Source organism: Impatiens glandulifera, chromosome 4 (assembly GCF_907164915.1).
Source record: "Impatiens glandulifera chromosome 4, dImpGla2.1, whole genome shotgun sequence".
Taxonomy (NCBI): domain Eukaryota; kingdom Viridiplantae; phylum Streptophyta; class Magnoliopsida; order Ericales; family Balsaminaceae; genus Impatiens; species Impatiens glandulifera.
The window spans coordinates 1331000-1403088 of NC_061865.1; the positions used below are offsets into that span (position 1 = coordinate 1331000).

The window sequence follows — 72089 nt, forward strand, 5'->3', positions numbered from 1 at the left end:
ATTATTTTTGTTGTAAATGTTTTTACATGTAGGTATACTAAATTTAGACAGAGTTAATTACGAAGAAGGTGAGGTTTATGCTGAAGGAAGAAGATATAGAAGATGAAGATCAAGGAAGAAGAGATAGAAGATGAAGATTGAATTATTATTTTTTATTTTGTTGTATTATGATTTTTTTTATTTAAATGTAGTATTTGTATGTATTGGAGTTAAATTGTTTAATGTTAATTTTGGAATTATATTTAAAAATTATCTTGTCATTTGAAATTTTGTATAAAATAATAAAATTTATTTTAAAGTTATTTTTAATTAAAGAATTGAAATATTTTTTTTATAAATTCGTAATAAAAATGTCAATAACCATTATAATTAAAAAATTACATTAACTTTTATAGTTCTTAATAACAACTGCCTACAAAATGGTTTATTAATTAATAACAATAACCGGTTGTTATTTAGTAATAACAACTACCCCAAAATGGTTGATATTTCATGTTTGAGCAATGCCTACGGAGGCTCTAGTAACGGAGCTTTTTAAGATGTTGTTATTACTCAATACTAACCATTTTTTGATTAATATCAACGGTTTTTACCGTTGATATTCACCTTTTTTTTACTAGTGAGGCTCTCAACGTTATTATCAAGATTGTTATAGGATTATTACAATGATTCTCTAATAATGAAAGCTCGCACACAACTCACAAAGAAGCAATGCTCTAAAGACAAAGACTTAGAATTTCTAAAGTGTGTAACTACACCTTTAAATAAGCCTTAATTAGCAGGTTAATATTAATATCTTGTTCAAATCTCTCAAAGAGCTTCCAAAACATTCTTACCATATTTCTTAATTGTATTTTCATAAAAAAATATCTACTTTCTTTTTGTAGTAATATTATTTCAAAATATCAAGATTATACACAAAAAGATATAGTTTCTTTTTGTTGAATATATTCCTTCTTTATACCAAGAGTGTGTACCATTAATATACCATATTGTAATATTGTAAATAAATTCTCAACCTAAATAAATTTATTGCGATGATCTAAATTCCATCTACATATATCCCTTCCTTCTAACTTTTTTAATATGTCATATTTTTATCTCTATGGAATTCAAAGATATATTTTTTGTTGAACCCGGTAATAGTTCAGGTATGTTTGTCAAGTTCATTGCGTAGTGATTATAGTCAAGGGCGGAGCTAGGATTTCAAGTCTACCCGGGCTAAAAATATTTTCACAAAAACCAATATATATAACACGTTTTTTAAATAGTCCATAATATATTAAAAAAATATAAATCGTTTATGTACAACGAAACAAAGTATGACATTAACTCCTCGTCCAATCTCACGTTCATCATCAATAATAGAATGAGCAATTTCATTAACTTGAGATGACAGTAACTCGGTATTACTTATTGAAGAAGATGTAATAATATTGATAATAATCGTTAGATTCGAAAAAAAAAGCCATATAGAGATCTCTTGTTCAGCCACGACAACTACAACTGCTAGTTGTAGTCGATGAGCAAAACAATGCACATCATACGCATAAGGGCAATCTTTAAGAAATAAAACTTGCAAATCATTAAAAATATCAATCATATTGCTAGCACCATCATATCCTTGGTCTCGCATATTATTAGTTTCTAGATTATATATAGTGAGGACATTATATATTTTTATTGAGTGTTACAGTTGTGGTATCATAAACATGCATAATTGAAATTATACAAACCTAGTAAAAGAATAAATTTCAATCCAAGTCGAAAGAATGTGTTCTTCCGTTTTAGCCTTACAAATTATAGAGACCTAATAATCTAGTTAGAAAAAAATTCAAATTCTCAAAGTAACTAGGACATATTTTTTTGAGTTAAGATGAATAAATTATATATAGTTTAATAGTGGTAACTAGATTTAATTGAAATGAATAAGTTAGATATTTTTTATTTAGGAAGTGATTGATTATATATTATTCTTGGGTTATTTATTTAGGAATTAATAAATTAATTTTTTTTTTAATTATGAATAAATATATTATATAATATATTATTATTGATTAATGAATTTTTATTTATTTATTTAAGAATTAATAAATTATATTTAAACAAAAATGCCCAACATAACATATGTTTCCAAATGAAGTGCAATTCAAAGATTTAAATTAGGACAAAATATAAATGACATAAGAAAGAAAATATATATGACAATATCAAATACTTTATTATTTATTTTGCATATTGATTATGTAATGTCAATTGCATCACAATCCTTAGAATATATTTTTGATTCAAATATTCATTATGCAAGCAATTTTTTATTGGACTTGAGAAGATGCAACCATCCAAATTATTAACATTTGAACTATTATACTAATTGAAATTAATATATTAAAACAAACTTATTCAAAATGCACTCTAACATTTATGATTTTTTTATTATTAAAAGTTATTTAAAATTATCGAATTTAATATTTATTTCTCGCTAAAAACTAACCATTTATTTAAAGTGTGGATAATTAACAAGAAGTTCATTATAATTCATAAATTCAATAAATATACATTCTTATATATATTTCTTACTCTATTTTTGTTAATATATATATATATATATATATATATTTTAAAAACTATTATTTTAAAATCACCACATCAGTATTTATTTATTTTTAAATGAAAAAGTTAGTATTTAAATAACCCCAAACCCAATAAGCTCTTAGATTGAATAGTTTTTCTTTTTAATTATTACATAATATTAAAATATTTTATTTTTTAAAATTTATTTTATCATTATATTTATAAAATATTTATTTTTTAAAACAATCATACTTTCTCAAAATCCTTATCTTTACTATCATTGTAAGAACAATTTATTTTGAATAGAACACTAGAATTCAACTTGCTAAGTTGAAGAACCATTTTATTAATAGAACTTGCCACATTCCTGAGGATCCAAAGGATGTGATTTTATGGAAGATGGATGACGCAGCTATGAGGTCGTGTATCATGAACACGGTTAGACAAAAGAAACAAACTTCACATTCAAAATACCCTCACAACAGATATGAAAGGCTAGGAAATCAATGCAACAATGGATGAACCCAATAAAATCGAGAACAAAGACATTTGCAACAATGGAGACACTAGCTAGACAAGATGAAGGCACAATCACTATATATCTTTTAAGTGTTAATACATGACCAGATTTTTATACTATTAAGATATATAAGTCACAAATATATAATTCTCACAAATTCATTATTTTTGGATGGCCAAACATTTGTAACAGAAAAATGCAACAAAAGATCAAAACAAGGACTCTATAATAATATCTACCTACCATCAAGCTCTATAGGATTATTGTCTTTAAACCACTATAACATTGCCTGCAACATTCTCTCGATTCAAATCATCCTGTAAAAGATAGATGCATTCATTAAGCCGACATATTAAAGATTTGACCCTGCAATAAATGGGCCTATTTAGAAACATTCATGATTTTGCATTCGAAACAAAAATGCCCAAAACAACATGTGTTTTCAGATGAAGTACAATTCAAGGATTTAAATTAGGACAAAATATAAATGACACAATATCAAATACCTTTTTTATTTTGCATCTTTAATTCAAATATTCATTATGCAAAAACTAATCATCAGATAAAAGCACAATTGCAAGCTCATCCAAATCTAGTCAATTCCCCATTTCCATAATTTCATTGTACAAGTTAAAATAAAAACAGAATTGCAAACTTATCGCACACCACGTATATATTTAAAGAAGCAATTTAAATCAAAAATGAAAAAATAAAATAGTAAATGATCTTGTCTAACCTTAACTTCATTTGGCATCTCCTTTTCAACGGTAGATATCACCTCCATTATTGAAAAATCTTGAAGAAATGTCACCACTGCTTCAATAGGTCCAGACACATAAGAAACATCTTTTGTTTTAAAAACGTTAAATGTGATCTTGTACAGAAAGTCAAATCCACCAAGCAAAGTCGGTTTTGCAGTTTCTTCAAAGCTAACAATGTTCTTCAAAGTTAATCTACGTCTCTGATAAGGTAAGTGAGACATGATAATATTAGCAAAGGAAACCGCAAAGTCTTAAGACACATAATCAAAGGGTAATATAACCATTTTGTAGGTAGCAAACGCAGCAGCTGCAAGAACACGGGCTTTGGTGTGATCAAAAGTGCCAGTTGAGGAGCAAACTGGAAGATCGTCAAGAGTATAACTACAATCAATCGGGTGCAACTTACAGAAATACACCTCCTCACGTACTGGCCTTCCTGGTCGAAGGCCAATATGTGATTGGAAGACTATAGGAAGTCCTCCTCCTCCACCAATAGTAGGGCTGATGGCCTCAAATACTATATACATGGGATGAACACTAGTGAAATATCCTCTAAGGATCTTGTGAAATTCAAAATCTGTTTTCTGCTCATCATCAATTCATTACATATTAAGGTTAGAAGTTTGAAGCACATTCATTCATTATACTTTAACAAAGTTGGTACCCTTACATGTTGAAGATTGAAGTAGGCCAAAGGCAACAGTGCTAATGAGTACAAAGCTTCGGGGTCATAAACACAAGACATACCAAACTTGGTACCCTTTGATCGTTCAGAAATTCAAATATATAGACTTTAATTAGTAGTAAGTATAAAACAGCAAATGCATGCAACAAATTAATAAATATAGATAAGTTTGTTGTTATAATTACCTCCGTCCGCATAAATTCTTTACCCTCGATCCAGTCTATACCGCCTATTTCATCATCAGAATCAGATTCAGAATAGGTGCAAGTGTGGTCGGCAGTATCAGAAATCAATTGCATTGCCTTAAACCTCTCTATCTGTGGCGTGAAATCTCTCAACACATCATCATCTATCTGTGGCGAGAAATGTCTCAACACATCATCATCGGTGCTCGACATCCTTGGAAACCCTAGCTCAGGCTGATCCAATCTAATATAATGCCAAACCGCGCCGGCTGCCACGACCTTTTCCTGACTCTCTCTTCCTTCTTTCTAGGAGTTCGTTCTTTATAACAAGAGTCAAAGAGGCCACCAAACTCATATAAAATACTTAAATAACTCACTTAGTTTTTATTTAACTAAAATAGCCCCCAATAACTCACACTTCAAATAGCTCAAGTTGTTAATCAAATTCTCATTCTCGAAATTCTTCTAATAGGAGGCTAAACGAGTCAAGCATCAGTTAAAAACTCGACTCAAACTCGTTTGGACCGAATTCGAGTCAAGTTCAAGTAACTCGATTTTGTAATTAAAAATTCGTTTTATTTTGTTTTATAAATATTATAAAACATTAAAACATTTATAATATATATACATAAAATAAAAGGAACAAGTTTTTCCAAATGCAAATATGAGTAAAATATGTAATTTTAATTAATAAAATTTAATTTTTGAGTAGTTTGAATTATCAACTAGCTGAATTTGAGTATAAATATTGATTTTCGGTCAAGTTCGAATTCGAGTATATAAATGAATTTAGTTATATTATTTTATACTATCCTCACAATCCAAATAGTCATTTGTGGCCTAAATCCAATACATACATCACACAAATAGACTTTAGAATAAATGTCATAAGTTATAAATAGCTTTATCAAATTCATTTCGAATGAACCCATTTTCTATGTTTAAAATCTCCAATTCGATTAAACCCTAATTGGATTTCTTAAGAAGCTATTTGTGTTACTTTTTACCGATCTTCAAAAACTTGAAGGTTGACACTAGTCGGATTTTTTCAAGTAGATTAATTTTAATGATGATATAATGGACAATTAATTTTTTTATCTATTTGTTTTTTTTTCATGTGTTTGAAACCCCAAAGTTTGATTTAACACCATATTATAATGGAGGATTGAACTCCATGTTCAAAGATGGCTGTTGTTTGAGAAATATTTAAGTTTAGAGTTTGAATTGTAGTTAATGAAATTCTTCAGGGACTTTATTAAAAAATTGTATTCCCGCGCACGGACGTTAATAAGTTTTTGAGAAAATAAAAAAAGGTCATTGAACTTATATAAAAGACTTAAGTAAGTCACTATTGTTTTAGTTAACTCGAATAGACCTAGAGAAGACTTCTACTACTATTTGTTTACTGATTTTTTTTGTTAGTATTTAAAAACAAAAATCATAACAAAACATATTTGGTATAAAAAATAATTTTCTATGAGAATTACATTTTTTATTCTCTTTCTGCCTAAAAATATTTCAATCATATGTCTCAAAATAGAGTATCTTCTTAAAAATAAGAAGAGATTGCATGTGTTCTAGTTTAACTTTCTAACATATATCTATGATGTACATACAGTATACGAGAATAATATAAGAGATATCTATGATGGTAGGGTTTACGAAGAGTGGAAGAAGGAATAAGCATCGTGTGCGATCCTTCGTCACCAAACAAAGAACTTATAAATGAGTGGGGGATTTAATACTAAGATCCAAAGTATTCATTCTCACAAATTTGATATTGAATGGCCATTAATGAAACAAACAAAGAACTTTAAATTATCTAGACTCAAAAGTTCCACATTATTATTGTCTTTAAGCCTCTATGTAACCTTCTTCTTCTTCTTCCTGCATTCTCTCAATTCAAATTATTTTGTAATCAATTAACAGTTGCATATAGTAACTCACAGATTAAAGATTTGACAATAACACTAAAGTCTCTACATTGGAACCACTTTCGTGTTTCGAATTCCTCGGAATACTGTCTATAGGTGTTCCAATTGAAATGCCTAAAGATTTCTAATGTGATAACATCTAGACCCAAATTCAGACACAAAATATGTTTCCAAACAAATTTTGATCAAATTATAGGGTTCAACTAGCACAAAATAAAAAACAACACAAGAAAGAAAATATAGATACAATATCAAAGACTTTCTAATTTTGCATATTGCTTATGTAATGTAAATCACATCTCAATCATTAGACGCAAACATTCAAATCAAGTCATTACCCTCAATCCGAGAGACATATTTCTAAGAATCAGTTAATAAAGAAAGAAACAATTGCAATCTAATCACATTCAACATCTCTAATGAAAGTAGTATCTAACATCATCTTCATTTGGCATCTCCTTTTCAACAATGGATATCACCTTCATTTCTTTTAAATCTTGACACATTTCCACCAATGTTTCAATAGGTCGACCAGACACATAAGAAACATCTTTTGTTTTAAAAACGTTAAATGTGATCTTGTACAGAAAGTCAAATCCACCAAGCAAAGTTGTTTTAAGTGGAGGGATTTAATGAATGAAAAAAGTAACAAATATAAAATATCAATAAAGAAAGATTCATGCATTTATTTATTAGTTTTTTTCTCTTCAAAACTAATAATAATTTAATTCATTCAATCAACTTGACATTCTAACATCTCTACTTAGAGTAGCCAGGTTACACACACATAAAATTAGTTTATATTTATGTTTCACTTTCAGTGACCTGAATAGGACCAATCTCCGATAAATCTTGTTTCAAAGGCACTAATGCTTCTAACGTCTTCACCTCAAACGTATCCTTTTTTATTTCATAAGCATGAAAGATGATCTTGTATCCAAAATCATATAAAGGAAAATATGGTCCAAATTGGTATTCCGGCAAATTAATAACGGTTGAGTCTTCGATTCTTTCAAAGCTAACAATGTCCTTAAAAGCAAAGCAAGTTTTCTGACCAAACAATCAGCAAAAACAATTAGAGATATACAATTGTTTATTTTTTCTAGAATAAATTGTGACTTCTTGTATGCAAACCTTTATATAGCTATATTCGTTGTTCGTAGCACTCACTGAACATGCAATGAGGAGGGCTTCAATGTTGTCGATGAAATGATTTGAAGTATAGTTTTGAAAATCCTCAACGGTATAGGTACAATCAATAGGATGAAACCTGCAAAACTTAATTACTTGACAAAAAAAAGCGGTATGTGGATATGGCATCGTATTTTTAACTCTACACATTCTATGTCCAATGGAAGATTGGAATACACAACTAATTTCTCCTGAAATTGTAGGAATTGTAGCCTCAAATACCAAAATCCAACTAGATAAACTAGTAAGCCACCCTCTCAATAATTTTTGTAAAGTGAAATTTAATTCCTGTTGAATAACGTAACAAATAGACAATTATAAAATTATATTTGAGATTTAATCATTTTATAAGTGTTAACTACATAATTAAATTATAAGATACTAACTCACATGTTTATGATTAAAGTATGCCAAAGTGAACACTGCGCTCGTGTAATAAAATTCAAGATCATCAATGGCAGAAACCAATAGCAAACTCATTCCCTACACATAAATAATACATAGCTTACAAAGTAATTAAGCATTAAAAGTTGTAACAAGTAAAAAAAAAGACATCAAGAGTAGATAAGTAATATATTGTATTCACCTCCTTTTGGCTAAATATAGGTACGTCCTCTTTACACCCTTTAAATTCCCATTCATCATCAGAGCTATCGTTTTCCATCTCTTTTGATTGAAATGAAGATTCTTTAGTCTCAATGTTGTCTTGTCTTAATAATTATTTTTCTTGAGATCCTAACTAATAATATAAAACATGCAATTGAAAATCTAATTAATAACAATTTGAAGAGAATAGAAGGGATTCAAATTAAAAGATAACCATAATCACTATTTTCTTGTATATTTATATTCTATAGTAAAATTATCAACAACAAAAAAAGTTTATAAAAAAAAAATAGATAACACTATAAGAATTGGACTTTCAAAACATAGTTTACTTATTTACTTCTAAGTAAATAAATCAATAACATGAATTGATTTTTAAAGTTTTTTATTTTTTTGTAATAAGAAGGTTGTATTATTTCGTAAAAAACTATACAAAACACAAATTATCAAGAAACATCTATATATATATATATATATATATATATATATATATATATATATATATATATATATATATATATATATAACTTAAAGTAAAAGAAGGTTAATGATATGTTTTAGGTAAAACAATTCTTAAGAGGTATGTAAAAGATTGTTGATGATATTTATCCAACCCTTGCAATTAGCACCAAACATCATCTTCTAGTAGACTCTCTATGTTATGTAAGAAAATATTAATAAACCGAGCATCTCTATAAGAAAGCAAACCTATGATGAAATTTTATCCCAGCCGAACAAATCTCTCTATAATTGGTCCTCTAATAAAACTATATTAGACTAAATTTTTAGGGTTAGGAGATGAAAGATTGTCTTTTATATGTAATTCAGTATATGGGCCTTCAAGGATATCTAAGATTTTGTAAGCCCGTTTATAATATAGATATGAAAAATTATTTAATGAAACAAATTTTCCTACATAGTTGCCAGTTGGTCAAATATATTAATTAGATTGAATGAAAATTTCGTAATTACCAAAAATATCTAACATTTCGGTTTTGGTTTTTGTGTATATCCAATTAACATTGTTCTTATAATTTGAAAATCGTTATTTATTTCTCTTTGAAAAAATATATTTAGAGAGAAAGTTAAGAGCTGAAAATAAAATTATTTTATACAATTATTTAATTATTAAATACAAATGTTTAGTCTTTTATCATTAAATACTTAAATTGCAATTCAAATCCAAACTGCACTCATTATATAATGGCAGACTATTAGAACTTCTTGCGTTGGTTTTTGTGTATATCCGAATATATATATATATCCGTATATATCCGAATATATATATATATAATAATGCTTAATTTTTAAAGTGTACGGATTGCCGGGTCGAGAGTTGTGGTTAATTTAGATACTTGGGTCGGACGGTTAAAAATAAAATTAAAATTGCTAGAGATATGTTTCGAACTTGCAACCTAACAAAAACAAATATAACTCTTTAACCAACTAGGCTATAAAGACTTTATATTTTAAATTCAACACCAAATTTGATAAACGCGGGACGTTTTAATATTAATATAAGTTCAAGTTTTTAACTAACTAATCTATATATATATATATATATATATATATATATATATATATATATAATGATGTTGAGTAAATGGATATTTGGGTCGGATTGTGGGTTGACCCACCCATAAACTTAAAACGGTTAAAAATAAAATTAAAAATGTTATCCGTAATTTTTTTTTCACGATTTTTATATTATTACTCGTGCAAATGCACGGGCTAAATGCTAGTTTATTTAGTTTCTCATCTATGGCATCTCTATATATTTATAAAAATATTAATTTTTAATTTATTTAAAAATAAAATAAAATAATTCATTATATATTGATACAATTTAAATATTTTTATTAAACACCTTAAAATTAACACTTATCAATACCTTAAAAAAAACTTTGAGAGAAGAATTAATGATTTATGCAAGTCAAACTAACTTAAGCTGTTTTATAATCTTATTTTTTTAAATAAATTAATTCTAAAAGAATTAAGATAAGAATGATCTAATAATTAATCATATATTTTCTAATTAAGTTAACCTATATAATATATAAGGACATAATATATATATAATATTGTTCTCTAAAGATTATAATTTATTTACTTTAAATGTTTTTTTTTATTTTAAAATAAAAATATAATTTTCATTATTCTCCATTTTCTTTTGCTTGATTGATTAGATAACACTTGTGATTGCTGTCTCTAGCTAATCCAAATTCTTTGGCACTGATCCAGCCCATAGAAGTAATCAACAGGGCCGGCCTGCGTCATTTAATAAAATATATAAAATATTTATATAAGTTTATGAGTTTTTTAAATATAACAGGTTAGGTTGTAGTTTAATAATTCAAGATATAAATTATTTAGAATTTTTATTTGGTTATAATTTCAAATTATACCAAAATAATTCTTTTATCAATTTTTAATAATAGACCTAAGTAATAAAAACTTTTATTTTTTTCCGGACAAGGAAATCCCAAAACTCGGGGCCACAGAATAAGTGCAAGTGTGGTCGACAGTATTGAAAATTAATTGCATTGCCTTAAACTTCTCTATCTGTGAAGAGAAATCCCTAGACACATTGGTGGTGGTAATCATCATTTGAATCTAATCTAATATGTGAATTTTCAAAATTAATGTATTTTTATATGATAAGAAAAGTCAAAGAGGCTACCAAACTCATATAAAATACTTAAAATAACTCACTCATATTTTATCTAACTCAAATAGTCTCCAATAACTCACATGAAATTCTCAAATTCTTCATTCTTCGGATCTCTTACCAAAACATCATATTTTCTTAACATTTTAGATTGATTGAAAAATAAATAAATCAATTTAGTTATACTAATTTCTATTATCATCATGATCCAATTAGTAACTTATGGCCTAAATCCACAATCCTTGTCGTAAACGTCATAAGTAATAAATAGATTCATCAAATGCATTTTGAATCAACACATTTTCTATGTTTAAAATCTCTAACAGGTGAGCTCTTGATCATGAAAGAGGCAAGAAGGCAAGAAAACTACGATGAATTGGCATATCATCCAACAACCAGTTTTTGCAACTTTTTTTTGGTGATTAGAGAACATCTTCCTTCTGGGAAAGCTTGTACTAGAATAAACATAGATGCAACAAGGATTGGAAGCTCCAATTTCATTATAATGTCATCACCTCTTTATCAATAATATTTATTAATTCATTATCAACTGATGTGCACACATTGATTATTTTTTATATAATTCAAAATTATAATGATAAAAACCACGTGTATTTCTTATTTGTTTATTTAGTTTCTTCTAAACAGACCATTTTTATGATATCTTGTTTTAAGTGAAGGGATTTAATGAAAGAAGAATGTAACAAATCTAATATATCAATAAAGATCCATACATTTATTTATTAGTTTTTTCTCTTCAAAACTAATAATAATTTAATTCATTCAATTAACATCACATTCTATAGAGTAGCAAGGTTACACATAGATAAAATTAGTTTATATTTCTGTCTCACTTTCAGTGACCCGAATAGGACCAACCTCCGAAAGATCTTGTTTCAAAGGCACTAATGCTTCTAACGTCTTCACCTCAAAAATATCATTTTTTATTTCATAAACATGAAAGATGATCCTGTATCCAAAATCATAATCAGGAATTTCTGGTCCAAGTTGGTATTCTGGGAAATTAATAACGGTTGAGTCTTCAATTCTTTCAAATCTAACAATGTCCTTGAAAGCAAAGCAAGTTTTCTGACCAAACAATCAACAAAAACAATTAGAAATATACAATTGTTTATTTTTTCTAGAATAAATTGTGACTTCTTGTATGCAAACCTTTCTATAGCTATATTCGTTGTTCGTAGCACTCACTGAACATGCAATGAGGAGGGCTTCAATGTTGTCGAGAAAATGATTTGAAGTATAGTTTTGAAAGTCCTCAACTATATATGTACAATCAATAGGATGAAACCTGCAAAACTTAATTACTTGACAAAAAAAAGCGGTATGTGGATATGGCCTTGTATTTCTAACTCTAGACATTCTATGTCCAATGGAAGATTGGAATACACAACTAATTTCTCCTGAAGTTGTAGGAATTGTAGCCTCAAATACTAGAATCCAACTAGATAAACCAGTAAGCCATCCTCTCAATAATTTGTGTAATGTAAAATTTAATTCCTGTTGAAAAATGTAACAAACAGACAATTATAAAATTATATTTAAGATTTAATCATTTTATAAGCATTAACTACGTACATAATTAAATTATAAGATACTAACTCACATGTTTATGATTAAAGTATGCCAAAGTGAACACTGCGCTCGTGTAATAAAATTCAAGATCATCAATGGCAGAAACCAATAGCAAACTCATTCCCTACACATAAATAATACACGAATTTACAAAGTAATTAAGCATGGTAAGTTGTAACAACTAAAAAAAGATATCAAAAGTAGATAAATAATTTATTTGATTCACCTCCTTTTGGCTAAATATAGGTACGTCCTCTTTACACCCTTTAAATCCCCATTCATCATCCGATGAGCTATCGTCTTCCATCTCTTTTGATTGAGATGAAGATTCTTTAGTCTCAATGTTGTCTTGTCTTAACAATTCTTTTTCTTGAGATCCTAACTAATAAAACATGCAATTGAAAATCTAATTAACAACCCTTTGAAGAGATTAGAAGGGATTCAAATTAAAAGATTAACCATAAATCACTATTTTCTTGTATATTTATATTTTATAGTAAAACTATCAAAAAAAAAAAAAGTTTATAAAAAAAAGAAGTAGATAACACTATAAGAATTGGACTTTCGAAACATAGTTTACTTATTTACTTCTCAGTAAATAAATCAATAACATGAATTGATTTTTAAAGTTTTTTTTTTCTTGCAATAAGAGGGTTGTATTATCTCATAAAAAACTATACTAAACACAAATTATCAACAAACATATATATAACTTCAAGTAAAAGAAGGTTAATGATATTTTTTAGGTAAAACAATTCTTAAGAGGTATGTAAAAGATTGTTGATGATATTTATCCAACCCTAGCAACTCGCACCAAACATCAATCTTCTAGTAGACTCTCTATGTTATGTAAGAAAATATTAATAAACCGAGCATCTCTATAAGAAAGCAAACCTATCAGAGATGAAATTTTATCCCAGCCGAGCAAATCTCTATATACTTGGTCCTCTAATAACTATATTAGACTAAATTTTTAGGGTTAGGACTGTACAAAATCTAGATGGTGAAAGAATGCCTTTTATATGTAATTCAGTAAATGGGCCTTCAAGGATATCTAAGATTTTGTAAGCCCATTTATAATATAGATATGAAAAATTATTTAATGAAACAAATTTTCCTACATAGTTGCCAGTTGGTCAAATATATTAATTAGATTGAATGAAAATTTCAAAATTACCAAAAATATCTAACATTCGGTTTTGGTTTTGTGTATATCCAATTAACATTGTTCTTATAATTTGAAAATCGTTATTTATTTCTCTTTGAATATATATATATATATATATATATATATATATATATATATATATAATTAATTAAAAATATATTTAGAGAGAAAGTTGAGGAGCTGAAAATAAAATTATTTTATACAACTATTTAATTATTAAATACAAATATTTAGTCTTTTATCATTAAATACTTAATTTGTTATTCAAATCCAAATTGCACTCATATAATGACAGACTATTAGAATTTTATTTACTTTCTCATCTATGCATTTCTATATGTTAATAAAAATATTAATTTTTATTTTATTTAAAAATAAAATAAAATAATTCATTATATATTAATACAATTTAAATATTTTTATTAAACAAAAAAACATTCTCCTTAAAATTAAAACTTATTAACACCTTAAAAAAACTTTTGAGAAAAGAATTAAATGATCTATGTAAGTCAAACTAATTTAAGTTGTTTTATAATCTTATTTTTGAAAATAAATTAATTCTAAAAGAATTAAGATAAGAATGGTCTACTAAATTAATCATGCATTTTCCAATTAGGATAAAGGTATATAAGGACATAATATATATAATATTGTTCTCTAAAGATATCAAGAACATGAATTTTTTACTTTGAATGATTCATTTTATTTTAAAATAAAAAGATAATTTTCATTATTCTCCATTTTCTTTTTACTTGATAATTTTCATTGTTGCTAATCCATTGTTGATAATATCCAAGTCATCAGAATCATAATCAGATTCAGAATAGGTGCAAGAAATTCAAAGAGGCCACCAAACTCATATTAAATACTTAAAATAACCCACTCATATTTTATTTAACTCAAATACTCCCCAATAACTCACATGAAATCCTCAAATTCTTCATTCTTCGGATCTCTTACCAAAACATCATTTTTTCTTTTAACATGGCTGATTGATCGATACATAAATGAATTTAATTATACAAAATTTTACTTTACAATAAGAAAAACATTAATCTTTCATCGTAACTGTTCTAAGTTATAAATAAATTCATCAAATGCATTTCGAATCAACACAATTTCTATGTTTAAAATCTCTAATTCGATTTAGCATATTGATAAGTTGTGTTATTTTAATACTAATTTTCAAAAATAACTCTGATTCGATTCTTATTTAAAACGTCTTAACTTGGAGTAAATGTCATTGCGGTAAGGTCACTTATGATAACATCTTTCGTTCAATTTTTTATTTGAAGACTAACACCAGGCTAATTTCCCTACATAAGAATGAATGAAATGAAATAATTGAATTATATTATAATGGAGGATTGATTTTTTTTTTTCATGTATTTGAAAACCCAAAGTTTGATCTCTTGTTCATAAATACAAATTCGACAAATGTTTGATCTCCACGCTGAAGAAGAAGCACTACTGAATCCAAATAACCCGTTGCCTGTGCTGCAAGTCTGATTCTCGATCATCTTCGGTAAAGTTATGATTTTCCTAACAGAATTACAAAAATTGTCAAATAATGTTTTTTCATTATCAGCATTTAGCTTGATTCAATAGGGAAGGTAAGTAAGAAGAATCTGATGTCGTCTATGAAGTTGGAATACGCTAAATGCTCTAAACAACGAGAATGTTTGTAAGATGACCGCAACACTTCTCAGTGTTAGTAACTGCAAATTGAATCATAGAGAGTTAAAACAGTACCAATCCTCTCCTCTGTTTTTGTCAAGAAACTGACATTTCTCATCGTGAATAAGCTGAAAGAGTAATCATTGTCGTCGACTATGAATGGTAAAGTATGCCTTAACATCAGAAGAAACATGAACTACAAAACATACAGGTAAAAACTAAGACAATAAGTATCAAAAATGGTGCGTTTCAAGATGAATAGAACCGGGGGGACAGAAGGAGGAGATGAGTACAGTTATAGCAACTATCCGACAGCATATCAGTGTCGATGTTGATTCAGTTCGTCGGGGGAAAAGACAAAGTAGGATTGAAAACAATGTTGTTTGCTTCTTCCGTGTTTGGCGTTTGGGGTGAATTGAAATTGCGTCATTTTTTCCCAAAGCGCGGATGCCTAGATATTCCGCCAGCTATAGACGTTCCATTCGCGCTTGGGCTAACATCGTTGAGGCGCACGTTAGCTGATCCGGTGTTGCCAGGAAGCGCTCTTTTTTCGTTACGGACTATGCGGTTTGATGTTGTTCGTTGAATGAAGCATGTGCGCTCATCCGGCTGTACTGGATCACAACCTTTTTCAGCCTTGAAACTTGTTTGAAATTGGTTTTTTTTACTCCTTTTAACTTTATTTTTAACATATAAATACACAAAATATTTAAATAGACATAAGCATTTATTTTGTCTATTTATTTTATTTTTATATATTTTTGAGCTCTTTTAAATAATTAATTTGGGATAAACTGGATAAATCTTGATTCCAAATTATTTATTTAATTTATTGAATTGTATTAAAATTAATTTGAGATAAATTAATAGATACAACACTTATCTCTTCAAATTAATAGATACAACATTTATTTGAAGTTATTTTATTTTAATTATCTTGGTCTTAAATTTTATTTTAATTAAATGAGATTAATTAACACAATAATTAAATTAATTAATTATTTAATTTATTCTTGACCTTAATTTTAATTATTTTGAATTTATTTATTAAAAAATAATCTATTAATATTTATAAATTTGTAAAGTAAATCTTACCGTATACCCTTTTCGAACCGAATATGAATAAAATAAATTAGTTTTTGAAAATGTGGGTTCTAGTCTAACATATAAACACTATAGTTTTCATTCAATTTATAATTTTATCATGAGGGTATAAACCTAGAACCTGAGGATAGTGGATGTTGGTGTTGTCCTCAAGTTCTGCATGTAGCATTTGTTGGCGTTTTCCAAACATTCGTCCATGTTCATCAATCATTTTGGTAGTTGTCCTAACAAAGATTAGCCTTACATGGAGACGCTTGATCTTGTTATGTTTACTAATCTTAACAAAGTTTTTGTATTTGTCAAACTGATCATAGGTGAATGATGGTAGATGTTTTTAAGAGATTAACTTTCATCTATATATGATATGAATAACAACAAATTATTTATGTCAAATAATTTTTAGAAATATCTGACGATAGTATTTAGTCGGTTTGTTATTTCTTTTAGAACGATCATATACAAATGGTCATAGTTAGGGGTGGCCAAACCTACAGATCGGATACGATCCGGTATTTCGGATCGGATATCCGCTTTTATTTTTTTCAAAAATTGCGATCCGTATCCGATCTGGTATCCGACCACTATCCGATCCGAAAATACCGGATCGGATCGGCCAGCCGGATACCCGCTGATCCGATTTTTTTTTTCATATTTTAACTTTTTTCATATGCTAGAAAATTGAAATTGTTCTATTAAGGATTTCAATTATGAATAATGACGATTTGAGAACAGATCTAAAGGGAAATGGGAAGAAAAACAAATGAAAGAGACATATTTTTGTTTGAGTTTGTAAAGGAAAATGGGAGAAAACATAAGGAAGAGGGAGATTTTGTATTTTTGTTTGAGTTTGTAAAGAGAAGAAAGGAAGAGATAGATTTTTGTTTAGTTTGTAATTGTTTAATAATATTTTTATTTGAGTTTGTAAAGAGAAACATGAAGGAAAATATAGGAAGAGAGAGATTTTTGGTTGGGTTTGTATTTATTTAATTATATTTTTGTTTGGATTTGTTTATTTAATAAATTTTAAAAATGATCAGATTGGCTTCGGATATCCGAAATCTTTTTTGCCCGATCCGTATTCGATCTGGAAATCCGGTAAAAATATCAGATCGGATCAATATCCGAATCCGATCCATCGGATACGGATTTTTTCGGATCGGATCTTTCAGATCGGATTTTTTGGCCACCTCTAGTCGTAGTTGATGATAATAGTCAGAATTTGATTTGACATTAATGTCAACAAACTATTAATTTGGATTAATACTATCAAAATATATATATATATATATAATTATATAATGATGCTTAATTTTTTAAAGTGTCCGGATTGCCGGGTCGAGAGTTGTGGTTAATTTGAATATATATGTGAGAGTAAATGGATATTTGGGTCGGATTCTAGGTTGACCCGCCCATAAACTTAAAACGGTTAAAAATAAAATCAAAAATATTATATGTATGTTTCGAACTCACAACCTAATAAAACAAGTATAACTCTTTAACCAACTAGGCTAATAATACTTTATATTTTAATTTCAACACCAAATTTGATGAACGCGGGACGTTATAACAATATATTATTATCTGTGTGCATCGCACGGGGATCTTCCTAGTTTAATCAAATAATGTTAATGATCGATCATGTATAAATGATCAAAATAGTATTAATAGATAGGTTCAGATTTAATCGTGAAAGTTGACAAACTTATTTATGTAAGTTACTAATAAGCAACGTTCAAAACGATCATATATAAATGATCGAAACACTATTAGTAAATATGTTTGACGATAAAGTTAATAAATTTGTCAATGTGAGTTACTAACAAGTAACGCATGGTGATCATTTAGGTTTTGACGTGAATGTTGATAACTTGTTCACGTGAGTTACTAACCCGTAACGTATGACAATCATGTATAAATGATCAAAGTACTATCAACAAATAGGTTTTGACGTGAATGTTGATAAACTACTCAAGTGAGTTACTAACAAGATGTATGACAATCAAGTATGAATGATCAAAGTACTATCAACGAATAATTTTGAAGAAAATGTTGATAAACTAATCACGTGAATTATTAAAAAGTAATGTTTAAAGCGATCATATATAAATGATCGAAATAATATCAACAGATAGGTTTGATTTGACGTGAATGATGATAAACTATTCAAGTGAGTTACCAACAAGTAAAGTATGGAGATCATGTATAAATAATCGAAATACTATCAACAAATATGTTTTATTTGACGTGAATATTGAGAAACTATTCACATGAGTTACTAACAAGTAACATACGACGATCATGAATAAATGATCGAAACACTATAAATAAATATGTTTGATTTGACGTGAATATTGATAAATTATTCACATGAGTTATTAACAAGTAACGTATGACGATCATATTTAAATGATCAAAATACTATCATCAGATAAGTTTGATTTGACGTGAATGCTGATAAATTTTTCACGTGAGTTACTAACACGTAACGTATGATAATCATGTATAAATGATCGAAATACTATCAACATATATATTTAATTTGACGTGAATATTGATAAATTATTCACGTGAGTTACTCCCGAGTAACGTATGACAATCATGAATAAATGATCGAAATACTATCAACACATATATTTGATTTTACGTGAATGTTTATAAAACAAATAACGTGTGACGATCATAGATAAATGATATAAATAACACAATAATTAATTTTATTTTAATTAATTGAGATTAATTAACCCAATAATTAATTTAATAATTATTTAATTTAGTCTTTAATTTTGAATTTATATATTAAAAAATAATATTTTAATATTCATAAATTGGGAAAGTGCAATTTTAGTGTTTACAAGATCAATTTATGATAAAGAATTAATTTATAAAATGAGCTTTAAATATTTTTCACCTCAATATAATTAACTAAAAATTTTAATCTGTAAATAATATGATTCACTCAAAATTTTTAATCAGTAAATAATAGGATTTTATAGTTAATTAATAAGATAACAAGTGGAATTTCTAAAATTAAATTAGAATTATACATATTAAAGAACATGCATACCTTATGTTTTCTAGGGTATGTACATAGCTAGGTCTCATGCATAACACATGCTTTCTTATTATATAATTCTCATCCTAAACAAACAAGAATATCATCTTATCAAACCGATCAAACAAGAAGAAGCTAGAAGAAAGAACTTAGTGTAAGTGGAATGTTATTAATTTATGTAAACTTTCATTGAAAACCATCTTACTCATTTTGTTTTGGTTCATTGCATAAGACTGAAGAGATCGTCATTGATAACGCCGCGCCGACTTCTAATCACTTTCATTTCATTTCGAACATTATACTTTCTTATTTTGATTTACCAACCATCGAACTTCACGGGTAAACTTAATTTCTTTCACTTTTCTTCTGTTTGTCAAGGAGTGGCCAATTAAATACTTTCTACATTTTAAAATCTATGTTCAAAACTTTTTTTTTCAAATAAGTATATATAAAAAATGTGTTTTATTCCAAACTTTGAAATTATTACATTATGTTAATTTGTATTTAAATGGATTTGACTGTTTATAATTAATAAGTTTTAGTCTTTATATTATGAGACTAAATCATAATTTAGTGTTTATAATGATTTTATGAAAGTAACCCAAATCCATAAACCAAAATTATGGAATAATATTATATATAGTAACTGTATTTCATATTTTATATATTTTTTTCTATACTAATGATTTAAAATTTTAACATTTTTTTCAAATAAGGTGATAGAAGATACCCTACAGATAGAGTTGTTGAGGTATGATCCAACATTAAAAAAATACAATATATTTTTGCAAATTAGCATGCATATTTTTAAGTCTATAAATTTATTTCAGTACTGTGACTGGACACAAGAACTTAAAGAAAATGAAGGAGATTTTATTACATGGATTCGAAATCAACAAAAAACAAGTAAGTTAGTATTTATTTTGTATTAGTAATTTATTTAAAACTAATACTATTTCTTTTTATACAGATATATGCTGGGCGATAGTTGTTGCGGCTGCCATCGAATCCTGTTATAATATACTTTTTCCAAACAAACCAGGAATTGTTCTTTCTCCCCAGGAATTGTTCGATTTTGTTAGACCTAACGCTGAATCAATGGATGATTTTGGTGGTTACGGTTGTTCATATAGAGATGCGTTTAATTACGTTAAAAATTATGGAATCTCAAGAGAGGAAGATTATCCGTTAAAGAATGTGAGAGACTATTCTATTAATATCGAAAATAAGGTAATTACAATTATTATATTTAAATTATTTATAAATATTATAATATTTATAATTAATATGATTTTATTTGTAGCCCACCAAAAATAAAATAAAAATAAAAGATTTTCAAAAATTACATGGGAATGAAGAAGACGTAAGGAGAAGAGTTCAAATCCAACCCGTTGCTGCCTGCTTATATGTTACCGAAAAATTTAAAGAGTTAAAAGAGGTAAAATTAATTATATTTATTATAATAAATATATACAATTTCTAAATCTTATTTTAATGTTACAGGAAATATAAAGTGACATGTGATGAAGAAGAAGAGTTAGTTGAGGATAAAAATAAAAAACCAGCTAAACATTCAGTATTAATTGTTGGTTTTGATAGTGATTCAGAAGGAAACAAATTCTGGATCATACAAAATTCTTATGGAATATATGATTGGGGATATAATGGTTACGGCAAAATCTGCCGTACTTCTACCTACAAAGGCAAGCCACTTTTATACAATATGTATTATCCCATAATGTATGATAAAGAGGAAGATAACAGAGATGATGGGGAAGAAGATGATGGGAATGAAGATAGTAGTGAAGAAGAAGATAAGGACGAAGAGAAAGATAACAGAGATGATGGGGAGGAAGATGGTGGGAATGAAGATAATAGTGAAGAAGATGAGAACGAAGACGATGAGGAAGATGAGGACGAAGAGGAAGATGGGGAAGAGGAAGAGGATGATGAGGAAGAGGATGATGAAGATGAAGACGAAGAGGACTGAGAAGAAGTGGGGAGGAGAGGAAGAGATCAGAGAAGAAAATGAGAAAGAATATGAAGAAGATAATGAATAAGATGTTTAGTATGTTTATTAACTATATTCCTTTGATGAGAGCAAAACATATATATAACCAAAAAGAGATTAATATGAGTTCTCAAAAAAGTAATGTATTATCTGAGTTTAAATTGAGTATAAAAATGGAATAAACTAAGGAAATCAAGAATAATATTAATACTAGTGTGTAGACTTGGGTTGAAAAAAAGTGATCCCCACACCAAATTCATAGTTATAAATGAGTTTGCACTACAACAAAAATGACTTTCGGCGACGCTTAAAAAGACTTCTGCCAACCTTTAAAAGCGTCGCCAAAAACATTACCGGCACTTATTCTTGCGTCGCCAGAAGCAGGGTGGGCGCAAGTTTTTACCACGCTTATTTAAGCGTCAGTACAAGCGTTGCCGAAAGGCGAAAGTGTTAACGACGCTTATTTAAGCGTTGGCAAAATTAAAAAACGTCGCTAAAAGTCTATTTTATTTTTAAAATTTGTTTTTTTCTATTTTCATTTTAGATTTATTTTTTATCTCTATTTGCCCTCATCTCTCAAGTACCTGATGAATATAACCTTAAACCCTTAGGGTGAACCCATATTCCAACACATTATAACCTTAAAAACACTTCAGAAACTAATGAACTCTCTCATATTTTATATACCAAAAACTTCTTCTTTTTCTCCGATGTGGGATAAATGTCATATTAACACTTCAGAATCTAATGAACTCTCTCATATTTTACTTTTAATTTAATTAAATTTGAATAATAATTAAATAAAAGACATATATTAATAAAACTATAAAAAGTTTAAAAATTATGTTATATAAAAAATATTAATTAAATTTTAATGTTAACAAAATTTTAAGTCAAATTTAATTTTAAAAAAATTAAAAAATTAAAATAAAATATTTACAAAGTTTAAAAATAAAACATAAAAATTATTAAAATTTAAAATATTTAAATTATAAGGTTTTAACAAAGTTACAAAATTGGTATATAAAAAAAATAAAGGTGGTGGTATAGATATAAAGGTTGGCAAAAGTTTTTTTCTTTTAATTTTTACCCACGCTTAATATGGGTTGGAATATAAGGGTCGCTGAAAGTATGTTTTGTTGTAGTGTTGGGGCTTTAATACTAAGAACCAAAGTATTCATTCTTACAAATTAGAAAATATTGAATGGCCATTAATGAAACAAACAAAAAAAACTTTAAAATATCTACCTGCAATTAGACTCAAAAGTTCCACTTTAATTATTTAATCCACTATGCAACCTTCTTCCTGCATTATCTCAATTCAAATCATCCGTAATCAATTAATCGTTGCATATATTAACTCACAGATTAAAGATTTGACAATAACATTAAAGTCTCTACAATGGAACCACTTTCGTGTTTCTATATGAATTCTTCGGGGAATACTTTCTATATGTGTTTCAATTGAAATGCCAAAAGATTTCCAATGTGATAACATCTAGACTCAAATTCAGACACAAAATATGTTTTCATACGAAATTTGATCAAATATTTATTTGATTGCTGAGTCTATCGACTCACTATGCTTGTGTGGTGTAGGTACCCAACCACAGTTTTTAGGTGACAGGTGAAGGAAGACTTGGAGTGGAGCAATGTGCAGGAGATGCGTGTGGAAAGAGGGACCGAGACCGTACGACCGTAGTTTTGTAAGAACATGCATGTAGTGAATGACCGACTTTTATAACACCATTTTGCTAGTAATGTTAAAAGACACCACTTAGCTTCCGCATATGTGACTGAATATGTTACGTTGCACGCCCCTCTATCCTAGACTAGAATTTAGGATTTTAGGGTATCACAGTTAAACCTTCAATAAACATAGTTGTGTAATGTATATCAATAATAATGTTATTATTACGACGCTCTATAATATTCGTTCCGGAAAATTGATGGAATTAATCTGAGAGTTGTTCGTTCTTTTAAGGATCTACGGTTTTGATAACATGTTGGGTAACGAATTTGTAATTTTTTCGTCATATTTTTATGTTTTTTTTTACCTTTTTTATTTTATTTTATTTTTGTATATCATATTTTAGATTTAAGTCTTCTCTAAAGAAAAACTTTAAGTCTTTTAAGAGACCATGATTGGTCTTACTTATAAATCTTTTAATATTTATGATAATATATAGTGTAATAACAAATATTGATCTCTACTATCCTTATGATAACTTATTTTGAACCCTAGAATTAAACTAATTTGACTAGCGAATTTTATTGATGGAGCTTGCGACATACCTAATTAAGGATAGACAGATTATATTGATGGAACTAGCGACATATCTATGGAATCGAATGGTGATTCTGTGGAAGATGGGTGCCACGATTGTCAGATAATGAATCATGAAGACATGAACACAATTTGACAATAAGAAAACTTCATCTTCTGAATACCCTCATATCTTGATTATGACAAAAAAAAATATCATCTTCTGAATACCCTTACTTCACAACAGTTATGGAAGGAATCAAGAAGTGCAAAAAGGCAACAATGGATAAGCCCAATACAATCTAGAAAAATACATTTTGCAACCATGGAGACACTAGCTAGAAAAGATGAGGGCACAATCACTATATATATATATTAGGTGTTAATAAGTGACCAGATTTTTATACTAAAAAATAATCCCAAATATATAATTCTCACAAATTCAATATTTTTGGATGGCCAAATATTGACAAAAAAAAAATCCAAACAAGGACTTTAATAATATCTACCTACCAACATGTTCTACATGATTATTGTCATTAAACCACTCTAACATTACCTGCAACAATCTCTCGATTCAAATTATTCTGTAAAAGATAAATGCATACTTTAAGTTGACATATTAAAGATTTGACGCTGCAATAAAAATGGGTCTATTTAAAAACATTCATGATTTTGCATTCGAAACAAAAATGCCCAACAACATTTGTTTCCAAATGAAGTGCAATTCAAGGATTTAAACAAGGACAAAACATAAATGACATAAGAAAGAAAATATAGATGACAATATCAAATACATTTTTTTATTTTGCATATTGATTATGTAATGTCAATTGCATCTCAATCCTTACAAATACGTTTGATTGAAATATTTATTATGCAAACAAAACTATACCAAACAATTTTTTATTGGACTTGAGGAGATGCAACTATCCAAATTATTAACATTTGAACTATTATACTAATTAAAATTAATATATTAAGAAAAACTTATTCAAAATGCACTGACATTTATAATTTTTATTATTAAAATTAAAATTAATAATGTTTCATAAATTCAATAAATATATATAATAATAGCTTAACATTTGTTTCGGTTGTTTTATAATTAAATATCATTTTATTTATTTATTTTTATCAATTACACCATTTAATTTATAACTAAAATATTAAAATATTATTTATTTTTAAAAATAAATTAAAAGAACAACTTATTAGAACCCAATAAGCTCTTAGATTGGATAGTTTTTCTTTTTAATTATTACATAATATTAAAATATTCTAATTTTAAATAAAAAATTATCATTAGATTAATACAATATTTGTTTTTTAAAACAATCATGCTTTCTCAAAATTCATATCTTTACTATCATTGTAAGAACAACTTATTTTGAATGGAGCACTAGAATTCAACTAACTCAATTAACTAAGTTGAAGAACCATTTTATTGATGGAATTTGCAACATTCTAGAGGATCCAAAGGGTTTGGTTCTATAGAAAAGATGGGTGACGCGACTGTGAGGCCGTGGATCATGAACACGGAAACAGAGTTCACATCCAGAATACCCTTACTTCACAACCGTTATGAAAGGAAATCAAAAGCACTTTAGGAAATCAAGGGAACAATGAATAAACCTAATAAAATCTAGAAAAAAAGACATGTGCAACCATGGTGACACTCGCTAGACAAGATGAAGGCACAATCACTAAATATCTTTTAAGTGTTAATATGTGACCAAATTTTTATACTATTAAGATAAGTTCCAAAGATATGATTCTCACAAATTCATTATTTTTGGATGGCCAAACATTTGCAACAAAAAATCAAAATAAAGAGTTTATAATAATATATACCTACCAGCATGTTTTATTTGATTATTGTCTTTAAACCACTATAACATTGCCTGCAACACTCTCTCTCGATTCAAATCATCCTGTAAAAGACAAATGCACATATTAAGCTTAAACTAGCATATTAAAGATTTGATGTCGTAATGAGGCTATTTGGAAACATGCACAAAATAAGCTCAAGACAACATGTGTTTTCAGTTGAAGAACAATTCAAGGATTTAAACTATGACAAAATATAAATGACATAAGAAAGAACATCATATATGACAATATCAAAGACCTTTTTGATTTTGCATTTTTAATTCAAATATTCATTATGCAAAACTAATCATTACAAAAAAACACAATTGCAATCCAAATCTAGTCAATTACCAATTTCCATAATTTCATTGTATCAATTAAAATAAAGACAGAATTGCAAACTTATCGCACACCACTTATCTACTTAAAAAAGCATTTTAAATCTATATGAAAAAATAAAATAGTAAATGATCTTATCTAACCTTAACTTCATTTGGCATCTCCTTTTCAATAGTAGATTTCACCTCCATTATTGAAAAATCTTGAAGAAATGTCACCACTGTTTCAATAGGTGGCGACACATAAGAAGCATCTTTTGTTTTAAAAACGTTAAATGTGATCTTGTAGGTAAAGTCAAATCCACCATCCAAAGTCGGTTCTGCAATTTCTTCAAAGCTAAAAATGTCCTTCAAAGTTAATCTACGTCCCTGATCAGGAAGATGAGACATGAAAATATTAGCAAAGGAAACCGCAAAGTCTTGAGACAGAGAATCAAAAGACAAAATAACCATTTCGTAGGTAGAGTACGCAGCAGCTGCAAGAACACGGGCTTTGGTGTGATCAAAAGTGTCAGTTGAGGAGCAAACTGGAAGATTGTCAAGAGTATAACTACAATCAATCGGGTGCAACTTACAGAAATACACCTCCTCGCGTACTGGCCTTCCTGGTCGAAGGCCAATATGTGATTGGAAGACTATGGGAAGTCCTCCTCCACCAATAGTAGGGCTGATGGCCTCAAATACTATATACATGGGATGAACACTAGTGAAATATCCTCTAAGGATCTTGTGAAATTCAAAATCTGTTTTCTGCTCATCATCAATTCATTACATATTAAGGTTAGAAGTTTGAAGCACATTCATTCATTATACTTTAACAAAGTTGGTACCCTTACATGTTGAAGATTGAAGTAGGCCAAAGGCAACAGTGCTAATGAGTACAAAGCTTCGGGGTCATAAACACAAGACATACCAAACTTGGTACCCTTTGATCGTTCAGAAATTCAAATATATAGACTTTAATTAGTAGTAAGTATAAAACAGCATGCATGCAACAAATTAATAAATATAGATAAGTTTGTTGTTATAATTACCTCCGTCCGCATAAATTCTTTACCCTCGATCCAGTCTATACCGCCTATTTCATCATCAGAATCAGATTCAGAATAGGTGCAAGTGTGGTCGGCAGTATCAGAAATCAATTGCATTGTCTTAAACCTCTCTATCTGTGACGAGAAATCTCTCATGCTGGAAACCCTAGCTCAGGCTGATCCAATCTATCTAATGCGAATTTTTAATCTTTATAAATACTTTCATGGTTAGACCGGGCCAAACCGCGCCGGCTGCCACGACCTTTTCCCATTTTTTACTCTCTCTTCCTTCTTTCTAGGAGTTCGGTTTTGATAACAAGAGTCAAAGAGGCCACCAAACTCATATAAAATACTTAAATAACTCACTTAGTTTTTATTTAACTAAAATAGCCCCCAATAACTCACACTTCAAATAGCTCAAGTTGTTAATCAAATTCTCATTCTCGAAATTCTTCTTATCGGAGAAACTCGACTCAAACTCGTGTGGACCGAATTCGAGTCAAGTTCGAGTAACTCGATTTTTTAATTAAAAATGTGTTTTATTTTGTTTTATAATATATATACATAAAATAAAAGGAACAAGTCAATTTTCCACCTAATTGGTCTTCCAAATGCAAATCAATATCGGTCTTCCAAATGCAAATCAATATCGAGTAAAATATGTAATTTTAATCAATAAAATTTAATTTTTGAGTAGTTCGAAGTGTTAATGAGCCGAATTTGAGTATAAATTTTGATACTCGATCGAGTTTGAATTTTAGTATATATATATATATATATATTACTAATCGAACTGAGTTCGAGAAGTGGTACTTGACTCTCAATTCGGCTCGTTTACCCCCACTACTTTGATTCACTTGCTAAAACATCAAATTTACTTAAGTTTATCCTTTGATAAATGAATTTTAGTTATATTATTTTTTACTATTCTCACAATCCAAATAGTGATTTGTGGCCTAAATCCAATATATACATCACACAAATAGACTTTAGACTTTAGAATATCATTCCCTCCTCTAAAATATCGGCAATAAAAAGTGGATACTAATTCTAAGTTTCTGGGTTCGAGGCTGTCAGGCGACAAGTTCTGCGAATGTTTAATGATTAAATGTATTTGTGGGCTACATACTTAATCCGTTGTCCCATTTTTGTCGCTCATAAATAGACTTTAGAATCAATGTCATAAGTTATAAATAGCTCTATCAAATTCATTTCGAATGAACACATTTTCTACATTTAAAATCTCCAAATCGATTAAACTAGTTGGATTTCTTAAGAAGTTATTTTTGTTATTTTTTACCAATTTTTAAAAACTTGAAGGTCGACTGAAGGTCGACACTAGTTGGATTTCTCCAAGTAAATTCATTTTAATGATGATATAATGGACGGTTAATTTTTTTTCATCCGTATTATAATGGAGGATTGAACTCCATGTTCAAAGATGGCTTTTGTTTGAGAAATCTTTAAGTTTAGAGGTTGAATTGTAGTTAATGAAATTCTTCAGGGACTTTATTAAAAAATTGTATTCCCGCGCACGGACGTTAATAAGTTTTTGAGAAAATAAAAAAAGGCCATTGAACTTATATAAAAGACTTAAGTAAGTCACTATTGTTTTAGTTAACTCAAATAGACCAATAAACTTTATATATATGAATGCTCAAATTAATCAATGAAGTTCCATTTCTCCTGCCTGTTTAAGTCATAAATTAAATTAAATAAATGATTATCTCTTTATAAAAAATTAAAAAAAAGTTCAAACAGAGCTATTAGATGAATGAGAAAAGAGGCTCATAAGTGAGCGACCGAGAGAAGACTTCTACTACTATTTGTTTACTGATTTTTTTTTTTAGAATATATTTAAAAACAAAAATCATAACAAAACATATTTGGTATAAAAAATAATTTTCTATGAGAATTACATTTTTTATTCTCTTTCTGCCTTAAAATATTTCAATCATATGTCTCAAAATAGAGTTTCTTCTTAAAAATAAGAAGAGATTGCATGTGTTCTAGTTTAACTTTCTAACATATATCTATTATGTACATACAGTATATGAGAATAATATAAGAGATATCTATGATTGTAGGGTTTACGATTGTAGGGTTTACGAAGAGTGGAAGAAGGAATAAGCATCGTGTGCGATCCTTCGTCACCAAACAAAGAACTTATAAATGAGTGGGGGATTTAATACTAAGATCCAAAGTATTCATTCTCACAAATTTGATATTGAATGGCCATTAATGAAACAAACAAATAACTTTAAAATATTTACCTATAATTAGACTCAAAAGTTCCACATTATTATTGTCTTTAAGCCACGATGTAACTTTCTTCATGCACTCTCTCAATTCAAATCATCTTTAATCAATTAACAATTACATATAGTAACTCACAAATTAAAGATTTGACAATAACACTAAAGTGTCTACATTGGAACCACTAAACAAACCATTTTTATGACATCTTGTTTTAAGTGGAGGGATTTAATGAATGAAAAAAGTAACAAATATAAAATATCAATAAAGAAAGATTCATACATTTATTTATTAGTTTTTTTCTCTTCAAAACTAATAATAATTTAATTCATTCAATCAACTTGACATTCTAACATCTCTACTTAGAGTAGCCAGGTTACACACATAAAATTAGTTTATATTTATGTCTCACTTTCAGTGACCTGAATAGGACCAATCTCCGATAAATCTTGTTTCAAAGGCACTAATGCTTCTAACGTCTTCACCTCAAACGTATCCTTTTTTATTTCATAAGCATGAAAGATGATCCTGTATCCAAAATCATAATCAGGAAATTCTGGTATAAATTGGTATTCCGGCAAATTAATAACGGTTGAGTCTTCAATTCTTTCAAATCTAACAATGTCCTTGAAAGCAAAATAAGTTTTCTGACCAAACAATAAACAAAACAATTAGGGATATACAATTGTTTATTTTTTTTTAAAATAAACTGTAACTTCTTGTATGCAAACCTTTTTGTAGCTATATTCGTTGTTCGTAGCACTCACTAAACATGCAATGAGGAGGGCTTCAATGTTATCGTGAAAATTATTTGAAGCATAGTTTTGAAAGTCCTCAACGGTATATGTACAATCAATAGGATGAAACCTACAAAACTCAATTAATTGACAAAAAAAAGCGGTATGTGGATATGGCATCGTATTTCTAACTCTAGACATTCTATGTCCAATGGAAGATTGGAATACACAACTAATTTCTCCTGAAGTTGTAGGAATTGTAGCCTCAAATACAAGGATCCAACTAGTAAAACTAGTAAGCCACCCTCTCAATAATTTGTGTAATGTAAAATTTAATTCCTGTTGAACATCATAACAAATAGACAATTATAAAATTATATTTGAGATTTAATCATTTTATAAGCATTAACTACATAATTAAATTATAAGATACTAACTCACATATTTATGATTAAAGTATGCCAAAGTGAACACTGCGCTCGTGTAATAAAATTCAAGATCATCAATGGCAGAAACCAATAGCAAACTCATTCCCTACACATAAATAATACAAGAATTTACAAAGTAATTAAGCATTGAAAGTTGTAACAACTAAAAAAAAAGACATCAAAAGTAGATAAGTAATTAAAGACATCAAAAGTAGATAAGTAATTATTTGATTTACCTCCTTTTGTCTAAATATAGGTACATCCTCTTTACACCCTTTAAATCCCCATTCATCATCTGATGAGCTATCGTCTTCCATCTCTTTTGATTGAGACGAAGATTCTTTAGTCTCAATGTTGTCTTGTCTTAACAATTCTTTTTCTTGAGATCCTAAGTAAAATAAAAACATGCAATTGAAAATCTAATTAACAACAATTTGAAGAGAATAGAAGGGATTCAAATTAAAAGATAACCCTAAATCACTATTTTCTTGTAGATTTATATTTTATAGTAAAACTATCAAAAAAAAAAAAAAAAGTTTATAAAAAAAGTAGATAACACTATAAGAATTGGACTTTCAAAACACAGTTTACTTACTTACTTCTAAGTAAATAAATCAATAACATGAATTGATTTTTAAAGTTTTTTTTTCAATAAGAAGGTTGTATTATCTTATAAAAAAACTATACAAAACACAAATTATCAAGAAACATATACATAACTTAAAGTAAAAGAAGGTTAATGATATTATTTAGGTAAAACAATTTTTAAGAGGTATGTAAAAGAATAATATAAGTTAAAATCGTGAGAACTTCAATAGATTGTTGATGATCTTTCTCCAACCCTAGTAACTCGTACCAAACATCATCTTCTAGTAGACTCTCTATGTTATATAAAAAATATTAATAAACTAAATAAACCGAGCAACTCTATAAGAAAGCAAACCTATCAGCCGAGCAAACCTTTGCTCAAATTAGACTAAATTTTTAGGGTTAGGACTTATTAACAAAATCTAGATTGTGAAAGAATGCCCTTTATATGTAATTCAGTATATGGGCCTTAATAATATCTAAGATTTTGTAAGCCCATTTATAATATAGATATGAAAAATTATTTAATGAAACAAATTTTCCTATATAGTTGCCAGTTGGTCAAATATATTAATTAGATTGAATGAAAATTTCAAAATTACCAAAAATATCTAACATTTCGGTTTTGGTTTTTGTGTATATCCAATTAACATTGTTTTTATAATTTGAAAATCGTTATTTATTTCTCTTTGAAAATCTATATATAATTAATTAAAAATATATTTAGAGAGAAAGTTGAGAAGCTGAAAATAAAATTATTTTATACAACTATTTAATTATTAAATATAAATATTTAATCTTTTATCATTAAATACTTAATTTGCTATTCAAATCCAAACTAAACTCATATAATGACAATTTATTAATAAAAATATTAATTTTTATTTTATTTAAAAATAAAATAAAATTATTCATTATATATTAACACAATTTAAATATTTTTATTAAACAAAAACAATCTCCTTAAAATTAACACTTATCTAACACCTTAAAAAAATAATTTGAAAGAAGAATTAATGATCTATTGTAAGTCCAACTAACTTAAGTTAGTTTATAATCTTATTTTTTTTAAATAAATTAATTCTAAGAATTAAGATAAGAATGATATACTAAATTAATCATGCATTTTCCAATTAAGATAAAGCTATATAAGGACATAATATATATAATATTGTTCTCTAAAGATTATCAAGAACATGAATTTAATTATTTACTTTGAATGCTTCTTTTTATTTTAAAATATAAAAAAAAAATCATTATTCTCCATTTTCTTTTTCCTTATTGATTGGATAACTTGTGATTGCTGTCCCTAGCTAATCCAAATTGCTTCCCATGCGATAGGGAGTGATAAATTAAAAAGAATTTGAATAATTATTAAAAAAACAAATAAAATAATTTTATAAATTATATTGATATATAAAGATTTAATATTTAATTATTCAAAATATACATGGAAAATCAATTGCATTGCCTTAAATTTCTCTGACGAGAAATCTCTGTCCTGATCATCATTTTGTCTTTTGTCTTGAAAACCCTAGCTCAGGCTGATCCAATCTAATTTAATGCGAATTTTCAAACTTAATGTATATTTATATGATAACAAAAGTCAAAAAGATCAGGGTAAGAGTCGGTTTAAGAGACCAAAAGTGACAAGTTCAATTCTATTTGAAGTTTAAGTGAGGGGCAATTGGCGGTGGGATTTTATTCTAGTTCTCTTTTATTTAAAAAATAATAATAATAATCAAAAGAAGCCACCAAACTCATACTCAAATAGCCCAATCCAATAACTCACATGAAATTTTCAAATTCTTAATTATTTGGATCTCTTAACATGGTTGATTGATGGATAAATGAATTTGAAAACACGAATCTTTCATCGTAAGTGTCCTAAGCTATAAATAGATTCATCAAATGCATTTCGAATCAACACAATTTTTATGTTTAAAATCTCTAATTCGATTTAGCATATTGATAAATTATTCGTGTTATTTTAATACAATTTTTCAAAAATAACTCTGGTTCAATTCTTATTTAAAACGTCTTAAGTTGAAGCGAATGTCATTGCGATAAAATCACTTATGATATCAACTTTTGTTCAATTTTTTTTTAATTTGAAGACTAACAACAGCCGAATTTCCCTAAATAAGAATAGATGGAAATGGAATATGGAATAATTGAATTGTTATATATAGGAGGATTGATTTTTTTTCATCTATTTGATTTGTTTTTTTCATGTATTTGAAAACCCAAAGTTTGATCTCTTGTTCATAACTTCTTTAGACAAATTCGACTATTGGGTTCATAAATACAAATTCGACAAATGTTTGATCTCCACGCTGAAGAAGAAACACTACTGAATCCAAATAACCCGTTGCCTGTGCTGCAAGTCTGATTCTCGATCATCTTCAGTAAAGTTATAATTTTCCTAACAGAATTACAAAAATTGTCAAATAATGTTTTTTCATCATCATCATTTAGTTTGATTCAATAGGGAAGGTAAGTAAAAAAGAACCTGCTGTCGTCTATGAAGTTGGAATACGCTAAATGCTCTAAACAACGAGAAAGTTTGTAAGATGACCGCAACACTTCTCAGCGTTAGTAACTGCAAATTGAATCATAGAGAGTTAAAACAGTACAAATCCTCTCCTCTGTTTTTGTCAAGAAACTGACATTTCTCACCGTGAATAAGCTGAAAGAGTAATCATTGTCGTCGACTATGAATGGTAAAGTATGCCTTAACATCAGAAGAAACATGAACTACAAAACATACAGGTAAAAACTAAGACAATAAGTATCGAAAATTGTGCGTTTGAAGATGAATAGAACCGGGGAACAGAAGGAGGAGATGAGTACAGTTATAGCAACTATCCGACAGCATATCAAGTTTCTTGGACCGTCATCATCGTGCATTCTTAAAGTGATTCGATTCAAAAACAAAACAGAGATGAATAAGTTGGTGATCAAATTTGGAAATTGTAATGAAAAAGAGACCTGAAATTGTTTATCTGGACACCTCCAAAGTGAAACAGAGGTGGTGGGGATCTATAACCTGGTTGGAATGGCTGTGATTTTGCGGAAAATGTTAGTAAGTTTGGATTATGGAAGTGGCCAAATGGGTTTTGAGATTGATTGACTAACCTGGTAACAGATTTCGCAGATTGTATTACCTTTCTCGTTGCACCATCTCTGGACGCATCTGCGGTGAGCAAACTACAAAAATATGAAACTGTAATCTGTAATTTTGTTGTAATATGAAGAAATAGTTTTTTTTTTTTTATAGAAGAATGGTTTAAGACCTTCAAAGTGCCACGACAAGAACAGGGTGTTTCCATAGTTCTTTCTTCATCCTCATCATGACAGATTCTACAGTCTACTATCATTCCGCCATTGATGTCCATCTCAAAGCTAGTTTTTGTTTGCTTGTTTGACAGAGAGAAGTGGGAAAATGAGATTGTGTTGAGAAATATGGTTGATTAATAGAGAGAAAGAGGATTGAGTTTTCTGCAAATTGCATTTTGGGTTTCTGGGTTTCTTCTTTCTGCTTCAAAGTTTGGTTAGGTATGTTTTGGCGTATTGTCTTTGTGTAAAAGAAGGAAGATGAATAGTTCAACGGTTGCTTGGATCTCCTGTTGCTTTACAGATGCAATCATCTATGTATTATGGAATGAATATTCCATTTTATTTTTCTCAAGTAAATATTATTCAAGTCCTTAATTTTTTATTTTTTTTTAATCGAACCAAGTTTTGAGACATACAAAGACCTTGACAAAGTTCATAAGACACAAAGTGTCAACCTTAAGACGGTTGAAATAGAGATGACAATTATAATCTTCCGCAATTTCGATTTGAATTGTCTAGTTGGGAAGGTTTTTTTTTCCTAATTTGTTAATCGAATCAAGTTTTTTGAGACACACATACGAAGACATTGACAAAGGTCCTAAGACACGAAGTGTCACCCTAAGACGGTTGAAATAGGGATGATAATTATAATCTTCCGCGATTTCGATTTGAATTGTCTAGTTGGGCAGATTTTTTTTTCGACCGTAGTTAATCGAGAATGGTATTTGTGTCACCGGTCACACATCAATTATGTTCCGAACATTAATTTATGGTTACCTTAATAATATAAATGTTTAATATATTACCATTTATATAATATTAAAAATTTTAAAATTTTATACTTTGATATAGAATATGGTATATATATATACGGGGATTTTACGAAACCGAACAAGACGAGAATGGTAGTAAAAAAAATTCTCAAAGTATAATTGTACGAAGGAAGTAGAATGGTATGAAGATGGTAAACGTATTCCCAATCCCGATCCGTCTCATTGTCATTCTTAGTAATGAGTACATTTCTCAAAACCAAATAGGACAAGAATTTAATAAAAAGAATTCTCGATCCGTCTCATTGTCATCCTTAGTAGTTAGTACATTTCTCGAAACCAAATAGGACAGGAATCTAATAAAATGAATTTACGAAGTTGAATGTACGGGATGGTAAATGTATTCATCGTTCTGATCTGCACACATCACTGACCAGTGTCAAGACTTTGACTACCTTATTAAATTATCAAATTTCATATTGAAAGTAATTATTTGTTTTATAAAAAAATTGAATGTTTTGATAATTTACCTGAGATAAACATAAAGTTGGTCTTAATGTACTCTAACTATTTGTTCAAGTTAGTTTATGATTCTAAACAAGTTTTAAAACTTACAATATTTAGAGTCAACTATTGTTAACGGTGGATTGGATCTAATGATTTTCAAAATGCATAATTATCTAACTCATAACTGTATCAACCTTAGAAAAAGAAAATGAACAAGTAAATTCAAATAAATTGAATAAAAAGGAGGCAAAATACAATGCTAAGCATTCCAAATTATGAATGAAATTGTTAAAATTGCACATATGTATATGTATATATTATATATACATTATTTTAGTGTTTATACATTAATACAACAGATTCTGTACAGAATACAGGGATGATGGGTGGGTGAAAATGCAAATCTTCTCCTTTAGCAATCCAATAAATAAGCAAGAAAGAAACAAATATGTGATCGCTATTAATCAAAATCAAGATCAATTTCAGACATATAAAACCTTACTCCAATATGCGTTTTAAGCCAAAGCATTTGAATTTCTGTACATTTGCTCCGCACGGGCTGCAGGGACATAGATAGCATCGTGTAGAGCACTGTGACGACGTCCATAGACAGCGTAGACAAGAGCTCCGAGAACCATCCATATAGACACGCGTGCCCAAGTAGCAGATCTGTAAACAATAAATAAAAAATGATAAACCGGGTGATTTTTGATTTTTTCAACGTGAATACCAAAATATGACCCGAGATTCTCAAAATAAAAAAAAAAACAAAACAAAATTCTCACCCAAGATTTATGAGCAAATACATATTGATGAGGACACTAATGATAGGTAGAAGTGGGACAAATGGGCATATGAAACCTGAAGAAAATACCAATGCATTATATAAAAAATCCATATGGTCAAAGTTCTCTTTTTCTCCTAGAACAAAATATGACTTTTGTAATCAAGCCTAGTAAAATCAAGAAATTTTATATCATGAGATAGTAGTACCTCCTATGTGGCCAAAGTTAAGCCTAGCCTCGTCTTGATCAATACATGTTAGCACTACCAAACCCGATAAAAGAACAATGCCACCTATTGAGCACACCGTGTATCTGAACAAACTGAGAAAAATAAAACCGTATTGTTAAGATGGTATATATTCTAGTTTGCATAAATCACATCTTAAGAAAATGCTTCCAAATATGCTAATTTGGTCAAATTGAACTCCAATGCAACAATAATAAAAAAAACATAAATATGAGCCAAAACAATAAATTCAAAATGTCTCATATTTCAATGCATTGTATGCCGAGGAAGCTAGCAGTACTTATAGAACTATTATTTTTTGAAAAGTGTATTTTTGGACCATTTTTTTCCTTGTACCTAATCTTCTCTGTATCGTTCAAATTTTATTGGATCTCCCGAAGGATTTTAATCATGCTAATCTTCTCAGTACTATTACACTAATTTAATCAATTGAAACTATATTTTCACACTTCATTTTAACATCACCTCGGGAGGCCAACACTTGAAGCAGCTGATGTAAGAAGAAGAGAACCAATACAAGTAAGCACTATGGTCCAACCTGCAATTTTCCGTCTCCTTTCATTGACAATGCCTGCAAGGACAAAGAAAATGATTTTTAATATAGTATCTTTTCAATGAGTCTTAGATGTCCTTTTACATATTTTCTTATGCCCTCGCTAATATTAAATTATAATAAAAAAAAATGTGAAAAGATCTGTCTAACAAGAAAACATCCAAAAATTATACATAAAGAACAGGTATCGGGTCGTCTTCCCATCTTACCCACACTTTCATTGCTGTCTCCAGAACTTCCAGCATCACATTTGATATCATCTTCTTTCTCATCTACATTTTCTTGAGTAGCATCATACAAAAATGGAATAGAAACAACCGACTCATGAAATGATGATGAAATTGGTACTTCGTTTGGCGGGACATATCGAATTATCAATAAAGAAATAGCGACCATTGTAAATGCAATCAGCGTGCCAACACTCACCTACATCAGTAACAGGGAAATAAAATGATTCCGTGTAAATTTTATAAAATGTAAAGAGTTGCAATTTGCAAAACTTACCATCCCAGCCAACTGTTCTACATCCATGAAGAATGCCAATATTGCAGCAACTAGACCGGTCACAACAGTGCTTTTAACAGGAACTTGGCTCTGTTTGTTTACATCAGCAAAGAATGATGGCAGTAAACCATCCCTTGACATCGCCATCAATATTCTTGGCTGTAAGAACAAACTTTAAGGTGCTTGGTTGATTGTCAGCTTATAATAAGTCAAAATGGATATGCATGAAAGAATTTAGTTTTTGGTCAAGTTACATTCCATTAATGTCAAACAACTAAGGGCTTGTTTGATGTGGTTTATTTGGATTCAATCCAAATTAAATCAATTAACACATCATCATCAATCACTTTTTCTATCAAATCAATGAAGATACTAGAATACTCTTAATTTATTCCTTCTAACATTTAAAAAATATTACATATTAAAGATATTTTGGTGATTTGACCCAAATAATCATCTTTTTAATCAAAAAACTCTCTTCCAAAAAAAAACAGATTGTTCCGAAATAACCCAAGATCAAACAAACCCAAGTTACAATCGGTAAAGGTAAAGAACATTCATTACTATTAGTTGTTAAACAGACCCAACAATTAAAAACTGGATATGTATGAAACTGTCTTCTTCAAATGATTACTTTATTCTATTAATAATAAAACCACAAGCAAATGACTGTACTAACTTACCTGAGGTAAGATCGAGCCCATTAATGTCGAGCAAAGAGCTGTAGTAGCCCCGAGGGTTATAACATACCTAGGGATGAAAAGTAGCACGGATCAGGTGTCAAGAGCTTACACATTATAATATTGCATAACTTTTTTTTATTTGCTTACGCTGCCCACTTCATTCCATGGCTTGCAAAGGCAGAAGAGATGGGTGTGTCCGGGTCCATAGCATAGTAGGGTACTAAACCAACAATAATACCAGAAACCAACATGTATAATGTACAACATATGGACAAAGCAATACCAATACCCAATGGCAGATCTCTTTGAGGATTCTTCACCTGAATTATGGAAAGGAAAACACTTAGAGTTTTGTTTGATGAAAAAGATAATTAAGGGTAATTTGATATTTTGATCGATGAAGTGATTGATGATAAAACAATCCTTCATCAAACAAAGGCCAGCTTGTTTGACATGTAAGTGAAGGTAAGATAAGAACATACTCCGTAATCCCAAAAATGAATGAAAAAAAATAATAATCTAAATAAAAAAACGTTTCATAAAATTGGCTTAAAATAAATACCTCTTCCGCAGTGCTAGCAACTGAATCAAAGCCGATATATGCAAAGAAGACAGTTGCAGCGCCAGCAAACACCCCATCCACTCCATAAGGAAAGTACCTACAAATGAAATAAAGGTAAGAAAGACAATTTATATATCATTCCAAAACATAACACAAAGTCAGTAATTACCCAACAGGAAGTTCATAGCCAACCCAGCCTGTTTTGTAACCAAGATATCCACCAGCAATAATTACAAAAAACATGGCGCACACATTTGCTATTGTAACTATCCCCTGTACTTGTGTGCTCTGAAAAATGTTCACAATTATCTCCAGGTCATTTATTTACACAATCATACAAGAACATGCTGGAAAATTCAATAAATTAAATTAACCTCCTTAATTCCAACACATAAAAGTGCTGTCACAATGAAAACTAGTATAGCTGCACACGGGTCAACCACGATACCCATTCCAGGTATAGTATGTCGTGCTAGAAAAGCAGGCAGACTATCAGCATCGCCGAAAAGCATAGCCTGAAAGAAGAAAAGAAAATGCAATTTTGTAGAAATCAAAGAATATAAAATCGATGATTTTTTTATTCTGGTGAAACGAGTACTACAATACAATACCAGATTGGGTGATATACCACGAGCAACTGCAGAACCGCCAATAGTATATTCTAATATGAGACCCCAACCGACTAACCAAGCAACTCTGCAAAATGAAAAAAAGAGAACATTCCCAAACATAACATCAAACCTTATGCTTGAACATTACAGTTTAGATAAAAAATAAAATAAAACATCAATTACCCTTCCCCCACACATATGTATGAATAATGATAGGCACTCCCGGCTGAAGGGCAGCGACTCGAAAGCTCTGCATAACAAAAGGCTGATAGAGCTGCGGCTATCCCAGCTATTAGAAATGAAATGGTAAGCGCTGGTCCTGAATGCTCCCTAGCTACTGTACCCACCAGAATGTAAACTCCAGCACCAATGGTTGAACCAACTCCTACTCAAAATTCATGTGTTATCCAGGAAATGGAGCAAAAATTGCATAGAAGACTGACTATATAATGTCATATTGAGCAGTTTAACATGGAACTAATATAAATTGCTTCTGTTGTATCAGAACAAGAAGATGAAATAGGGAAAAGCAAATATGAAGAAATTTACCAACAGCAATAAGATGAGGAACCGATAAAGCCTTGGCCAACTGATGATGGCCGGAGTTTGAAGATTTCGCGTGAATGGAATCAACTTGCTTTCTTCTCACCAAACTCTTCAACCCAACAACAGCCCATGAAGATTTTCCCCCTCCAACACCAACACCTCCGGTATGAGAATCAGCAACGACACCCATCAGAATCGTGTCCAGGAAAATTCAGAAAATTTTCTCAAATTTCAGTATCAAGTTATCAATCCAACAAATGGGTAATTAGAAACAGGATGCTGATCGATCAAGCGATGATTGACTAGTTGATATTGGCCATTGATTATGGCATATTCCTTGGGGGGATGGATGATATAGAAAATTGGGTAGAAATTAGAAACGGAAAAGGAAATTCCAACTTTTGACGTAAACGAGAAGGTGTGGGAACTCGGCCGTGAGGAAGAAAGGAGTTTGCTTGGAAGAGAAGACCATACATTATTAGTATTCTTCATATATAATCATCCGCAGATTTCCCGTCCGACGCCAAAGCTCTGATCTTTAGGGTCAATGCCTTTTCACTTTACAAAGAATGCATAAATTAATTAAATTACAATGCATAATAATGAAATTTTAATCATATACATAAATGAGTTAAATATTTGGTGGTTTTAGACTTTTATTACATGAAATCAGCACTTGTTTATTTATTTTATAAAATTAACATGATCTTTTATTAGTGCTCTAGACATGGAATAATCCTTGACTTTTATTTTTTTAACTTTTATTATTTTTTTCAATTTAATTTTAAGAAAAAATTAAAAAATAAGTTAGTTTTTAATTAAAAAATAACTAATTTTTTATAAGATGAAACAAATTATAACACAAGTTTAATTATTAAAATTAATATACAACTAATATGCTAATTATAATTTGTTTGCCATTTTCAATTTAAATTATTATTTTTTTAATTATTTTTGTTATTTGACTGATAACTAAAAATTTCACATTAATAAATATAATTAAATATATAATATCACTAATAATATTTATTTATTATTCATATTTTATAAAAATTATAAATTTATTTATTATAATATAAATTATAATTTTCAATATATTATATAAAGACATCTTTCGTATAACTTTTTGTAAGCAATTTTTTTATTAAAATAAAAGGTACACAAAGATTATATGAATATCAATTGATTGTGAATATATTAAAAGTAGTCTTCAAAATAGAACGGAAATAAAATGGTAAATCATCCCAATACTCCTATTTGATACATAGAATTACAACCATGATTCTAAAAGAAAATAGCATTTGAATCTGAAATCTGAAAAAAATCAAATAATCAAATAACGATGGAGAAGAAGAAAGAACGAATTGATGATTCAGTTCTCTTCCACTGTGCTGATCTCATCCTTCCATGGCTAGAACCATCTGACCTAGCCGCCATCTCACTCACCTGCAAAAGCCTAAACCTCATCTCCCATTCTATCTCCGCCTCAAGATCCTCCGATGCCGCCAGATCCTTTGAAACTCATCCGATTCCTTTCATCAACACCGTCGATAATCATCCCTACGCTTACTTTATCTACACGACGACTCAAGTCATATCAATCGACTCGCATCAAGCTCGTCAGTCGTGGGGAGGTCACCGACCAAGTCTAGAGCAAGCTAATTCCAGTTTGTGTTCAGACGCACCAGGATGCGATTGCGATTCGTGCGATGAACGAATGGACTGTCCCTGTAGAGAATCAATTTCGCCTGATTTGATTCGCGAATGCGGGCCGAGCTGTGGTTGTAATCGCAATGAATGTGGAAATCGATTGACTCAGACTGGAGTTTCTGTCCTGCTAAAGATTGTTAAGCAAATTAGGAAGGGATGGAGTCTGCATTCTCGACAGTTCATTCATAAAGGCCAATTCGTATGCGAATATGCAGGTAATCAATCAATTGCATTTCTTATCTAATTGATTAGTTGTTGTTTCAGTCTAAACCCTAATGTGTATTGATAACAGGTGAGCTTTTGACTACGAAAGAGGCGAGAAGAAGGCAAGAAAACTACGATGAACTGGCATCAAAAAGCCAGTTTTCTGCAGCTCTTTTGGTGATTAGAGAACATCTTCCTTCTGGGAAAGCTTGTATGAGGATAAACATAGACGCGACAAGGATTGGAAACGTGGGGCGTTTCATAAACCATTCTTGCGATGGTGGGAACTTATCGACTGTAATTGTGAGATGTTCGGGTGCATTATTACCTCGCCTCTGTTTCTTCGCTTCGAGGGATATTCAAGAAGATGAAGAACTCAGTTTCAGCTATGGTGAAACCAGGATTAGGTCTAATGGATTGAGTTGCTTTTGTGGAAGTTCTTGCTGTTCGGGAACACTACCTTCAGAGAATACTTAATTGGTATCATATTTTGTCTAGGCATAGCAAAACAAGTAAGCTACAATTTCCATTATAATGTCTTCAATTCTTTAGAAACTAAGCAAACCAAGTTTTCTGACCATACATACAATCAACAAAACTATTAGAGATATACAATTATTTATTGTTTTCTAGAATAAATTGTGACTTTTGTTGTATGCAAACCTTTCTGTAGTTATAGTAATGAGGAGGACTTCAATATTATATAGAAAATCAATGTAAAATGTGTGATAAAATCTGCCAAAACTCATTTGTTGTTTTCAACCAAGCTAAGGATCCACGGTTATTTGAACTGGATGGAAAAGCATTCCATTTCGACAAAAGACCCACACCCAAGTCCCATAACTTTTGGTCTGCAATCACAATCATGATTTTTCTATTCCAAGAGGGAAATATCCTTTTGGCTGGCTGTGGGCGAGGTGAGGTGGGTATTTTTATTGATATACTCAACTAATTTGTCTGTGACCTCAAATACAAAAATCACCCCAGAAGCAACCGGTGTTTTATAAATTATATGACCTTTAGAGATTTAAAAAAGGTAATTATAAATTAATTTTTAATATTTTATAATGATTTACAACTAATACAAAAATTAAATGATTATTTAAAATACAGGAAATATACAAATTGTAATAAAAATAAACAAGCAAAATCATGCCAAAACAAGAAACCACTATTATTTGATATGTTTTACCAGAGAAATTTTTATTATTTGGTTGTAAGAATATATATATATATATATATATATATATATATATATATATATATATATATAATATCATCACTAACACACAAAATTTATATAAACACTGTTTTGTATCAATAATATTATTAATTCATTATCAACTGATGTGCACACATTGCCAATTTTTTTATATAATTCAAAATTATAATGATAAAATCCACATGTATTTCTTGTTTGTTTATTTAGTTTCTTCTAACTCGTGACATCTTATTTGAAGGGAGGGATTTAATGAATGAAAAATATAACAAATATTAAATATCAATAAAGATTCATACATTTGTTTATTAGTATTTTTCTCTTCAAAACTAATAATAATTTAATTCATTCAATATTCAATGAACTTGACATTCTAACATCTCAACTCAGCTTAACCAGGTTACACACAATTAGTTTTATATTTTTGGCTTACTTTCAAGTTTATATTTCCGTTTCACTTTCGTAGACCGAAATACGACCAATCTCCGATAGATCTTGTTTCAAAGGCACTAGTGCTTCTAATGTCTTCACCTCAAAAGTATCATTTTTTATTTCATAAGCATGAAAGATGATCTTGTATCCAAAATTATAATCAGGAAATTCGGGTATAAATTGGTATTTCGGCAAATTAACAACAGTTGAATCTTCAATTCTTTCAAATCTAACAATGTCCTTGAAAGAAAAGCAAGTTTTCTGATCAAACAATAAACAAAACAATTAGGGTGTGTTTGATGAGAGGGAATTGGAATTGGCATTGGAATTCTAATTCCAATTCCATGAGAATTGGCATTGAATTACAATTCAATTCCTATGTTTGGAAAAATTATAGAATTGTAATTCAATTCAAATTCCTATGTTTGGGAAAATGATAGAATTGTAATTCAATTCTAATTCCTATGTTTGTAAAATAAAATATCAGTTCAAAATTTTAACTTTTTAAATATGTTTTCACGTTTTTGACACGTTTAATACGTTTTTGACAAGTTTAACACATTTTTGACATATTTAACACATTTTTACACGTTTTTGGCACGTTCAAACACGTTTTTGACATGTTTAACACATTTTCACACTTAAAACACATTTTTACAACACTTAAAACACATTTTTACACGTTTAACATGTTTTTCACACGATAAACATGTTTTTCACGTTTATCACACGTTTTAACACATTTTCACACATTCTTCACATTTTTCACACGTTTTTCACACTTTTTTCACTTTTTTCACACGTTTTAACAAGTTTAACATGTTTTTTACGTTTTCACATGTTTTTCACACGTTTTAACAAGTTTAACACGTTTTTCACGTTTTCACACGTTTTAACAAGTTTAACACGTTTTTCACGTTTTGGCACGTTTTTAACATGTTTAATACGTTTTTCACACGTTTAACATGTTTTTCACTTTTTTCACACGTTTAACACGTTTTTGGCATGTCTAACACGTTTTACATATTTTTGACACGTTTAACACGTTTTTTCATGTTTTTGCACATTTAACACGTTTTTCACATGTTTAACACGTTTTTCACATTTAACATGTTTTTCACACGTTTAACATGTTTTTCACGTTTTTGGCACGTTCAACACATTTTTGACATGTTTAACATGTTTTTCACACGTTTTACACATATTTGACAAGTTTAACATGTTTTTCACGTTTTGGCAAGTTTAACACGTTTTCACACGTTTTTCAGGTTTACCACACTTTTAAACACGTTTTTCATAGTTTTCACGTTTTTCACACGTTTAAACACGTTTTTCACACTTTCACACGTTTTTCATGTTTTTGGCACATTTAACACGTTTTTGACATTTTTCACACGTTTAACATGTTTTTCACACGTTTTGATAAGTTTAAAACGTGTTAAACATGTTAAAAACATAAAAACGTGTTAAACGTATCAAAAATGTGTTAAACATGCCAAATAAGTGAAAAACTTGTTAAACGTGTCAAAACGTGAAAAACGTGTTTAAAACGTTTTAAATGTGTTAAAAATGTGTCAAACGTTTCAAAAACGTAAAAAACATGTGAAATGTGTCAACAACGTGTTAAACGTGTTTAATGTGTTAAAAACATTTTAAACGTGTTAAAAACATGAAAACATGTCAAAAACGTGTTAAACGTTCCAAACATGTGAAAAACTTGTTAAACATACCAAAACGTGAAAAACGTGTTAAACGCGTCAAAAATGAGGTAAATGTGTCAAAAACGTAAAAAAATATGTTAAAGGTGTCAAAAACGTGAAAACTGGTTAAACATGTCAAAAATGTAAAAAAATGTGTTTAATGGTCAAAAACGCGAAAACATGTTAAATATGTCAAAATGAGGTAAATGTGTCAAAATCATAAAAAAAATGTGTTAAAAGTGTAAAAAACGTAAACAAATGTGTTAAATGTGTCAAAAACGTAAAAAAAACGTATTAAATGTGTCAAAAACGTGAAAACGTGTTAAACGTGTTAAAAACGTGTTAAATATGTGAAAACTTGTTAAACGTGCCAAAACGTGAAAAATGTGCCAAAATGTGCCAAAATATAAAAAATGTGTTAAACGTGTTAAAAATATGAAAATCATGTTAAACGTGTCAAAAACATGAAAATCATGTTAAACGTGTCAAGGACGTGAAAAACGTGTTAAATGTGTCAAAAACGTGTTAAACGTGTCAAGGAGGTGAAAAACGTGTTAAATATGTCAAAATGTGTTAAACGTGTTAAACGTGTCAAAAACGTATTAAATGTGTTAAAAACGTGAAAATCATGTTAAATGTGAAAATCACGTTAAACGTGTTAAAAACGTATTAAACATGTCAATGACGTGTTAAACGTGTCAAGGACGTGAAAAACATGTTAAACGTGTCAAAACGTGTTAAACATGTCACGAACGTGAAAAACGTGTTAAATGTGTCAAAACGTGTCAAAACGTGTTAAACGCGTCAAAAACATGTTAAAAACGTGAAAATCTTGTTAAATGTGTCAAAATGGGTTAAACGTGTCAAGGACGTGAAAAACGTGTTAAAAGTGTTAAACGTGTTAAACATGTCAAAAACATGAAAAACATGTTAATTTGGAATTATAATTCCGACCTAAAAAGATTGGAATTGAGAACTATCAAATTACACTATATTGAATTTTATTGGAATTCGAATTCGAATTCCAATTCTTAATATTAAAGTGTCTAACAAACATAAGAATTAGAATTGAACCCTCCAATTTCAATTCCAATGCCAATTCTAGGGTCATCAAACACACCCTTAGAGATATACAATTGTTTTTTTTAGAATAAACGTTCACTTCTTGTATGCAAACCTTTCTGTAGTTATATTCGTTGTCCGTAGCACTCACTGAACATGCAATGAGGAGGGCTTCAATGTTTATCTATTAAATTAGTCATTTTCAAATTAAGATAAAGCTAGCTATACAAGGAACTAGCTATAATATTGTTCACTAAAGATTATCAAGAACATTAATTAATTTACTTAATATTTATTTTTATCTTATAATAAAAATATTTGCCAAACTGCATAACTCAGAAGCCCAATTTGGAGACCGACAAGGCAGCCTGGTATTTCAATTATTAATAATAAAAAATCAATCAAGAACTCGTTTTATATAATTAGATTTAATAATTAATTAGTGAAATTATATACTGATTTTCTCACCAAACTTAATTTTAACTCAGATTACAAATTATTTTATATTATAATAGCTAGTCATTTAAATGAATTATATAAATTTTGAAATGTTGTTCTCTGTATGACAACATTATGTTCACAACTAATTGTATACTTGTATCTATTAATTAAATAGTTTCATATAAACATTACTTGAATATATATATATATATATATATATATATATATATATATATATATATATATATATATATATATAATTGTAAACTTTAAGATAATTAATTGCATATATATATATATAAATATTATATCTTAATTATACATCATTAATATTGATTATATATATTACAATACTTTCTAATTTTATGTTTTTATAAGACCATTTAATTGTCTTTTCTTCTTTATTTATTTTCTTAAAATAAAATGTTAATTATGTTGTAATAGTAGACAAAGTAAGACTAAACACGATCCTAACATTTCTTAAAATAAAAACTAGTAAAATAATTAATTACTATATTGTTATAAAATATTATGATTTAAATTATAATTTAAAAATATTTATATTTGTTATATTGCAACTGCATTATGCATGAATCATTATTAATTAGATATATTATTACAAATTAAATATGAAAAACCATTATGTTTTAAAATTTTATTTATAAAAAAATCCAATTATTTGCAATAATATAATAGAACTACATTTCCACAACAACAACAAAATTCATGAAACAATATTAAAATAAATATATATATATATAAGTTTCTATTTTTATTAAAATAAATGTCTTTTATAAAGATGATTTATTTATGTCACATTTCATCCTAAACAACCTCATATTTCACATCATAATGTTGCTTTTATATTTATATTATATTATATTTAGGTTTGAACAAATTTAATTATTTATAATATTTTACAGTATTCTATTATAATTATTTAACCCCAAATAATTTTAATTAAATTAGAATAATTAATATAGTAAATTATGATTTAATTAATAATAAATTTAAATACATGTATTTTGATATTTAATTAAAGAGAAGAATGACAGACAAGAAAGTCAAACTTGAATTATTTTATAATCTTATTTTTTAAAAGAAATTAATTGTAAAACAATTAAGATAAAAATTATCTATTAAATTAATTATTTTCGAATTAAGATAAAATTAGGACCTATATTATATAATAGTGTTCACTAAAGATTAACAAGAACGCGAATTTACTTTTTATATTTATTTTTATTTGATAATAAAAATATTTGGCAAATATATATCTTTAATGTTATATCCATTTTTTCCCCCTTAATTAATAGGCAGCCCAATTTTGGAGGACGTATCATCAAGTCGAATTGCTTCTTGTTAGACGAATTCCAATAATTAATAAAAACCCTTTTAATAAATTTAGTATCCTTTCAAAAAAAAAAAAAACTTTATCTAATTATATTAATACTAGTTTCTTATATAAATAAATTTAATATTTAATTATTCAAAATATAACGATTTCCTCAAACAAACTTAATTTTTAACTAAGATCACAAATTATTTATATCAATAGCTAATCATTTAAATGAATTAAATAAATTTTGAAATTTTAGAATTACTTATATGACAAAAAGAAAAATGCAAATCGAATTAAAATGGTGAACCCGATCATCTGACCATATATGCGTATGCGTATTGACCGTCACCCAAAAAATAACATTAATCATTGTACGTGCTGCATCTTCTCAATGTTTTTCAATTTCTTTTAACCATTTAAAAAAAAATGATACTAATATTAAATAGTAACTTAAATTATTTAACTATAAAATCAATTATAAGATATTTAGTTCTCAAAATATTTGTTTTCTATAAATTATTGATTCAGTGCAAAATTCAAATTAAAAAATTTCACAGCTATAATTTAACTATATAATTGATTTATCAATAATTATACTCTTAAATAAATTATATATAAATTTATCAACAAGTGGTTTAAAAATAAATATCAATTTTAATAAAGTAGATAAACTAATTAAGTAAAATATTTTAGAGACATTAATATCAAACATATATATATAAATAGCATCCAACTTTCTATATTAAAACTAGACATCAATTCTGTAACTTATTCAATTGAGCTAATCTAATTCATTATTAATTATTTACAGAATACAAATATTTGGAAAACTTATGGTTAATTGTATATTTGTATCTATTAATTAAGTAGTTTCAAAAGCATTGTATATATATCACATTATCTTATTTATAAAAAAAAAATCATATGTAGAAAAAGGTACGAGATCGAAAATTGAGAATAAAAGAGAATAAAAAGTAGGCTCACATTTCTCGATAGTCGCGTCCCATAACTCACATTTCTCTCGAGTCTCGAGTGAGACGAGTAATCAAAATAGTAGGCTCGACTAGAGTGTATTAAAAATATCGATTTAGACTAGCTTTGACTTTTTAGAGTCGCTACCTAATTTACTTATCGAGATATTAGAAAAGAAAAATATTTTGCGTGTTCAAACGCGCTTTAAAGATTTTGTTAATCGTTCGGTGCTTGGTTACACGCGAAAAAGAGCTCTCGCACTATGTCTCACATGTCTATCACATTACAGTCTCTACTTTAAACTTTTGGTCATTTAAAATAATATTATTCTACACTTTATTTATTTATCTAAGCCATGCCCTAGGTGATCCAAACCTAAATACGTGTCTAGTTTTATATCATTATGTTCCTAGAGCATGTGTTTATATCATGGTCATAAACCTAAAACGTAATAAAATAAAATGTTAATATATGTGAGAGGGAAATAAGACTAAAAAATGGTACCTACAAAAGGGATAAAAGTTAGTTTATTAAAAGGAAATAGAATCCAAACAAGCCTTAAATTTGAATTCTTTACTTATATGTATATATATATATATTTTTTTTGGGAAAACTTATATGTATATAATTTGTTTTTATAAAAAAAAAACAAAGTGAATGTTAATTACAGAAGTTTGTTGGTGTAGTGGTTATGGGTTTAGATCGTGTACCATTTTTAACAGGACTTAAATGTCCCAAAACTCATTATACCTAAATAAACTTATTCATATTTTATACAGGTTTTTTTTGTCATTTTAACTAAAATAAACCAAATAAACCTATTTAGGACGGGCCTTGTTAAGCATGCTTTTCTTATTTTCTATTTATTTTATAAAAGAACACTATAAAATAGAAATCACGTTTCTCGCGCGTCGTCCTTGTCTAATTTAGTTGCAGCTCGAGTTTTCCGTGTCCTTCTTGCTCAGGTAGGGGTGAGCAAACGGGTAAACCCAACCCGTATTACCCAACCCATATTCAACCCAAATTAAATTTACCCAACCCATAATTCAACCCATATTATTTACTAATATGGGTTGGGTATGGGTTGGGTTGAGTATGGGTTGGGTAACCCAAATTATTTAATTTTTATTTTTTTATTTAACATGTATTTGACTCATTTAACACATTTTTATTCGTTTAACACGTATTTCATGTTTTTGAAATTTTTAATACGTTTTTCACACCTTTAACACGTTTTTGACACATTTAACACGTTTTGGCACGTTTAACACATTTTTTACACGTTGAACACGTTTTTCATGTTTTTAGCATGTTTAACACGTTTTTAACACGTTTTTGACACGTTTGACACGTTTTGACACGTTTTTTCACGTTTTCGACACGTTTAACACATTTTGACATATTTTTGGCACGTTTAACACGTTTTAACACGTTTAACACGTTTTGACACGTTTAACATATTTTTCACATTTTTGACACGTTTCACACGTTTTTCACGTTTTTGGCACGTTTTAACACGTTTAACACGTTTTCCATGTTTTTGACACGTTTAACACGTTTTTGGCACGTTTAATACATTTTTTACACGTTTAACACGTTTTTCATATTTCTGGCATTTTAACACGTTTTTAACACGTTTAACACGTTTTTGTCATGTTTGACACGTTTGACACGTTTTGACACGTTTTCGACACGTTTAACACATTTTGACACATTTTTGGCACGTTTAACACGTTTTGACATGTTTAACATATTTTTCACATTTTTGACACGTTTGACACGTTTTTCACGTTTTTGGCACGTTTTAATACGTTTAACACGTTTTACACGTTTACCACGTTTTTAACACGTTTAACACGTTTTCGACACGTTTAATACTTTTTTCACATTATTGACACGTTTCACACGTTTTTCACATTTTTGGCACGTTTAACACGTTTTGACACGTTTTGACACGTTTTGACACGTTTAACACGTTTTCCACGTTTTGAGATGTTTAACACGTTTTTCACGTTTTCGACACATTTAATACGTTTTCAACACGTTTAATACGTTTTTCACACATTCAACACGTTTAACACATTTGACACGTTGGACACTATTTTCATGTTTTGACATGTTTAACACGTTTTTAACACGTTTGACAAAATTTTCATGATTACGACACATTTAACACATTTTGACACATTTTTCACGTTTTTGGCACGTTTAACACATTTTGACATGTTTAACATGTTTTTCACGTTTTTCACATTATTAACACGTTTAACACGTTTGTAACATTTTTAACACGTTTGTAACATGTTTAACATGTTTTCACACATTTTTCACGTTTTTGGCACGTTTAACACGTTTTGACACATATTCCACGTTTTTGGCACGTTTAACACGTTTTCCTCATTTTGGCACATTTTGATACGTTTTTGACACGTTTAACATATTTTTCACATTTTTGACACGTTTAATACGTTTTCACACGTTTAATGTCAAATGTGTGAAAAACATATTAAACGTGACAAAAATGCCAAAAACATGTTAAACGTGACAAAAATGTGTTAAAACTTATCAAAAACGTGTTAACGTGCAAAAAAATATGTTAAACATGTGAAAAATATGTTAAATGTGTAAAACGTGTTAAAATGTCAAAAACGTGTTAAACATACCAAAATGTGAAAACGTGTTAATGTGTGAAAACGTGTCAGATATTTCAAAAACGTGTTTAACATGCCAAAAACGTGAAAAATATATGAAATGTGTGAAACACGTGTTAAACGTGTGAAAAACGTGTGAAAATGTGTTAAACATATCAAAAACGTGTTAAAATGTTAAAAACATGTTAAACGTACCAAAAATGTGAAAATCGTGTTAAACTTATAAAAAACGTGTTAAATATGTTAAAAACGTGTTAAACGTGCCAAAAACGTAAAAAAAACGTGTTGTATTTATCAAAAACGCGTTAAACGTATTAAACATGTCAAAAACGTGTTATACGTGTTATTAGTATGAAAACGTGTTAAACATGTCAAAAACTTGTTAAACGTGTCAAAAACATAAAAACGTGTGAAAAACATATTTTAAGGGTGAAAACGTGATAAAGTATTAAAAATGTGTTAAACGTGTGAAAAACGTGTTAAACATATCAAAAACGTGTTAAAATGTCAAAAACGTGTTAAACGTGCCAAAAACGTGAAAATTGTGTTAAACTTATCAAAAACGTGTTAAATATGTTTAAAACGTGTTAAACGTGCCAAAAACGTGAAAATCGTGTTAAACTTTTCAAAAACGTGTTAAATATGTTAAAAACGTGTTAAACGTGCCAAAAACGTATAAAACGTGTTAAACTTGTCAAAAACGCGTTAAACTTGTCAAAAACGCGTTAAACGTATTAAACATGTCAAAAACGTGTTCAACGTGACAAAAACGTGAAAAACGTGTTATTAGTGTGAAAACGTGTTAAACGTGTCAAAAACGTGAAAACTTGTTAAACGTGTCAAAAACGTGAAAACTTGTTAAATGTGTCAAAAACGTGAAAACGTGTCAAAAATGTGAAAACGTGTGAAAAACGTGTTAAACGTGTGAAAAACGTGTGAAAAACATGTTATAAGTGAAACGTGTTAAAAATATTAAAAACGTGTTAGATGTGTGCAAAATGTGTTAAACGTATGAAAAATATGTTAAAATGTCAAAAACGTGTTCGACTTAAAGTTGGAAGATGATTAGTTTATATTGGATTAATAATAGAGAATTAAACTAAATTTATATAATTTGGGTAATTTGGGTAACCCTAACCCAACCCAAATTAAACTCAACCCATACTCAACCCAACCCATACTCAACCCAACCCATATTAACCAACCCAAATTAATATTTTGGGTTTGGGTTAGGGTTGGGTTTGGGTAAACCCATATTATGCTCACCCCTATGCTCAGGGCTCCGTTTGATTTGAGAATGTCCTCCATTGCATATATTGTCCTGTTTGGTTTGTTGAACATTTCTTTCTTCTTCTTTTTTTTTTTTTTACCTACAAACACACTACAAATTAATAGATAAATATTCATTTTAAAATTTGTTGATTTATTTATGATGTTTACTTTCTAATTTTATGTTTTTATAAGACCATTTAATTGTCTTTTCTTATTTTATTTTTAAAATAAAAAGGTTAATAATTAATGCTGTAATAATAGACAAAGTAAGACTAAACATGATCATAATTTTTCTTAAAATAATTAATTACTATATTGTTATTAAATATTATGATTTAAATTATAATTTAAAAATATTTACATTTGTTATGTTGCAACTGTATTGTGCATGAATCATTATTAATTATTAATTAGATGTGTTATTACAAATTAAATATGAATTCAAGCCATTATGTTTTAATTAAAAAATTATTTTCTAAAAAAAATCCAACTATTTGCAATAATAGAATATAATTACATTTGCAAAACAACAACAAAATTCAAGAAACAGTACTAAAATAAAAAAAAAAATAATAATAAAAATATATATATATATATATATAATGTTAGTTAGAAATTTGAACTTTTAATTTAAATTTATTCAGTTAAAAATTAGGATTAATTTAAGTTTATTATCAAATTAATAATTTTATATTTTTTTTTTTTAAGTTTCAGTTATCTAATAATGATAAACATGTCATTGTTTAAAAGCTACAAAAAAAAATTAAAATAATAGGAATTTGAGTTAATATGATCAACCATACCACACTTAAATTTAAATTATATATTATTATTTTAAAACAAAATACACTCATTAATAAACTAACTGTAAACCCTAATTAACAACAGATACTCTCACTCCTTTTCTTTAAATATACAGTGAAAGTTGAAGAAAACTTCATATCTATTTTTCTAGGATTCTTCTCTCTTACTAAGTTAGTGTGTTTTCTATTCATTTTTAGGGTTTCTTCTCTCTTTAGCTTATGATCCATTTTCATTATCTTCTTTCTTCTTAGGTAGTGATCCATCAATCTGAAAGGGAATACACGAAGAACAAGATCGGTATGGTTTTGTTTAATAAAACATATTATCAAGTTAAATTTATTTGTACATATGAAATCCATATTAAGATTTCAGCTAGCAAAAATGTGTGAAGAACTAAAATCATTTTACTACTGATATTACTTCATCATCCATTTGTAAGTTTTCATTTTCTTATTAAATATTAGGTTAAATATTATCAATAACTATCCACTTTCTAGTTATATCTCAGTTTATTAGCTAATTTTTAAAAAAAAAGTTAACTAATACAAAATAAGAACAAAATACTATTTATAAGAAAATAAAAGTATTATGAACAAATACTTGTGTACATGTATCTATAGTTTAAAAATACATAAACATTGACTATATATATTTTGTTTAAGTGGTAGTCATTAGTTTTTGAAAATGGTTCATAATTATTTTTCTTAATTTTTTTAGTAGTCATTATTATATATATTATATATTTAAGAATGAATGCTTAAATGTATATGTTTATACATATATGGAAATGCTATTAACAAAAAGTAAAGAGTTAATATTAATTTATGTGACAAAGAAAGGAAAAGACAGAATACAGATTTGTAGAGGAAAATATAGAAAAGGAGAGAATATTAATTAATGATGTTTTCAGCATTAATATAATATATATATATATATATATATATATATATTATAAAAATAGACAAAAAAAAAAAATATACAAGCTTTTTATAAATGAATTAATATTTCATCTTTTTATTTAAATAATTTTTTTTAATCTCTTATAGACTCAAATCTTATATTTATTTAAATAATTGTGTTTACTAATTCATTACTTTTTGCAGCTGATCAGAGATTTTTTCTAAACAAAAATTAGTAAAATAATAAAATACTGTCATTTGGTCTTTTAAATATTACTTTTTATTTACCATTTTTTTCACTTGCATAAATTATTTTGAAAAATGAAATCCAAATAAAGAATAATTGTACAGTTATTAGTTAAAAAAATATGTTTTTGTCAAATGAAATATAATTTATGATAAAATAATTTATAATTTTTTTTTATCATCATCATCATCCCTTAACATTTTCAAGAATCAAATTAACTAAACAAAATCACACAGTTAACTTCACGAAACGTACAGAAATCATGTCAATTTTAATTTAATTAATCTTGTACTAATTTGTTAGAAATAGGGATTGATTTATAATATATATATATATATATATATATATATATATATATATATATATATATATATAATATATTTATTTACTATATTATTTTTATATTTATCTGATGCATGAGTTGTTATCAATCTTTAATATTGATCGACTAACTACAATGTACTGCTATTAATTAAATATAAATAAAATTTTATTTTTGATTTAATAAAAATATATTATCATGTAAATTAATTATAAACAAATTTCCAGATTAATCATCAAGAAAACATGCAGCCGCCTAATGATGGCAATCCAAACATTAATCCTCCAGCAGTAAGTTTGATATATATATATATATATATATGCAAATTTCTAATAATTTTTTTTTTATAAAGATGAAAATATACTTACTCATATAATCTTCTTTTTGGTTATATTATTTAGGCACCTAAAAAATATGATTGGACATTATTCTATGACTGGAGGCTAAGACAATTTATGTTGACTACTGTGAAAAATCATTTGTAGTAGTAAGTTTTTTATATTTGTTTATTATTAATATATTATTTTTTATTTGATTAAATAAAATTGACATTTATTTATTTGTTTGTTAGATTGTTGTTGGGCTATAGCTGTATTTGAGGCTCTAATTAACATAAAATATAACTCGAGAAATCTACACAAATCTTTCCATGTAACTCTTTTTCCTCAAAGAGTTATTGGAGTATGTGAAAATAGATTTAACTCATGTCCATCCGATAGATAGATGCGAGTGCTACTCGGCAAACTACGATGAAGCATTCACTTACATGATAGAGCACGGTATTACTACAGAGGAAAGACTTCCTTTTTTCTGAGGCATAGACTACGGGAGATTGATCCACGAAACAAAGTATTATTATATCTACTAGTTCATTTAATTTTTAAATATATATTTGTTTATTCATTTTGAATTCTGATTTCATTTTCTTCTTATATTTTCAGCCCTTACTGGATAAGCATTATCTACCGAGCTTTGTAAAAATTGATGACGATGAAGACGACCTAGTGATCTTAGGATATATATATGATGGACCAGCTTATACTTTTGGGAAAGGTAATATATATGAAAATTTATAATATTTTATGTTGTTTTATAACTAATAATTTTTTTTTATATAATTGTTTAAAATACAGGAAATATACCAAGTGAATGATGAGAAGAAGGTCAGTGTACAAAATTCTACAGGTAACATAGTAAAACATGCCCTGTTGATTGTAGGATTTGGTACGTTGTCAGAAGTACCATATTGGTTGGTGAAAAATTCGTATGGAACTGCATGGGGAGATGAAGGATATGGAAAGATTATTCGGACAAGTCAGTATAACAAAAACGACTATTGTTTCAATATGTTTTACCCTAGTTTCAAAGTTCATTATCAGAAAAACAAAAATTGAACGATCAGATCATGTTTGGCAAGTTAATTTCATCTTCAATTCTATTCGAAGCTAACAATGTCCTTCAAAACAAAATAAGTTTTCTAACCCAAAAATGATCTAACACGATTAGAAATTAAAAAAAAAACAACTATTGATAAATTGTGTTTGGGTGTGTGTGAACCTTTTCGAAACAATAAGTAGTGTAGATAGCATTCACCGAACATGCAATGAGAAGTACTTCAATGTTATCATCAAAATCATATGAAGTGTAATTTCAAAAATCCTCAACTGTATATGTAGAATCAATAGAATGAACCTGCAATTTCTGGACTTTAACGTGACTATATGTATGACTATACGTATATGACACCACAACACTAATTATAGCCCTTGTATATGCAATTAGGGGTGAGCAAACGGGTAAACCCAACCCGTATTACCTAACCCATATTCAACCCAAATTAAATTTACCCAACCCATAATTCAACCCATATTATTTACTAATATGGGTTGGGTATGGGTTGGGTTGAGTATGGGTTGGGTAACCCAAATTATTTTATTTTTATTTTTTAATTTAACATGTATTTGATTCATTTAACACATTTTTATTCGTTTAACACGTTTTTGAAATTTTTAACACGTTTTTGAAATTTTTAACACGTTTTCCACATTTTTCACGTTTTTGACACGTTTTGAAATGTTTAACATGTTTTTCACGTTTTTGACATGTTTAATACGTTTTTCACACGTTTAATACGTTTTTCACACGTTTAATACGTTTTTCACACGTTTAACACGTTTTTGACACGTTTAACACATTTTGACACGTTGAACACGTTTTTCATGTTTTTGACATGTTTAACACGTTTAATACGTTTTTCAGAATTATGACACATTCAACACATTTTGACACGTTTTTTACGTTTTCGGGCACCTTTTGACACGTTTAACATGTTTTTCATATTTTTGACATGTTGAACACGTTTTCACATGTTTTTCACGTTTTTGGCACGTTTAACACGTTTCACACATTATCTACATTTTTGACACGTTTAACACGTTTTTGACATGTTTTTCACGTTTTCGACACGTTTAATACGTTTTTCACACGTTTAACAAATTTTTGACATGTTTTTCACGTTTTCGACACGTTTAATACGTTTTTCACACGTTTAACACGTTTTGACACGTTTAACATGTTTTTGGCACGTTTAACACATTTTGACACGTTGGACATTGTTTTCATGTTTTGACATGTTTAACACGTTTTTGACACGTTTGACACGTTTTTCACGATTATGACACATTTTCACATTTTTGGCACGTTTTGACATGTTTAACATGTTTTTCATATTTTTGACACGTTGAACACGTTTTCACATATTTGTCACGTTTTTGGCCCGTTTAACACGTTTCACACGTTTTCCACATTTTTGACATGTTTTGACACGTTTAACATGTTTTTGACACGTTTAACATGTTTTTGACACGTTTTTCATGTTTTCGACACGTTTAATACGTTTTTCACATGTTTAACACGTTTTTGACACGTTTTCAACACGTTTAACATGTTTTTGGCACGTTTAACATATTTTGACACACTGAACACTGTTTTCATATTTTGATATATTTAACACGTTTTTGACATGTTTGACACGTTTTTCACGATTATGACACATTTAACATATTTTGACACATTTTTCACGTTTTTGGCACGTTTTAACACATTTAACATGTTTTTAATATTTTGACACGTTGAACACATTTTCACGTTTTTGGCACGTTTAACACGTTTTGACACGTTTTCCACATTTTTTTGCACATTTTGACATGTTTAACACGTTTTTGACACGTTTAATATTTTTCTCACATCTTAACATGTTTAATACATTTTTCACACATTTGACGTGCCAAAACGTGAAAAACGTGTTAAACGTGCCAAAAACATGAAAAACGTGTTAAACGTGTTAAAACTTATCAAAATGTGTTAACGTGCAAAAAACATATTAAACATGTAAAAAATATGTTAAACGTGTTAAAATGTCAAAAACGTGTTAAACATGCCAAAAACGTGAAAACGTGTCAAAATGTGAAAAACGTGTTAAACGTACCAAAACTTAATAAACGTACCAAAAATGTGTTAAATAAGCCAAAACGTGTTAAACGTGTTAAACATGTAAAAAACGTGTTAAACGTGTCAAAAATGTGAAAAATCTGTCAAATATGTCAAAAACGTGTTAAACATGCCAAAAACGTGAAAAACATGTTAAACGTATGAAAAACGTGTTAAACATATCAAAAACGTGTTAAACGTGCCAAAAACGTGAAAACCGTGTTAAACTTATCAATAACATGTTATATATATTAAAAACGTGTTAAACATGCCAAAAACGTGAAAAACATATTAAACGTATGAAAAATGTGTTAAACGTGTGAAAATGTGTTAACATATAAAAAACGTGTTAAACGTGCCAAAAACGTGAAAACCGTGTTAAACTTATCAATAACATATTGTATATATTAAAAACGTGTTAAACGTGCCAAAAACGTAAAAAAATGTGTTAAACTTGTCAAAAACGCGATAAACGTATTAAACATGTCAAAAACGTGTTAAACATGTCAAAAACGTGAAAACGTGTTATTAGTGTGAAAACGTGTTAAATATATCAAAAACGTGAAAAACGTGTTATTTGTGTGAAAACGTGTTAAACATGTCAAAAACGTGTTAAACGTGAAAAAAACGTGAAAACGTGTGAAAAACGTGTTATAAGTGTAAAAACATGTTTAAAATATTAAAAACGTGTTAAACGTATGGAAAACGTGTTAAACATGTCAAAAATGTGTTCGACTTTAAGTTGGAAGATTATTAGTTTATATTTGATTAATAATAGAGAAATAAATTAAATTTAAATCATTTGGGTAATTTGGTTTACCCTAACCCAACCCAAATTAAACCCAACCCATACTCAACACAACCCATATTCAACCCAACCCATATTAACCAACCCAAATTAATATTTTGGGTTTGGGTTAGGGTTGGGTTTGGGTAAACCCAAATTATGCTCACCCTTATATGCAATAGCTGATTGAAATACATATGTAATTTCTCCTAAAGTTGTAGAAATTGTAGCCTCAAATCTAAGGATCCAACTAGTTAAACTAGTAGACCATCCTTTCAACATTTTGTGAAATGTAAAATTTGTCTCTTATTAACAAATATACAAATAAAAATTTAAAATTTAAATTACTATTTCTTTAAAGAGAATATAAGGATAGAGTAAAAGACAACCCTAGTTCACTATTTTTGGTATGTTCATATTTTCTAGTAAAAATATATAAAAATAAACAATTTATTAAAACATAGATTTATACACTAGCTAGTAGAATGGATTTCAAACTAAATTAATAAACATGATATAGGTTACATGTTAATTATCAAATTAGATATAGGATATAGACTTTTCGTTTGTATTTTTACGATTTAAAAATAAAAAGCCGAATTTATATGGACAATTCATAATAAGAGCATGGAAGAGCATGCAAGAAATTTCAATAAATTAAATTAACCTCCTTAATTCCAACACATAAAAGTGCTGTCACAATGAAAACTAGTATAATGCAATTTTCTAGATGTCAAATAATATAAAATCGATGATTTTTTTTTTTTTATTCTGGTGGATATACCAAGAGCAACTGCAGAACCGCCAATAGTATATTCTAATATGAGACCCCAACCGACTAACCAAGCAACTCTGCAAAATGAAAAAAAAAAATTAAATAACATATATGTTTGATAAAAGTATTAGAACTGATATATAATTATATTTTAAATATTTAATAATTATATAAAATAGTTTTATTTTCGGGTTCTTAACTTTCTCTCTTTATGAGTGTGGAAGTTAAATAGTTATTTTTATAAAACCTTGGTAATTATATATATATATATATATATATTAAAAAAATTAATAACAGAGCAGAGGATAAGCCTTCTAACGAAATTACCCACGCCCCCACATTCTAACGAAAACATAATCCGCAACAAAGAGAAATTTCGTTTAATAGGAAAGTGTCGAGATTCAGATCCGTCCGATGTGGTAGCTGGAGATTTTCCACTAATTTCTTTGAGCGATGTCAACTGATTTTTTGAACGAATCATGGTGTAAAAAATTATATTAAAGAAATAAAAAATAAAACAAATTGTCATCTTTTTCCACACAAGATTATATAAATTAACAGTGTTATTGAGAATTTTAAATATAACAAAATATTATAAGAAAAAATTTCAAATTAAATAAATAAAAGACTTATATTTGAAAAAACTTTTGTACATTAGAAACATGTGTTGCTTTTGAAGAAGACCTATCAAAAATTGGTAAAATTTCAGTCATTGAGAGACACATGTATAACCTAATTTGTTGTGAAAATTTTTACTATTCTAATTAGAGATGTAACAATGTTAAATAGATTATATGAATTAAATTATTATTAATTATTGAACAAACACTGACTTATATAATTAGTAGGGGACTTTGTTTGTTGTTTTTATATTTTCATTCATTACTAATTTAAATTGAAGTTTAATGATAATTAATTAAAATTATCCATTTGTATCAACTTACACTACCCATTAAAATTGTTGTTTGTTTCTATCAAAATAGATGAATAAATAAGAAATAAAAATTGTCCTTAACATAAAAATGTTCCAATCAAATAAATTTTTACTATTCTAATGAATGAATAAATAAGAAATAAAAATTGTCCGAGAGAAGGATTGACCATTTTTAAATAAAACGATCATATTTTTCCGTAACCGCGAGGAAGAAGACGAAAACAGACGAAGTCGTTCTAAACCCGAACGTTGGACGCTCTATCTGCGTTAGGTCTGGCTTGGACATTCTGTGACTTGATCGTTAAGGAATTCTATAAACCTTATTGTTTTCCCGTGTTTTGTAAAATTATAAAATACAAAAAAAAAAACTAGTTAACAAACATAAAAATTTATTTTTATATTTTAGGGCTTCATTTCTAATTATTTTGGTATTTAAATAAATGGTTACAATTTTTCTTTTAAAGAATTATTTGATTTATGTGCTCCCTTAATTTAATTATTTTGGAATAAATAAATACAAAAATTTTCCTAAATAATTATTTTATTTATTTTTTGCCTTTAAATTAGTTATTTTAGGATAAATGAATATAATATTTTCTCTAAATAATTATTTAATTTATTTTTTATATTTGAATTTAATTATTTTTTTTATTAATGAATACAATCTTTTTCCAAAATAACTTTTTAATTTAATTTTGGCTTTTGAAATAATTATTTTGGGCTAAATAAATACAATATTTTTCTGAAATAATTATTTAATTTATTTTTGCTTTTGAATTAATTATTTTGAGATAAATGAAAACAGTATTTTTTTAAATAATTATTTAATTTATTTTAATCCCTTAATGAATTTATAATATTTGAAAAATAATCTTAATTATTTAAGATTATTTGAAAATTTCTGTAAATTTAGTTTACAAAATTGGTTATATGAATTCAATTATTATTATTTATTTAGAACAAACACTAACTTATATAATTAGTAGGGACTTAGTTTGATGTTTTTATATTTTCATTCATTATGAATTTAAATTGAAGTTTAATTATAATCAAAATTCTCAATTAGCATCTACTTTCACTACTTATTAAAACTGTTTAAAGTGAAGTTTAATGATAATCAAAATTCTTAATTTGTGTCAACTTACATTGCCAATTAAAATTATTTGTCTCTATCAAAATAAATGAATAAATAAGAAATAGAACTTGTCCTTATCATTTAAATGTTCCAAATTACTTGTTTTTAATACTGAACAGAGGAAATACAAATTTGCTCCATTATTAATTTGATGATTTTCATTTATATTGATCGGTTGAGAATGAAGAATAGAATGTCACATATTTTTGTCATTACAATTAATTTAAAATTTCATCGTCAGATATTGGATTCATCATTTTAATCTTTTTTTTTTTGTCATAGAGAGAACAACATTTCAAAATTTATATAATTCATTTAAATAATATAAAATAATTTGTAATCTGAGTTAAAATTAAGTTTGCTGAGAAAATCAATATATAGTTTCACTAATTAATTATTAAATCTAATTATATATATAAGACGAGCTCTTGAATGAATATTTTATTATAAGATAAAAATAAATATTAAGTAAATTAATTCATGTTCTTGATAATCTTTAGTGAACAATATTATACAGTATAGGTCCTTGTATAGCTTAATCTTAATATGAAAATGATTAATTTAATAGATAAAATAACTTAAGTTTGACTCCTTCCCATCCCAGCCTTACACATGCATCTTTGATCTTGGTTTAGATTGTTTTTTATAAATAAATAAAACACACACACACACATATTCCATTTATTTCTAATTATCAATCAAATAGTTCAATATTTTTTATTATTAAAATACTCCTTATATATATTTAAATTTTATTATTGATTAAATCATTATTTATAATATTAATTATTTTAATTTTATTAAAAACATATTTGATTTGTTTATAAAAATATTGATATTTTTTTTAAAAAATTCAATAAAATGATTAATTTTAAAAAGAATTATGTTAATTTCATCAAAATAAAAGTATTATATATTAAATAGTAATTTATAATTAAAAAAAGCAAGCCCAAACATTTTTATTTTATCCAAGTGATTGAAACATGTTTTTTATTATAAAATTCAAATGGATTGAAATGTAAACTACTTTTTTTCTATGTAAAACATTGAAATGTTAGAATGTGAAAATTGATTGGATGAATTAAATTATTATTTGTTTTGAACAAAAAAAAAACTTACATAATTTGTATGGGTCATAATTGATATTTTATATGTGTTACATTTTTTCATTCATTAAATTCCTCAACTTAAAACAAGATGTCATAAAAATTGTTTGTTTAGAAAAAATTAAATAAACAAATAAGAAATACAAGTGGTTTTTATCATTAAATTTTTTCACTTTACTAGTATTGTTTGTTTATTAATGTGGAGGTTAATATTGGACATGGTAAGTAAATACAAAACATTGCTTCACCCCGGCTACAACTTATTAAATATTGGACTATATATTTTGACAATGGATTAGATGGTAAATCATTTAATAGTATATTTGTCTCGATTATTTCACTTATAACTAATAAAAATACATGATGTAGACACATTATCTCTATTAATTACACTTATTATGTTCGATTTGGATATGGACATGTTTTCATGGCTGACTAAATTTGTTTATGCTTGCACATGAATTAGATGGTTTCACATTATTGTGGGTTTATTTTTTTGGATCAATTTGGTTGGAGAAAAATGTAGACTTTCTAGAACAATCATGGAGAAAAATGATAAAACCCTTTGTACATATATCTAAGATAAAATGATTATTCATATAATATTTATACCTTACTTTCTATATAACATCAATTAACCCAATTTTCTTTAACCATGTAATGGAAATTGGAGCTTACTTGTTTTGCTATGCCTGGACAAAACATGATACCAATTAAGTATTCTCAAAGGCAGTACTGTTCCCAAGCAGCAAAAACTTGTGCAAAAACAACTCAATCCATTAGACCTAATCCTCATGTCTTCACCATAGCTGAAACTGAGTTTTTCATCTTTTTGAATATCCATCGAAGCAAAGAAGCAGAGGTGAGGTAATAATTCACCGGAACATTCCCACCATCGCAAGAATGGTTGATGAAACACTACATGTTTTTGATGCGGTGCGAGTCGAAGAGGCGTTTATGCGAAAGTTGCAGCATCCGAAAATATCTCGCAAGTGTCAGATTTCGACGATTGCCTAGTGTTTTTCGGGCGGAAACGTGGTGCTGTGAAGAAGTCATGGCTTTGCCATGAGGTATGATGGTTTAAGGCCATCTGACGACGTTTAGGGGCTCAAAATCGCATTTTTATTAGTTTCGGGTGTTTTTTGCAATTTATTAAAAGTTGTTTATTTCTTTTGCAAGATAGGGTTTGAGTATTTAAAGAATCTTAAAACACTTTGTTATGGGAGATTATTAATCAGAAAACGAGGTTTCCTCAATATCTATCAACTTTCGATATTCGTAAGAATCAACGAATCTTGATAAAGGTTCATCCTAGCCACGCACGCTACATCAGTTGGTATCAGTTTCCAGTCGACCCTGAGGTATGCCGCCCCGAAGACAGCCGCACAACCCTACCCCTGGTGCTGATGATGGTGACCTTGCTGAGTTGCGACGTGAAAACGCTGAGTTTCGTCGTGATAACGACGATTTGAGGCGGCAGGTTGAATGGTTGACGCAATGGATGGATGCATCTATGCACATGCACCACCCTAAAGATGATGTTACGGTGACAGATGAAAACCCTCTCGGTGGTCTTCGGAATCGATCCCCTGAACGCCCCAATCATCGCTGGGAGCAGGCTTTCAGGGTGGACATCCCTAAGTTCGATGGTAGTCTACCACCGGAAGAGTTTATTGATTGGCTTTCTCAGGTTGAAGAGATTCTGGATTTCAAGGAAGTTCCTGCAGATCGTCGTGTACCCCTTGTTACGATCCGCTTACATGATCGTGCACAAGCATGGTGGCAGCAGTTGAAACAGACACGTGTTCGTCATGGTAAGGCAAATCTCACGAATTGGGACAAATTCAGGAAGCATATTAGGGCTGCGTTTCTACCATATAATTACGAACGTAACCTGTACTAGCGGTTCCAGAATCTTCGTCAGGGTTCTCGTTCCGTGGATGACTATTCCACTGAGTTTTACACCTTTGTGGCTCGTGTTGACCTGTCTGAGTCCCCTCTCCAGTTGGTTTCTCGCTATATTGGTGGCCTTCGCCTCCAGTTGCAGGATATTTTGAATATGTTTGATCCCTTGACTGTTTCTGAGGCACATCAGCGTGCTTCACAGGCTGAGAAACAGCTAGCCAGGCGCGGTTCGGGTAGCTTTGGAAAACAGGTTGTCCCCACTAGTGGCATTGGTTCTTCTTCCCAGCCGGCCCATCCCACCCCAGCCCTCCCTCGCAGCACTACAGCCCCCCGCAGGGACGTCCCGGTGGCTTGCGTTGTTTCAATTGTGGTGAAGTTGGCCATCGCCAAGCAGAGTGTCGCAACCCAAAGTCCACCAATCGTGGTCTTTTTACTGAGGTGGATGATCCTGACTCTGCTCTTCCTTCAGATTCAGCCCCAGTGTATGATGTTTATGATGATGAGGCTGCGGAGGAGTATGTTTCTGGTGATGTTGGCCCCCTTTTGGTGATTCGTCGATCATGTTTAACCCCTCGTGCTCCTGACAACGAGTGGTTACGCAATAATCTGTTCCATTCCACTTGTACCATCGGTGGCAAAGTTTGCACCTTCATCATTGATGCTGGGAGTTGTGAGAATGTGATTTCTGAGGTTGCAGTTTCGAAGCTGGGTCTGTCCACTGAACCTCACCCCAGCCTTATCGCCTGTCCTGGCTGAGTCAAGGTACGGATGTTACAGTTTCCAAGCGCGTACTTGTTAATTTTTCCATTGGTTCCCATTATCGTGATGCTGTATATTGTGATGTGGTTCCTATGGATGCTTGTCACCTTTTACTTGGTCGCCCTTGGCAGTTTGATCATTCTGTTATACATGATGGGCGTGCTAATACCTACACGTTCTTATTTCATGGTACCAAGATTGTGTTGATGCCAAATCAGCCCAAGAAGGGTGCTGCCCCCACTCATCATGCGTCCCCCCCTGCCACCTTGTTGTCTCGGGGTCCTTTTCAGACCGCCATGGTCGAATCTGGCATGGTGTTTGCTCTATTTTGTTCGCTGATTACCTGTGGTGCTAGTTCTGAGGTGCCTATTCCAGTGCAGCCGCTGTTACAGGAGTTTGCAGATGTTTTTCCTGAGAATCTGCCTTGTGCCTTGCCTCCTTTGCGTGATATTCAGCATCACATTGACTTGGTTTCAGGTGCTGCCCTACCCAACCGTCCTCATTACCGCATGAGTCCCAAAGAACATGAAGAGTTGCGTAGACAAGTGGAGGACTTGCTGGCTAAGGGACACATTCGAGAGAGCCTTAGTCCCTGTGCTGTCCCGGCCCTTCTTACCCCAAAAAATGATGGGTCTTGGCGTATGTGCATTGATAGTCGTGCTATCAACAAGATTACAGTGCGTTATCGGTTTCCTATTCCCCGGTTGGATGACTTGTTGGATCAGTTGGGTGGTGCTTCCGTGTTTAGCAAACTGGATCTCAAGAGTGGATACCATCAGATTCGTATTCGCATGGGTGATGAGTGGAAGACTGCTTTTAAGACTCGTGAGAGCTTATATGAGTGGCTGGTTATGCCGTTTGGTCTGTCGAATGCTCCTAGCACCTTTATGCGTGTGATGAACCAGGCTCTTCGCCCTTTCATTGGGAAGTTTGTAGTCGTTTACTTCGACGACATCTTGATTTACAGTGACAGCGAGGTAGCACACCTCTCCCATCTTCGTGAGGTGTTATCTGTTCTCCGGCGTGACAAGTTCTATGCTGCTTTCTCGAAGTGCACATTTCTTACTGATTCTACCCAGTTCCTCGGTTATGTGGTGTCTCGGGGGGGGGGCTGAAAGTGGACCCGAGTAAGGTACTGGCTGTCAATCAGTGGCCCCGCCCCTCTTCGATCACTGAAGTTCGCAGTTTTCATGGTTTGGCTTCCTTCTATCGGCGTTTTATTCCTCACTTCAGCAGTGTTACGGCTCCTATCACTGATTGTATGAAGGGGGTTAAGTTTTTCTGGACGGATGATGCCGAGGCTGCCTTTGTTGAGATCAAGCACCGACTCACTTCAGCCCCTATTTTGGTTCTTCCTGATTTTTCCCAGCCATTTGAACTACATTGTGATGCTTCGAAATTGGGTATTGGGGCTGTACTTAGCCAATCTGGGCGTCCTGTTGCTTATTTTAGTGAGAAACTGTCTAGCGCTAAACTTCGTTTCAGTACCTATGATATTGAGTTCTATGCTATTGTCCAGGCAGTCAAACACTGGCGTCATTATTTATTTCAGCGGGAGTTTGTCTTATATACGGATCATGATTCCCTCAAGCATCTTGGTGGTTAGGACAAGATTTCTCATCGTCATGCTTCGTGGGTCTCTTATTTACAGCAGTTTACTTTTGTGATTAAACACAAGGCTGGTGTGTCTAATCGCGTGGCTGATGCTTTGAGTCGTCGTCATGGGCTGTTGGCGGAGATGCGTGTCCATGTACCCGGCTTTGATTCGTTTGTGGACCTCTATCGTGATGATCCTTTCTTTTCTCAAGTCCTCATTCGCATCCAACAGGGGGATTCGAGGGACTTTGTCTTGGAGGATGGGTTCCTTTTCCGCGGTGTGCAGCTGTGCATTCCAAATTGCAGCCTGCGTTTGAGGATGATTCAGGAACTCCACAAAGAAGGCCATGTTGGGCGTGATCGTACCTTCCAGCTTCTTGCAGCTTCTTATTTCTGGCCTTCGATGCGCAAAGAGGTGGGGCGTTTTGTTGCTCGCTGTCGTGTTTGTCAGTTGGCTAAGGGCGCTTCGACTAATGCCGGGTTATACTTGCCTCTGCCTATTCCCACTCAACCATGGTCTGATGTTAGTATGGATTTTGTCCTTGGGCTGCCACGTACCCAGCGTGGTTCTGATTCGATTTTTGTGGTGGTTGACCGATTCTCGAAGATGGTTCATTTCATTCCCTACAAGAAAACCTCTGATGCTGTGGCTGTTGCACAGCTTTATTTCAGGGATGTGTATCGCCTTCATGGACTTCCTGCCTCCATAGTTTCTGATCGGGACACTCGCTTTGTGAGTCACTTTTGGAGGAGTCTTTGGCGTTTGGTTAATACTCAGCTGAATTTTAGCAGTGCCTATCACCCGCAAACTAATGGACAAACTGAAGTTGTTAATAGGTCTTTGGGGAACCTTCTGCGCAGTTTAGTTGGGGATCATCCTAAGGCTTGGGATCTGAAGCTGCCTCAGGCCGAGTTTGCTCACAATCATGCTGTTAATCGCTCCACTGGTTTCAGTCCTTTCCATGTGATTTACGGGCTGTCTCTGCGTGCTCCTCTTGATTTGTTAGCGCTGCCCAGCAAGGTGTGTCCTCATTCCACTGCTGCGGATTTTGTTGGTCAGTTGGCTCAGATTCATCAGACCACTCATGACCGCTTGGTTGCTGCTACTGCCAAGTACAAGGAGAAGGCTGATTCGAGAAGGCGTGCTGTTGATTTTGAAGTTGGTGACTTTGTGTGGGCTATTCTGACTAAGGATCGTTTTCCAGCTCATGAATATAGCAAGCTTGCTGCTAAGAAGATTGGTCCTGTTGAGATTGTGGAGAAGATCAACCCCAATGCTTATCGTTTACGCCTTCCCAGCCATGTGCGTACCTCTGATGTGTTCAATGTGAAGCATCTTGTTCCTTTTGTGGGTGAGTCTTCTTCTGATGAGGATGATGCGGTTCCAGATTCGAGGACGAATCTTTTCTACCCTGGGGGGAATGATGCGGTGCGAGTCGAAGAGGCGTTTATGCGAAAGTTGCAGCATCCGAAAATATCTCGCAAGTGTCAGATTTCGACGATTGCCTAGTGTTTTTCGGGCGGAAACGTGGTGCTGTGAAGAAGTCATGGTTTTGCCATGAGGTATGATGGTTTAAGGCCATCTGACGACGTTTAGGGGCTCAAAATCACATTTTTATTAGTTTCGGGTGTTTTTTTGCAATTTATTAAAAGTTGTTTATTTCTTTTGCAAGATAGGGTTTGAGTATTTAAAGAATCTTAAAACACTCTGTTATGGGAGATTATTAATCAGAAAACGAGGTTTCCTCAATATTTATCAACTTTCGGTATTCGTAAGAATCAACGAATCTTGATAAAGGTTCATCCTAGCCACGCACGCTGCATCAGTTTTCAATCCTTGTTGCGTCTATGTTTATCCTCGTATAAGCTTTTCCAGAAGAAAGATGTTCTCTGATTATTGTTATTCATTTTTGAGTGGCTTGTGTTAGTCTTATATTAGTCATTTTAATCCGATCTTCTTTTTGTCATTTCAAAATTTATATAATCCATTTGAATAAAAATAATTTGCAATTTGATAAGTTAATTAAAATCATAAATTAAGTTTGGTGAGAAAACATGTATATTTTGAATAATTAAATATTAAATCTAATTATATAAGAAACTACGTATCAATATAATTTTATAAAACTATTTTATTTGGTTTGTAATAATTATTCAAAAAAATAATAATTTATTACTCCTCACCAGTGAAGCAAATTTGGATTTGCTAGAGACATCAACCACAAGTTCTCTAATCAATAAGGAAAAAGAAAATGAAAATAATGAAATTATATCTTTTATTGCAAAAAAAAAAACATTAAAAATAAACTCATGTTATTGATTTATTTATTTAGAAGTAAACTATCTTTTAAAGATCAATTCTTATAGTGTTATCTACTTCTTTATAAAGTTTTGTTTCGATAATTTTACTATAAAATATAAATAGACAAGAAAATAGTCATTTATGATTATCTTTTAATTTGAATCCCTTACTATTCTCTTCAAATTGTTGTTAATTATATTTTCATGTTTTATTAGTTAGCATCCTCAACTCAATCAAAAGAGACGAAAACAACCGCACAGTCTTCATCTAGTGATATCGTCAATAGTTACTACGATGATGACGATAGCTCGGATGATGAATGGAGATTTAAAGGGTGTAAAGAGGACGTACCTATATTTAACCAAAAAGAGGTGAATAAAATAAATTACTTATCTACTCCTGATGTCTATTTTAGTTGTTACAATTTTCAATGCTTAATTACTATGTAAGCTTTTGTATTATTTGTGTAGGGAATGGGTTCACGGTTGGTTTCTGCCATTGATGACAGCAGTGTTCACTTTGGCCTACTTTAATCATAAACATGTGAGTTAGTATCTTATAATTTAATTATGTAGTTAATGCTTATAAAATGATTAAATCTCAAATATAATTTTATAATTGTCTATTTGTTATGTTGTTCAACAGGAACTAAATTTTACATTACACAAATTATTGAGAGGGTGGCTTACTAGTTTATCTAGTTGGATCCTTGTATTTGAGGCAACAATTCCTACAACTTCAGGAGAAATTAGTTGTGTATTCCAATCTTCCATTAGACATAGAATGTCTAGAGATAATACCGCTTTTTTTTGTCAAGTAATTGAGTTTTGCAGGTTTCATCCTATTGATTATACATATACCGTTGAGGACTTTCAAAACTATACTTCAAATAATTTTCTCGATAACATTGAAGCCCTCCTCATTGCATGTTCGGTGAGTGCTACGAACAACGAATATAGCTATAGAAAGGTTTGCATACAAGAAGTCACAATTTATTCTAAAAAAAATAAACAATTGTATATCCCTAATTGTTTTGTTGATTTATTGGTCAGAAAACTTGCTTTGCTTTCAAGGACATTGTTAGATTTGAAAAAATTGAAGACTCAAGTGTTATTAATTTGCCGAAATACCAATTTATACCAGAATTTCCTGATTATGATTTTGGATATAGGATCATCTTTCATGCTTATGAAATAAAAATTGATACTTTTGAGGTGAAGACGTTAGAAGCACTAGTGCTTTTGACACAAGATCTATCGGAGATTGGTCGTATTTTGGTAACCGAAAGTGAGATAGAAATATAAACTTAAAAGTAAGACAAAAATATAAACTAATTGTGTTCAACCTGGCTACTTTGAGTAGTAGAGATGTTAGAATGTCGAGTTGATTGAATAAATTAAATTATTATTAGTTTTGAAGAGAAAAATACTAAAAAAAAAACAAAAAAAAAAACAAATGTATGGATCTTTATTGATATTTAATATTTGTTACATCTTTCAATCATTAAATCCCTCTTTTCAAATAAGATGTCATAAAATGGTCAATTTAGAAGAAACTAAATAAACAAATAAGAATACATGTGGTTTTTATCATTATAATTTTGAATTATATAAAAAAAATTGGCAATGTATGCACATCAGTTGATGATGAATTAGTAAATATTATTGATACA

The 72089-nt window shown here is 29.3% G+C and overlaps 4 protein-coding genes across 4 annotated transcripts; 1 reads left to right on the top strand and 3 right to left on the bottom strand.

Annotated features, from left to right (window-relative positions):
* Positions 1-25887: 25887 nt before the first annotated feature.
* Positions 25888-27137, bottom strand: LOC124933755. The gene is made up of 3 exons (XM_047474193.1): positions 27042-27137; positions 26350-26955; positions 25888-25929 (listed from the first exon to the last, which is right to left on the bottom strand). Exons 1-3 carry the CDS (start codon positions 27114-27116, stop codon positions 25888-25890), a joined length of 723 nt encoding a protein of 240 aa, XP_047330149.1. The 5' UTR covers positions 27117-27137.
* Positions 27138-33542: 6405 nt separating this feature from the next.
* On the bottom strand, positions 33543-34832 carry LOC124936992. Its single transcript, XM_047477518.1, has 7 exons — positions 34542-34832; positions 34384-34455; positions 34237-34307; positions 34099-34156; positions 33925-34002; positions 33758-33847; positions 33543-33670 (listed from the first exon to the last, which is right to left on the bottom strand). Exons 1-7 carry the CDS (start codon positions 34641-34643, stop codon positions 33596-33598), a joined length of 546 nt encoding a protein of 181 aa, XP_047333474.1. The 5' UTR covers positions 34644-34832; the 3' UTR covers positions 33543-33595.
* Positions 34833-36121: 1289 nt separating this feature from the next.
* Positions 36122-40908, bottom strand: LOC124936319 (cationic amino acid transporter 2, vacuolar-like). The gene is made up of 14 exons (XM_047476807.1): positions 40356-40908; positions 39990-40191; positions 39807-39891; positions 39570-39710; positions 39365-39483; positions 39196-39292; positions 38781-38953; positions 38634-38700; positions 37951-38109; positions 37656-37872; positions 37359-37464; positions 36855-36967; positions 36647-36722; positions 36122-36530 (listed from the first exon to the last, which is right to left on the bottom strand). Exons 1-14 carry the CDS (start codon positions 40540-40542, stop codon positions 36377-36379), a joined length of 1896 nt encoding a protein of 631 aa, XP_047332763.1. The 5' UTR covers positions 40543-40908; the 3' UTR covers positions 36122-36376.
* Positions 40909-41651: 743 nt separating this feature from the next.
* Positions 41652-42846, top strand: LOC124936075 (histone-lysine N-methyltransferase SUVR3). The gene is made up of 2 exons (XM_047476531.1): positions 41652-42277; positions 42355-42846. Exons 1-2 carry the CDS (start codon positions 41695-41697, stop codon positions 42741-42743), a joined length of 972 nt encoding a protein of 323 aa, XP_047332487.1. The 5' UTR covers positions 41652-41694; the 3' UTR covers positions 42744-42846.
* The last annotated feature ends 29243 nt before the right edge of the window (positions 42847-72089 follow it).

Excerpts from the sequence above, each read along its gene's own strand:
- LOC124936319 (XM_047476807.1), bottom strand. The coding sequence starts at position 40,542 with ATGGGTGTCGTTGCTGATTCTCATACCGGAGGTGTTGGTGTTGGAGGG. Across the intron at positions 37,465-37,655 it reads AGACAGCAATGAAAGTGTGG|GCATTGTCAATGAAAGGAGA; the intron begins GTAAGATGGGAA and ends TTGTCCTTGCAG. Across the intron at positions 36,723-36,854 it reads TAACTTTGGCCACATAGGAG|GTTTCATATGCCCATTTGTC; the intron begins GTACTACTATCT and ends TATTTTCTTCAG.
- LOC124933755 (XM_047474193.1), bottom strand. The coding sequence starts at position 27,116 with ATGTCTTGTGTTTATGACCCCGAAGCTTTGTACTCATTAGCACTGTTG. Across the intron at positions 26,956-27,041 it reads CCTACTTCAATCTTCAACAT|AAAACAGATTTTGAATTTCA; the intron begins GTAAGGGTACCA and ends GATGATGAGCAG. Across the intron at positions 25,930-26,349 it reads AGATGCCAAATGAAGTTAAG|GATGATTTGAATCGAGAGAG; the intron begins GTTAGATAAGAT and ends TGTCTTTTACAG.
- LOC124936075 (XM_047476531.1), top strand. The coding sequence starts at position 41,695 with ATGGAGAAGAAGAAAGAACGAATTGATGATTCAGTTCTCTTCCACTGT. Across the intron at positions 42,278-42,354 it reads ATTCGTATGCGAATATGCAG|GTGAGCTTTTGACTACGAAA; the intron begins GTAATCAATCAA and ends TATTGATAACAG.
- LOC124936992 (XM_047477518.1), bottom strand. The coding sequence starts at position 34,643 with ATGGACATCAATGGCGGAATGATAGTAGACTGTAGAATCTGTCATGAT. Across the intron at positions 34,456-34,541 it reads CTTGTCGTGGCACTTTGAAG|TTTGCTCACCGCAGATGCGT; the intron begins GTCTTAAACCAT and ends ATATTTTTGTAG. Across the intron at positions 33,848-33,924 it reads ACTCTTTCAGCTTATTCACG|TTACTAACGCTGAGAAGTGT; the intron begins GTGAGAAATGTC and ends TTCAATTTGCAG.